Here is a 71569-nt window from a genome sequence, read left to right on the forward strand (position 1 = left end):
AGGCCTCCAGTGCCCTAGGGGAGAGCTGCATCGTGCTCTCTCCTGCCTTGTTGGGACCCTCGATTCCCAACACATAATATGAATAAAGGCCAGTCTCAATAGAGATTTCACAGAGTTTCATGGGCATTAAATATGCTGACATGACACTGTCTTGATGAAGAGAGAGAAGATAAAAGTTTCATGGGAGTAGAGAGAGTTTCATGGGGATGAAACTCTTCTGCACTGTTTCCAAAATATGGGTGTGTTGGAAACTGGGAGATGAAACCCCCACTGAGACTGGCCTAAAAACGAAGAAATGGGTCGCATAATATCACCACTGTTTTTATTTGATTTTTTCTAGTCCATAAAAACCTTTATGTAAATTACAAACTACTGTCACTAGATATATTGTTAATCACTTTTCCTATACCATTAATTGAAACTTGTGGTTCGTTTCTTGCATTTGTACTAAGCCACAAAAATCTGGCTCCATCTTAAAAACCAGAGCGATGTGTATCATGTATGTCATTCGACCAATTAAGATTACCGCTGTTGTTGGGAAAACCTGATTATTCCACAATTTCGATTATCCTAGGACTGACCACAAACAAAATTCAAATGCTTTCAGCTAACAAAATGCAGGCAATCGTCTTTGACTCAAAATCGGACATCTATCTACCATTCAGAACAGAGAAGTCTCAAAGATCCATGCAAAACTTTGCGATCCCCAAGTTTACATAATCTAGTTTTGACTTAATATGTTGACTCAATGAGGATTCAATGAGTTACTACATAAGGATTCAAACTATTATAATCTGCAGAAGAAGATTAAATAAATTGTGGATAAACTCACAAACAGCTATAAGCTCACACGGTATAATGAAATGTTGCATAAGAATTCAAACCGTTGAAATCTACCCAGGAAGGGAATTGCGAAAAGGGTACAAGTGGCCAAAATTCTCCTTGGGTGAGGCAACAAATCCGATGATCTAGAAAATAATAGGTCGTTCATTTTCTAATAATTTCAGCAAGTACATTTATTTTACCTTACACTAGTTGAGAATGAAACAACATGATGTAATGACACTGCCACAAAAGTCAATAAGGAATGGTGGAAATAATCATGAACCCATACTTGATGAACCATTTACTGATGCACATTATTAGTTGTGATCAGATTGGTTATCTGCATGATTAAGCATGAATACTTGACTCCTCATTATTGCTATCATCTTCCATGAAAGGATAATCCGTGTAGCCAACAACAGGCAGCATGTTCGCTTGCTCGTATACGATCATGGTTTATAAGTGTAATAATATTTTTCTCTCACATCAAATTAGCCAGCAATAAATAATCCATGATCGTTTACGACGAAACGAACAGACTGAGGGTCTTGCGTGTAGAAGGTAGAGCGGTCGTACTTGTTCAGTGGACCATTCAACTCGAACCTTTTTGGCAGGTCCGGATTAGCCAAGAAGAATCTCCCATATGCGACAAGGTTAGTATAGTCTTCTGCCACTACCTTGTTTCCTTCCTCTCAGTCGTACCCGCCGGCGCAATAAACGTGCCGTTAAACGCCTTTCGGAACGGCAGGAGCCCGTGAGGGATCTGCCAGCGGCCGTCAACAATTGTCATCCGAGGTTCCATCATGTGACACTAGAGGAAGCCCTCGTGCTTGTTGAGCTGCTGAATCATGTAGTGGCCAAGCGCCACCGGATAAGAATCGACAGTCCATGAAGTCAGCGAAGGGTGACAGCCTTATGCCCCGAAGGACCGAAAACGACGACCAGAGGAGAATGAATAGAAGCCGTAACTTTTCTCTCGAAATATTTTCGGCCGTTGTTCCAAATCACCACCAAACACACAAAGCAACCACCGTGGTGTCCACGCCCCCAAATAAATGGGTAGATGTTCCCTACGGTGGGACACCACGAAGCACTCGCACCAAATCAAGGAACAGAAAATAGGATACTCAACTCCTATTGTGAAGAAGCGAGTTTCCGAATCTAAATACCCAAACCAACTAGTGACAAGAGTACCTAGATAAGTTTCATGAATCAGTGGGAAGCCAACGCAAAAAAAATGGAACACAAATCGGAGCTCAAACGAAAAAAACCACGGACGAAATAGCGAGCTCGAGAATTAAAGACCGGAAATTTGAGGCTTCCGAACCGGTAATTCGAACCGGCGAATTTCACGTACAGACGCTGGCACCGGACACCACGGAAGGACACCGCCTCGAGCGGACGGTGCACCGTCTGGTGAAAGGGCGGTGAACACCGGTCACTCCGGTGCCACCCGAACAGAAACGCGAGAGAGAGACGCGTGGCTCAGGTGCTCTTCTCGGTGCTGGACCTCTGCTAGGTGAGCAGCCCAGCAAGGGCGAGCACGCTGCGGTGCTTGTTTGCTCGGCGTCGGCCCTGCACAGAGAGAGCGGACGAACACCGGGAAGAACCGAACAGAGCTCTGGCGGAGGGGCTGCTCCCCGCGCTGCTCACGAAACGGAAAAGCACAGGCGCCCTCCGATGCCTAGCCAGTTAGAGAAGAGAGGGAGAAATCGCAGGGAGGGATTGCACACACGCTGCGATACAGAGAGGAGTCGGGCCTAGCTGCTGGTGTACGGACAGGAAACCTGGGAGCGCTCAGCGCTGGAGCAGATGCAGCGTCATGGCCCAAGGGCGAGCGCCGCTTGGTGCAGGGCGAGCGTACTGGCCGCGCCCCTCTGCTGCTGGTTCCACAAGCCAAAGCCCCCACTCGAGCAGCCAAACAGAAACGCACGAACAGGGAAGAACAGAAAAGGGAGGCGACATAAAAATCAACTAAAACTGACCCAAAACTTCATGAATCGAACCCAAATGTTGCAGACAAGAAATTAAACTAGGAACGAATCAATCCCCAAGAAATCATAGCCTGAGATTAGTCCAAACTACAGGAAACTAAATCGTAGAGAAGAATGAAAATAGAGGAAAATGAAGAACACAGTGGAATAAAAATCACAATAAAAAGTGGCGAATCCCTGAGGGCACGAGAAGTATTTGGGGCCTCCATTCCTAGATAAAGTCACAACAAACGCAACCACAAATTTGTTTAGCTGTGGACCTCTCTCAAAAACACTAGGGGAAGGAAAACCTACGTAGAAGGGGAAAATGAAAAATGAGAAGAGGCGAGGGTGATCGGGGCACCCTCGTTCTATTTAATAGCGCTATTATACGATCCTAATTTTGTTTCTAGATATTTTTGAGCCGAACCATCGACCCGATGGCGTAATGGTCCAACTTATTTTCTATTGATCGGACGGCCACGCTTTTTTCGCGGATTTGCTTCGCCTTAACGCAACCTTCGTGATTCCGCCACGTGCTGTCTCGTTTCTCTTCGGAACCTCCGCACGGGTTTTGAGGATAAACCCGCGAAACCATCCGCATGGTGGTTTTGAGGCTCAGCCCACCAAACCGTCCACCCCTAGTTTTGAGGCCCAAACCAGCAAACCGTTCTCCAATGGTTTTGAGGCTGAAACAACCAAAACCCACCGATGGTTTTGAGAACGAAACCACCAAACCCCTAATGTCGACGCGTATCCGACCTCTGCCAAGCTTGACGCCTTCGCCTTCATTCTTGACTTGCCCGACACCATCTACATCTTCCATTTAGATACGTGTCCGGCCTCTGCCAAGTGCCACGACACCATCGTCCTCCATCTTTACTTGGTCGACGCCGTCTTCATCACCCATGTACTCTTACACTCGTCGATGTCCCCAAGTGTTAGCTACCGCGGCTGGTCATCCGTCCTCGTAGTCCCTCGGTCCAAGCCTCACGTCCCTCCTTCACTGCTCCCGGTCCATCGGCACGGCATGTCTCTACTTGACCTTCACCTCGCCGTCCACCTTCGCCTCTGAGCTCCACACCTACGCACTAGAAGCTAAGAGACATGCTGCACAACCCAACTCACGTCATGGTTAGTTCACCGACTCAACTCAAGACGCTAAGTCACGTTGACAATCAATCATTACAACCGAACCGCAGGACACGTACCAACCTTGTCTTCGCATGCCCACGCGGTGCGCTCCCACCTCGCGGACAACGGCGTCGATGACCTCCACGGCGAAGCGTCACCGGTTCTCCAGGCTGCCGCCATACTCGTCCGTGAGGTCATTAGAGCTGTCCTTCATGAACTGGTCAAGGAGGTATCCATGCGCACCATGGATCTCGACACCATCGTGCGGCTCGCCTGAAATGATCGACGATCCCGGGGATCTCCTCTGTCCGCAACCGGCGCGGCTTCGAATACACCATTCCGGACTCAGCGTCCGGGGAAATCTGCCTGTCCGTGCTCGAGATAGGTGCCTGCCCGTCGGGCTGAAACTCTGCCAATTGGGTCAAATGAAAATCAGTAACCAACTAGACAACCAACTCCTGATCAAGCAATAATTTAATCACAGCTGAGGGCTGACAAAGATACGCTTGTACTGGATGCGAACATACCATTGGTGGAGACCCTGCGGACATACCAAATCTGACAGAAGAAGATGCCACCCTTACGGTGGACGGCGTCGACGATGGGCTTCCACGCCTCGACCTGCTCCTGCGTGTACCCCTGCGCGGTGGGCGAGACAACCGTGGCCTCAGCAATGAGCAGACCGCCCTTGGTGGCGCGCTGCAAGTAGTACACGGCGGCGTTCGGCTGCGGCACGTTGCCCTAGGAGCGGCACCTCGTCAGTGGCGCGAGTACCACCCGGTGTGAAAGCTGGAACTGGCCCATCTTCCACGGCGTCATCAGCGGGAACACTTCCTTGGCAGCTTGCTGCACCATCTTGCCTGCCTGGTCAGTCTCGCTCGCCGGCGTGCTGCTGCTGCACTGTAGATGAGATGCAACACTGCAGTCACTTGCTAGCTCTCTGCCCTAGCTTGCTCGCTGCTTCGCTTGCTCTGTTTCTCGCTTTGCTTCTGTTCTGCTTCTTCTGCGTCTCCTGGCAGGGGTGTCGCTGTATATTTATACGTGTCGGGAGTTGGCGCTCCAGGCGTGCTGATGCTTACGGCCAGCCGGCCGTTTGTTTCTAACTGTGTAGATTGTTCCCGTTGCGTCACCCTTTCCGTCATCCACGCGTTCAGGTTCAGGTCTGCGGCAGCCGGCAGCAGCACAATGATTTCTTAATTCTCACGCAGGTTCCATGTAACCGGTTGTTCGGCACAATAACCGCACGTGAAGTGCATGTCATCTGCAACAAGAGATGACCCAACTAGGACGTGTGACATTTTACACGTAGGATCTTCTTCGTCGATCATCCCTATGTAGTACATTTTTGAGTTCGTCCAACCACTGACATATATTAGTATAATAGCGCACTTATTAAATAGAGTTGTGGAGTCATCCGAGCAGTTGTCTAAATTAGTTCAAAGTTAGCGGACACCCATATATAAAGATACATTATTCAGGTCGAATATTTAATCTTGACAAAAGTATTCTCTCAGATAACTTTGAAGTGTAAACCATAACATTATATTGATTTTTTTTGACAAATCCCTTAACATCGATTAAGTTTAATTGTTCATATGCCATAGGTATTTTGATGACATTTTGGGTCTAGATATTAGGTACACATTGGCTAGCATATTGCTAAACGACTCTGACTCTATGCATATCCATCGTAATTGGATATGGCTTTAGAGGAAGTGGTTGGTGCCTTGGCGAGTTGGAGAACAAACGTTCTTTGAGATCTTGAGAGAAGGAGAAAACATCTAAAGGGGGAGTTGGAGAAATGTAGGAGAGGGGTGATGAGGAAAGACCAAATCAATAGGGAAGGTGTGTTGCGGTATAGATTGGAGAAGGTGGAAGAGCATGTGGACACTTACGGGAGAGCGTGCACATGTAAAATGGATGCAGTTTGGTGATCGGAATACTGCGTTTTTCCATGCTTCGTGTACAGAGAGGAAGAGAAGTAATAGATAGGAAAGCTTAGAAAGGAGAATGGGGGTTAGGTAGAGGAAGAAGGAGAGAAGAGGGGGTCTTATCACTAACTATTTTTCTGAGCTTTCCAGGTCATCTGGTAACCAAAATACACATGGTTACTAGATTATGTTGAGACCAAAGTTACATTTGAAATGAATGGGACACTAATGAAGGATTTTAGAAGTGAGGAGGTGGTTGAGGCCCTAAAGGCAATCAGAAACTTGAAGGCACTAGGGTCAGACGGCCTACCGGCTCTCTTCTACAAAGAGTTTTGAGAGATAGTACTCCGGTCACAAACGTCCTCAATGTTTTGCGGGGTGGACCGATGCCGGAGAGATGGAATGAAACTACCATTGTTCTGATTCCTCAAGTCCAAGGCCCAGAAAATATAAAGGATTTGAGACCTATTAGTCTATGTACGTGATAAACAAGCTGGTGTCCAAGGTGTTATCGAATAGACTGAAGCGAATTCTCCCGGATATCATAGCACCTTCACAAAGTGCCTTCATCCCGGGAAGACTCATTTTGGATAATATACTCATAGCATATGAGATTGTTAGAGTAAATAGGAATAGTACCACATTGTCTACCCACATAAGGTGTTAATCATATGTACTCTATATAATTAGCCCATGAGGCCCAATGCAATATATCATCCAATTCCATCAATTCTATTCTCCTTCATTGTATCATTTGCCTAGGTTTTAGATCCTAACCCTAGCCGCCGCCGCTTCCGCACCGCGAGCCCCCGGGAGAGGTCGATCTCCGCCGGGGGGCAGCGCCCCCGTTTAGGCGCCCGATCCTATTGATCCAGCTGCCATTGTAGTCGTCGCGCAACAGATCGGGTTCTCCCCAACGTCACCAGGCCGCCGCCGCCTCGTCCTTGGGCTTGTCGCTAGCTGTCGCCGTCAACACCTTCTTGATCGTCGTCGCATGGAAGCAGTGGATCTCATACCGTCCCAGGCCGCCGTGATGGCGGCCAGGCCTGGCCACACGCCCAGACCCTGCCATGCCATGGAGGTAGCTAGATCTGGCGTATCGCTGCTGTCGGGCAGATCTGCCCATCTCCACCACGTCGATCCACGTTGGCGCCTTCGACCTGGTGCGTCCACAACCCGCCGTGCGCCTTTCGCCACCCGATCGGGTCGCACCGCCACCGTCGTGCCATCTCGCTGGGTACACCCGATCCCCTGCTGTTGTATCTTTTTGGTTTGCCTGATCACTGATCGAGATTGAGTCGCCCACCACCCGTCGACCTCGCGGGTACTACTCCGACGTCGGCATCGATTGGGCCATCGGCTGCCCCATCGGCGACATTCTAGCATGGTTGCACGCCCCATCGGCTCGTCATCGACACCATCATCGAGGACTACGCGCATCTTCTCCGAGCAACAGGGCTACTGTTGTGTCGCCTCATCGGGCCACAGCACCTCCGTCCACGTGTCCGCTTTGCCGTTGCATCTACATCGCCGTCACCTGTGCATCGACGACTATGCTGCGTAATCCCTGTTGCGCCATCCGTCTGCACAAGGTCTTCGTCCTGCTGGTTGGGTCTTCACCATCGAGCTGCCGCTACCCGCGCCATCGTTGAGCCATGCTCGCCGGTGGCACACCTCGCGTCGTCGCTGAGCCCTGCTCGCCAACGCATCTACTACCACACTGCTTCTTCTTCGTCCTGCACAACCACGTCGTCAGCATCACCGTGGTTGGGGCTCTCTCCCTTGTACGGCTGGTATTGGCAACACCGACGCGTGCTTTCATCCCCGACGTGTTGTTGGGTCTAGCAAACCCAACCGCGCCTCGGCGCTCAGGCGGCTTGACTGCATCGACTTCGGGATCGACCCTCCCGTTCCCACCCCGTCTGCCTCGATTGTGTCATCGCCTTTCTTCTACGTCTACGATGGCCCTAACTACGTCAACTTCGGCATCACCCCCTCCCACGATGACTGCCTCGACGCGTCTCCGTCATCACCATGGTGCCCCTTGTGCGCCTGCAGCTCCATCAACATGGCAACCCAACCACAACTACGTCGACCTCGGCCATCTTTAGCATGGCTTCTTTGACCAAGGCTATTGCGCCCTCACGCTCAGCTACCTCGACATCGGCACAAAAGGGCTACTGCCATGCATGAGGACTCATCGGCTTCTTCTCCAGCCATAGCATACGCGACGCATCGACTGTTTATGACTACGGGGAGATGTTAGCTTGTCAGCTTCTTCTCCAGTCTCACCGTCTGCAGCGCTCCCACTATGACTACGGGGGGATGATAGAGTAAATAGGAATAGTATCACATTGTCTACCCACGTGAGGTGTTAGTCCTATGTACTCTATATAATTAGCCCATGAGGCCCAATGCAATATATCATCCAATTCCACCAATTCTATTCTCCTTCAGAGATGACGTGCTATATAAAGAAGAGAAAGAAAGAAAAGGAAGGTTATGCAGCTATAAAACTCTATATGAACAAGGCGTATGATAGAGTTGAATGGAATTTCCTCCAAGATATGATGCAGAAATTAGGCTTTGACGGGAGATCGATCGAGCTGGTGATGAAGCGTGTCTCATCGGTGAAATACAATATCAGTCAATGGAGAGCTAATTGATGAGTTCATACCGGAATGCAGGCTTCGGCAAGGGGACTCGGTATCGCTACAAGAAATGTGTCACTCTATGACATATATGGCATGGCATCAGGTCAAAATGTCAGGATCAAATGATTTATGACATTTTTCTAGAGGCATCTCAACTTTGTGACATAAGTAAATGCATGTCACAAAAAATGCATCTCAACTTAGTGCCAGAGGGAGGAGGGAGGTGGGAAAAAGTCGGGCGGGCTTTTGGCCTTTCGGCCTAGGCGAAAGGAGAGAGGGCATGAGCGGCCTTGGGCAGGTGAGGGAGGGAGGAAGCTAGGGAAGCCGGGTGGGCCTTGGCCCTTCCAGCCTAGTGAGAGAGGGGCTAGGGAGAACGCCTGGTGGGCTGCTGGCCATTCAGGCCTAGGCGGGGAGGATGGGTGAGAGGGAGGAGTTGGGCTTGGGGAAGACTGAGCCTATTTGGGGCTCGACCGGCGGCGAGGGCCGCCCTGACGGGCGTGGTTTGGTGGCGCAGGCGACCCGGGCGAAGGCAGGCGGTGTGGCGCAGGCGCATATATTATCTTTTGGCTGGTTGAATTGTGTTTTTAAATGACACCGTAGCATTAGCACGGGCAACATACTAGTGACAATAGGCCTTTAGTCCACACAAGGTTGAATCCCCTTCTCCCTTATTGTATTTTCAAAATAATGAATAAAGAACCCGTTCATTAGGGAACAAAACGCATAGCCTTGCACAAGTTGATCTAAATTGTGATTTATGTGAATTGTTTAATATATTGTTCTCCGTTAGCCTAAACACTAATTATCAGTCTATTTGTTTGTTATTACAAGGTGCAGTTGTGACTTGTTCTGAAACCAAGGGATCCTAAGTGTTAGGGCTTGTTTGGTGCTTCCGTAGCCATGTCTAACCTTCGGCAAACTATGACAGCCATGTAATGTGTGGCGAGCAAAATCAAAGACACACTTATAACAAAATTTTGAAAGAAAATAAGTCTGATAGATGGGACATATTATTAAGAAAGTGTGGCACATATAGTTGTGGCAGCAAGCCAAACAACCGTAGAAAATAAGTGTTGCATGAATAACCTCTAGCGTGACTAGTTGTGAACGAATCAAATAAGTGTGGCTTTAGACCAGAAAACTTAAGATTGGTCTGGTTAGATTAGATCGATTGTGTATTGAAAATTTAGGGCTTCTTTTAGTGGAAATTTAAGGAATCTTCAGATGTCCAAGTATAATTGTGTGAGTGTGTGGATAATTCAACTCGTAAACAAAGGAAATAGAAGTTATTACCCGGTTTGTTTTAGTTTGGGTCATTGGACATCCGGTGTTGTCCTAGCCGCACGGTCCGCACAGATGATCCGCCAAGAAATTAAAGATGGGTACGTGTAGCATTACGTAGTACAGTAGTAGATAAGCTGCCTCGCTCACCTCTACTCGGTCTCCTCCTGATGACTGGCGCTTCAGAGTCAGCAGTCCGCACTGCATCCACCATCCATTCGTCTGTCAACGGCCACAACAAATAACAAACTAGTGGACGACGGAAGTGGAGACGACTTTCGACGACGGGTCGCCGTTGGAGCACAGGAGCCGAGAGTAAAAGAGAAAATATGGCAGCTAGCCGCCAGAGTTAATGAGCTATTGGTTGGAGCAACCTATAAAATTCCCGTCGGTCTGCAGCCGGCGAGGCTTGGAGAATAGCATGCCAGACTCAGCGTCATGGGAAATCTGTTTGTCTATGCTCGAGATCGGCGCTTGACTTTCTCACTAAAATTCTGGCAGTGTTACATCGGCTAGCCAACACAAAATTGTCAATTCAATGGTCGAAACTGATAAAGCCAGATTATGGATCGCTATTATTCTTTACTTATAGTTACCTTCACATCATCACCGACTTTAGCCACAAAAACCGATGGCAATACAATGCCTCTTTAGCGGTGTTGCCACAACATCTTAAGGCTCTATTAAGGAGTTACCATTCATAAATCGGTAATCTGGCTTCATGGGATGAAGATTTAAGCCGATTTAAGAAAAATTCGCATAAATCTTTAGACAAAAGTTTGTGTGTACATTTAAAATCAGCTGTGATTACTTATTCTATGCTATATTCTTTATATAAATCAGAGTTCTCGGTGATTGTAGAGTACCGACTTTTACAATAGTGGTGCTGATAATAAAGACACAATCGAGCATATTAGTACGTTTCTTGGATGAATGGGTGAAGGTAGTACAATTAATGGAACACATGAGAATTCGTATTTTTTGTTATCTTTTATCGGTACTACACTACTACAGCAGACATATCACGATCGGCTCGGAACCCCCCATTGCAGCCGGTTTTTGGTCTCGACAGTAAACACTTGACGGTTCAAAGCATCTAGGCCCCTAGTTGGGTTTCGGTGATTAATGACAATACATGATTACTGTGACTAACGTGTGTTTTGCAGAGGCAATTAAGTTAGGTCACGGTAATAGAGATCGATTGGGCAAACAAGGTGGTCATGCCCCTACGATGGAAATCGTTTCGGTTTTCAAAGGATGGACGACAAGGTTAAGGATGGACTAGTTCTAAGTGTCGTTTGGTGTTGAAGAGACACTTAGAGTAATTTAGGACTTTGTTTTTTTTCCTTTGGCCATATTATTAAGGGGGGTATGGACGAGTAACTTGACCTAGGTGAGTCTAGTGAGTTAAGTGTGGTGCACACTTGTTAAAACTAGCACTAGGTAGCTCCAAAACAGCCCTTAGATCCAATGAAGCGAACTTCATTCACATATGATCGAGAGTTGGAAGTGAATGGAGGGTCAAATACTGACCGGACGCTGGCTTCGGTGTGACCGGACGCTGGCGCAGAGTCCGGTCAGTTCATTTGACCAAGGTGAAATCGTCTGGCGCGACCGGACGCTGAGAGGTGAAGTGACCGGACGCTGAGAGCTAGCGTCCGGTCGACTCCAGTAAGGTTCTAGAGAGGGAAAATCACAACCGGACGCATCCGGTCAGTGCTGACCGGACGCTGGCCAGCGTCCGGTCATACTTTAAATACTGGAGTTCGGGGTGTACTGACCGGAGCGTCCGGTCACCCCGTAGAGGCACATAACGGTTCGTTTTTCAGCCCATGTTATAAATACCACCTCCATTCGTGTGTGGGGGTACTTTTGCTCATTCCAACAGCTGAGAAACACCTTAGAGAGTGCCAAGAAGAGCAAGGTCATAGTGAGGTGATTGAGATTTGAGAATCCCAAAGAGAGCCCTCATTAGTGAGATCAAGAGTAGCAAAGTGTGCATCCACCCTTCTCATTAGGCTTGTCGTGGTCAAGTGAGAGTTCGTGCTTGTTACTCTTGGTGATCACCATCACCTAAACGGCTTGGTGGTTATTGGGAGCTTGGTGATCATCCGGAGAGCTTGTGGATGATCCAACTCAAGTTGTGAGCGGTCGTGGGTGATTCACCGCGACAGAGTGTCGAAAGAATCAATTCGTAGAGAGCACTTGATCCTTGCGCAGATCAAGGGGGAGCTACACCCTTGTGCGGGTGCTCCAACGAGGACTAGTGGGGAGTAGCGACTCTCCGATACCTCGGCAAAACATCATCGCGTTCCTCCTTCTCTATTTACTTTGAGCAATTCAATTCTTATCTTTACATTCATAGAATTACCATGCTAGAGTAGGATTGTAACTTAGGTTGCAAGTCTTTTGTGCGGTAGAACAATTAGAAACACTTCCTAGGCACAAGGGGTTAATTGGGCTAACCATATGATTTAATTATTGCAAAGAAATTTAGAATTAGCCCAATTCACCCCCCTCTTGGGCATCTTGATCCTTTCAACGGTGATTGTCGAAGTCATCACAGTCGGTTCAGAACCGACTGTAACGGCTCCTCAACACCGCCACATTGGTCAATCATCCGACTGTAATTGTGAAAATCGTCGTCTGAAAGCTCTAGTTTGGTTAAGGTTAATTGATGAAACCCTAAGTGCCAACTTAGTTTATCAAGTGTTCATGAGATAGGTAGCACACTCCAAGTTGCGAAGCAAACAAAGATCATAGCATGATGAAGATGATGCCATGGTGATGATCAAGTGCTTGGACTTGGAAAGAAGAAAGAGAAAAACAAAAAGCTCATGGCAAAGGTATAAACCATAGGAGCCATTTTGTTTTAGTGATCAATACACTTAGTGACTGTGATCACATTTAGGATAGATAGCCGTACTATTAAGAGGAGTGAAACTCGTATCGAAATGCGGTTATCAAAGTGCCACTAGATTCTCTAATTCATTGCATATGCATTTAGGGTCTAGTGGTGTGCTAACACCCTTGAAAATATTTATGAAAATATGCTAACACATGTGCACAAGGTGACACACTTGGTGGGTGGCACACATGAGCAAGGGTGAAGAAGTTTGAAGTGAAATGGAGTTGGTCGCAAAGATGTTGGCGTCGGTCAACTGACCGAACGCTGGATCACCCAGCGATCGGACGCTAAAGGACTGCGTCCGGTCGAGTTGTCGGATGGCACAATGACTAGGGTTAAGCACCGGACGCTGGGTCGCTCAGCGACCAGACGCTGAAGGGCTGCGTCCGGTCATGTTGTCGGTCAGCACAGTAAGTAGTCATAGCGTGACCGGACGCTGGCAGGGTCCAATCGGGCATGACCGGACGCGTCCGGTCAGCATAAGTCGGTTTTGGGAGCTTATTGGAAATGACCGGACACTGGGGTCTGAGCGTCCAATCACTTGTGCCAGAGCGTCCGGTCGCTTCATAGCCGTTGAAATCTAGCGGCTCAGGTTTAACTCAGACTGACACGTGGCTTACATCAGGCGACCGGACGCTAGATCCAGCGTCCGGTCAACTAGACCGGAGCGTCCGGTCACCCCGATCAGTACCCAGTGAAGGGGTACAACGGCTCTATTTCATGGGGGCTTCTATTTAAGCCCTATGGCCGGCTCAAGCTCACTCTCTTGTACATTTTCATTGATATAGCAACCTTGTGAGCTTAGCCAAAGCCTTCCCACTCATCTCCATCATTGATTCATCATCTTTGTGAGATTAGGAGAGAATCCAAGTGCATTGCTTGAGTGATTGCATTTAGTGGCACTTGGCATTCGTGTTTAGCTGCGGGATTCACTTGTTACTCTTGGTGGTTACCACCACCTAGATGGCTCGGTGCAGCGGTGGAGGATCGGCACGAGTTGGTGATTGTTCGTGGCCGTCTCCGGTGATTGTGAGGGGAGTTGTACCTTCCCCTGTAGAGTGCCGAAAGGTAACTCTAGTAAATTGCTCGTGTCATTGAGTTACCTCACTTGTGGGTAGGTTCTTGCGGTGTCTAATCGTGTGGACGAGGTTTGTGAAACACCTCTTAGCCGTCAAACCACCAAGTGTTGGTCAACACAACGGGGACTAGCGTGTTGGCAAGCACGTGAATCTCGAGAGAAAAATCGGTTGTCTCTTGTCATTTGCATTCTCCTGGTGATTGGCTTAATCTTCATATTGTGATTGGTTCATCCCTCTACACGTTGGTATAATCATCTTACTCACTCTTTTATGTTCTTGCAAACTAGTTGTGGCAAGCTCTTTAGTGTAACTAGAATTGAGAGCTTGATTTATTATTTAAGTTCATCTGGTGGAGCTCTTTAGTGTAGCAAGATTGAGAGCTCTTAGTGAGTAGTATCATAGCAAGTTGTGTGTCTAGTAATCATTGCAACTAAAATTGTTGGATAGATGGCTTGCAACCCTTGTAGAGCTAGAGCAAGTTTGTATTTCGCCTTTTGTCATACTAATCAAATTGCTCTAGTTGATTTGTAGATTCATAAATAGGCTATTCACCCCCCCTCTAGCCATACTAGGACCTTTCAAGTGGTATCAGAGCCGTGGTCACCATTTGATTGAAGGCTTAACAACCTCGGTGTCAAATTAAGGCTCAAGTTGTGTTCAACCATGTGGGGGGCAAACCACCGTTCTTTAATGGCACATGCTATGATTATTGGAAGAGAAAGATGAGGATGTATCTTGGTTCAATCAATGATCAAGTATGGGAAGTGATCGAGAATGATTATGCTATCATTGATCCCGACAATCCCACCAACCAAGACAAGACTAACAATCAATGCAACACAATGGCTCTTAACACCATATACAATGCCATTGATTCCAAGGTGTTTGAGCAAATCAAGGATTGTGAAAGAGCAAATGAGGTGTGGACAAGATTGGAGGAAACGTATGAGGGCACACCGGCGGTGAAGAGTGCCAAGTTGTACATTCTCAAGGACAAATTGACAAGCTTCAAGATGAAGGAAGATGAGAGCATTCCGGAGATGTTCCATCGATTGCAAGTAATTGTCAATGACTTAAAGGCTTTGGGAGAGAAGATCAAGGATGATGACGTCTCTCATCGGTTCTTGATGGGCCTACCTCCAAGATTTGAGATGTTAAGATTGCTAATCATAAGAGGAGGATTGAAGGATATTACCCCCAACCAAGTACTAGGTGATGTCATGACACAAGAGACATACCGTGTGGAAAGGGAGAGGGATGACAAGGATGACAAGAAGGAAGAAGAAGACAAGAAGAAGAAAAGCATAGAATTCAAGGCTAGCTCATCATCATCAAAGAACAAGGGCAAGTCCAAGAAAGAATCAAGTGATGATGATAATCTTAGTGATATTGATGATGAAGCTATGGCTCTCTTTGTGCGCAAGATGGGAAAATTCATGAAGAAGAAGGGCTATGGTGCAAGAAAGAGAAGAGATCACACCAAGAAGAAAGAGTATGTGAGAAGATGCTACAATTGCAAGAGCCCCGATCATGTAGTAGCAAATTGTCCATATAATAGTGACAATGATGAGGATGAGAAGAAGAAGCACAAGGAGGATAAGAAAGAAAAGAAGGAGAAGAAGGAGAAGAGAATGACCTTCCAAAAGAAGAAGAAGGGTGGAGGCTATGTTGTCACTTGGGATAGTGATGTTTCCTCGGATGGTGATAGCTCTAGTGATGATGACAAGAAATCTATCAAGAGAGCACTAGCAAGCATCGCCATCAACAAGAAGCTCTCCATCTTCGACACTCCATCGACATGTCTCATGGCAAAGCCTACCAAGGTAAAATATGATGAGAGTAATGATGATGAATGTGAAAGTGACTCTTGTAGGAATGATGATGATGATGATGAGGATGAGGATGAGGAGTACACCAAGGAGGAGCTCTTGGACATGTGTGAGCAAGTGCACGCTTGCAATGAGATGAAGAGAAAGGAGTGCAAAGAATTGCGCAAGAAAGTAAAATTTCTTGAGCAATCCTTTGATGAGCTCAATGCTACTCATGAGAGGCTAATGGAAGCCCATGAGAAGCTTGGCAAAGCTCACTCTAAGCTTGAAAAGTCTCACTCCTCTCTTATTGAACAAGTCAAAGTGGAGAAAGCCAAAAAGGAGCAAGTGATCATATCATGTGATGTGGGACTAACATGTGATCTTATTGATGAATCTATTTTTGTTGCTCTCACTAACACTTCTTGTAGCACTACCACTTTCACTTCACCCTTGAGTGATGGTTTCACTTGTGAAAACTCACTAAAAGTGGAGAATGAGACCCTCAAGAAGGAGGTGTATGAGCTCACTCGTGCCTTAGGCAATGCCTATGGTGGAGATGCTCACTTGCTAAAGTGCTTGGGTAGCCAAAAGTTTTCTCTCAACAAAGAGGGATTAGGCTATACCCCCAAGAAAGGTAATGCGGCCTTTGTCACTCCCAAAGCTAGCTTTGTGAAGGGCAATTGTCGGTTTTGCAATAGATGCAAGCAAGTTGGGCATATAGAACAAAATTGCAAGACTAACAAGAACAAGCTACCTAATGTATCCTCAATCAAATTTGATTCTTGTTACATGCTTTATAAGGGTGCCAATGGTGTGAAGGCTAAGTTCATTGGTACACCAATTGTGGGCCCAAAGAAGAAGGCCATTTGGGTACCAAAGACCTTGGTGACTAACCTATAAGGACCCAAGCAAGTTTGGGTATCTAAAAGGAATTGATCTTCTTTTGTAGGTGAATTATAAAGCCGGAGGAAGGCATTGGGTGCTTGATAGTGGATGCACACAACACATGACCGGTGATTCAAGAATGTTCAATTCACTCAATGAAAATAAGAGCAATGGGTTTGATAGTATCACTTTTGGTGACAATGGCAAAGGCAAGGTTAAAGGGCTTGGTAAGATTGCAATATCCAATGACTTGAGCATTTCCAATGTGCTACTAGTAGAGAGCTTGAACTTCAACCTATTATCGGTAGCTCAATTGTGTGATCTTGGTTTCAAGTGCATATTTGGTGTGGATGATGTAGAGATCATAAGTGTAGATGGCTCTAACTTGATATTCAAAGGATTTAGATATGAGAATCTATACTTAGTTGTTTTCAATGCTAGAGAAGCTCAATTGTCAATATGTTTGATCACTAAGTCTAGCATGGGTTGGTTATGGCATAGAAGGCTTGGTCATGTTGGAATGAAACAATTGAACAAGTTGATTAAGCATGACTTAGTTAGAGGCTTGAAAGATGTCACATTTGAGAAGGATAAGTTATGTAGTGCATGTCAAGTCGGAAAGCAAGTTGGTAACACACATCCTAAGAAGAGCATGATAAGCACATCTAAGGCATTTGAGTTGATGCACATGGACTTGTTTGGACCAACCACATACACTAGCATTGGTGAAAACAAATATGGATTTGTGATTGTGGATGATTTCACTAGATACACATGGGTGTACTTTCTTGTTGACAAGAGTGATGTGTTTACAATATTCAAATCATTTATCAAAGGCATTCACAATGAGTTTGAAACAACAATCAAGAAAGTTAGAAGTGACAATGGAAGTGAGTTCAAGAACACTAAAATTGATGAGTTATGTGATGAATTTGGAATTAGACATCAATTCTCGGCCAAGTATACTCCTCAATCAAATGGGCTAGTTGAAAGAAAGAATAGAACCTTGATTGATATGGCAAGATCAATGTTGAGTGAGTACAATGTGAGTCATTCATTTTGGGCTGAAGCAATCAACACGGCTTGCTACTATAGCAATCGACTCTATTGTCACCCCATGATGGAGAAAACACCTTATGAGCTATTCAATGGAAGAAAGCCCAACATAGCATACTTCCGGGTTTTTGGGTGCAAATGCTATATATTAAAGAAAGGCACTAGATTGAGCAAGTTTGAAAAGAAATGTGATGAAGGTTTCTTGCTTGGTTACTCCACTACTAGCAAGGCTTATAGAGTTTAGAAAGTTTAGAATTTGGCTAGTGGTACTCTTGAAGAGGTTCATGATGTCGAGTTCGATAAAACAAATGGTTTCCAAGAGGAAGATGAGAATCTAGATGATGTAAGAGGCACTCAATTGGTCAATGCAATGAAAAACATGGACATTGGTGATATAAGGCCTAGAGAGGTGATTGATGTTGAAGATGACAAGAATCAAGTGCTCTCTAACTCAAATGTGCAAGCTAGTGGTTCTCATGATCAAATCCAAGCAAGCACTAGTAATGGCAATGTGCAAGATCAACAAATGGCTAGTTCATCATCTCAACCAAGTGATCAATCAAATGCTAGCAATCAAGTGCAAGTGCTTCAACCAACCAATATTGCAAGAGATCATCCATTGGACACTATCATTGGTGATATTTCAAGAGGTGTGCAAACAAGATCAAGATTGGCTTTATTTTGTGAGCATTTCTCATTTGTGTCATCCATTGAACCTAAGAAGATAGATAAAGCTTTGAAGGATGTTGATTGGATCAATGCTATGCATGAAAAGCTAAACAACTTCATAAGAAACCAAGTATGAGATTTAGTTGAGAGGCCTAAGGATCATAATGTGATTGGAACTATGTGGGTCTTTCGGAACAAGCAAGATCAAGATGGGATAGTAATAAGGAACAAAGCAAGATTAGTGGCTCAAGGTTACACTCAAGTTGAAGGTCTTGACTTTGGAGAAACATATGCCCTAGTTGCAAGATTAGAAGCAATTAGGATCTTGTTAGCCTATGCTTGTGCCCACAACATCAAGTTGTATCAAATGGATGTGAAGAGTGCATTTCTCAATGGGTACATCAATGAGCTTGTGTATGTTGAGCAACCTCCCAGTTTTGAAGATGAAAAGAAACCCAACCATGTTTACAAGTTGAGAAAGGCTCTGTATGGATTGAAACAAGCACCAAGAGCATGGTATGAGAGATTGAGGGATTTCCTACTCTCTAAGGGATTCAAGATGGGAAAGGTTGACACCACTCTCTTCACCAAGAAGCTTGGAAATGACTTGTTTGTAATGCAAATCTATGTTGATGATATCATCTTTGGATCAACAAATCAAGAATTTTGTGAGGAGTTTGGCAAAATGATGGCAAGTGAGTTTGAGATGTCTATGATTGGAGAGCTTAGCTACTTCCTTGGTCTTCAAATCAAGCAAATGAAGAATGGCACATTTGTGAGTCAAGGCAATTATATCAAGGACATGCTCAAGAAGTTTGGAATGGATGATAGTAAAGCTATTAGTACACCAATGGGGACAAGTGGAAGCTTGGATAGTGATGCTAGTGGCAACATGGTGGATCAAAAGATGTATAGGTCTATGATTGGAAGCCTACTCTATGTGACCGCATCAAGACCGGATGTGATGTTTAGTGTGTGCATATGTGCTAGATTTTAAGCCTCACCAAGAGAAAGTCATTTGATGGCAACTAAGAGAATATTGAGGTACTTGAAGCATACACAACATGTTGGATTATAATATCCCAAAGGAGCAAGATTTGAGTTGATTGGATATTCGGATTCCGATTATGCGGGATGCAAAGTTGAGAGAAAGAGCACATCGGGCACATGTCAACTATTGGGAAGATCACTTGTGTCTTGGTCATCAAAGAAGCAAAATAGTGTAGCACTTTCAACCGCCGAAGCGGAGTACATTTCGGCCGGTAGTTGTTGTGCTCAATTACTTTGGATGAAGGCTACCTTGAGTGACTTTGGAATCAAGTTCAAGCATGTGCCATTGCTATGTGACAATGAAAGTGCCGTAAAGCTCACCAACAACCCGGTTCAACACTCAAGAACAAAGCATATAGATGTCTGTCATCACTTCATAAGAGATCACCAACAAAAAGGGGACATTTGCATAGAGAGTGTGGGCACCAAAGATCAACTTGCCGACATATTCACAAAGCCACTTGATGAGAAGAGGTTTTGCAAGCTAAGGAATGAATTGAACATACTTGACTTCTCCAATATGTGTTGATGCACCCTCAATTATATGACATGCCTCTCCTTCGAGCAATCCAAGGTAAAAGTTGATTGGCATGGCATACATCCTTGCTAAGGACATGATTAGTGCATCTAGACATGTTTCACATTTGAATAGGCTCATTCATGAAAATCAAATGAATTTGATGCTTGTATGGTACCACTATTGCTTGTATGATTGAAATGATCTAGTGGTAGCATATGACATGTTTGTGGGCTTGTAAACCTAGTGTTTGATTTAGAAAATGAGCTATAAGTGTTTAACTCAACATGGTACAAGATAACCCTTACTTGGAGGTGTGAAGAAGCTTGTCCTTGGATCAAACCGAGTTAAATATCTTTTGCAAGTAATCTAGATTGAACTAAATTGGGAAAATGATCCTTATTTCACATGTTTTCACCCCAACCTATCTATAATTTGAGCTCACCTTTTGTGCTAATTGTTGATAAAGGGGGAGAGAAACAAAGATATGAGTAATAGGGGAGTATTTGACATAGGGGGAGAGATATGATAAAGGAAAGGGATCAATTAAAATTTAAAATTTTGAGCACACAAGTAGGGGGAGCAAGCTTATAAACTTGTATGTTGCATTTTGATGTGCATTTCATATGTTTGCTTGCATAGCACAAGTTTTAAATTTCAATATCCATGCTTGTATGGTGTATGCTAGCTATAGGTTTGAGTGATAAAATAAAAAACTAGCATGCATAGGCTAAGTAACTAGACTCATGCTCACATTATGAAAACTAGACCCTTACTTTTAATGTTGATCTCATGGGGTATTCTAGTTTTTGTGTGTATATCTAGTTACTAATGGTGCTAAGGATGGTATATTGGTGCACTCCGATTGGTATCATGCTTCAAAGGTCCATCTCTTATACCTTAGCATCATTTGGTAGAAATTGACTCCTATATTTCCTATCTAAGCATATGTGCAAGCTACAATCCAAACTCTTGGCACATATATAGGGGGAGCAATTGCTACCATATGGAATTCATGAAACTTGTCCATATTCCTTTACACATGGTAAATATGCTTGGACAAGCAACATGGATTCAATTGAACTTTAATTCATATCTTTGTGTAAGGGTTGTCATCAATTACCAAAAAGGGGGAGATTGAAAGCTCTAGTTTGGTTTTGGTTAATTGATGAAACCCTAAGTGCTAACCTAGTTTATCAAGTGTTCATGAGATAGGTAGCACACTCCAAGTTGCGAAGCAAACAAAGATCATAGCATGATGAAGATGATGCCATGGTGATGATCAAGTGCTTGGACTTGGAAAGAAGAAAGAGAAAAACAAAAAACTCAAGGCAAAGGTATAAACCATATGAGCCATTTTGTTTTAGTGATCAAGACACTTAGTGACTGTGATCACATTTAGGATAGATAGCCGTACTATTAAGAGGAGTGAAACTCGTATCAAAATGTGGTTATCAAAGTGCCACTAGATGCTCTAATTCATTGCATATGCATTTAGGGTCTACTGGAGTGCTAACACCCTTGAAAATATTCGTGAAAATATGCTAACACATGTGCACAAGGTGATACACTTGGTGGGTGGCACACATGAGCAAGGGTGAAGAAGTTTGAAGTGAAATGGAGTTGGTCGCAAAGATGCTGGCGTCGGTCAACTGACCGGACGCTGGATCACCCAGCGACCGGACGCTGAAGGACTGCGTCCGGTCGAGTTGTCGAATGGCACAGTAAGTAGTCACAGCGTGACCGGACGTTGGCAGGGTCCGGTCGAGCATGACCGGACGCGTCTAGTTAGCATAAGTCGGTTTTGGGAGCTTACTGGAAACGACCAGACACTGGGGTCTGAGCGTCCGGTCACTTGTGCCGGAGCGTCCGGTCGTTCATAGCCGTTGAAATCTGGCGGCTCAGGTTTAACTCAGACTGACATGTGGCTTACATCGGATGACCGGATGCTGGATCCAGTGTCCGGTCAACTGGACCGGAGCGTCCGGTCACCCCGATCAGTACCTAGTGAAGGGGTACAACGGCTCTATTTCGTGGGGGCTTCTCTTTAAGCCCCATGGCCGGCTCAAGCTCAATCTCTTGCACATTTTCATTGACATAGCAACCTTGTGAGCTTAGCCAAAGCCCTCCCACTCATCTCCATCATTGATTCATCATCTTTGTGAGATTGGGAGAGAATCCAAGTGCATTGCTTGAGTGATTGCATTTAGTGGCACTTGCCATTCGTGTTTAGCTGTGGGATTCACTTGTTACTCTTGGTGGTTGCCACCACCTAGACGGCTCGGTGAAGCGGTGGAGGATCGGCACGAGTTGGTGATTGTTCGTGGCCGTCTCTGGTGATTGTGAGGGGAGTTGTACCTTCCCCGGCGGAGTGCCGAAAGGTAACTCTAGTAAATTGCTCGTGTCATTGAGTTACCTCACTTGTGGGTAGGTTCTTACGGTGTCCAATCGTGTGGACGAGGTTTGTGAAACACCTCTTAGCCGCCGAACCACCAAGTGTTGGTCGACACAACGGGGACTAGCGTGTTGACAAGCACGTGAACCTCGGGAGAAAAATCGGTTGTCTCTTGTCATTTGCATTCTCCCGGTGATTGGCTTAATCTTCATCTTGTGATTGGTTCATCCCTCTACACGTTGGTATAATCATCTTACTCACTCTTTTATATTCTTGCAAACTAGTTGTGGCAAGCTCTTTAGTGTAACTAGAATTGAGAGCTTGATTTGTTATTTAAGTTCATCTAGTGGAGCTCTTTAGTGTAGCAAGATTGAGAGCTCTTAGTGAGTAGTATCATAGCAAGTTGTGTGTCTAGTAATCATTGCAACTAGAATTATTGGATAGGTGGCTTGCAACCCTTGTAGAGGTAGAGCAAGTTTGCATTTCTCCTTTTGTCATACTAATCAAATTGCTCTAGTTGATTTGTAGATTCTGAAATAGGCTATTCACCCCCCCTCTAGCCATACTAAAACCTTTCACCGTCGCCTTGCACCACGACCTGACTGTGTTCAGTGCACGTTCATCATCGCTTTGACGTCCGGCATGTCTGTGTCTTGGCGTATGAACTGTCCTTTATACACATGAGAGTTCTCGATGATTGTAGAGTACCGACTTTTACAATAGTGGTGAAGATAATAAAGACACAATCGAGCATATTAGTATGTTTCTTGCATGATTGGGTGAAGGTACTACAATGGAGCACATGAGAATTCTTATTTTTCATTATCTTTTACCGGTAATGCTTTTTTATAGTTTTCTTCCTTACAACCTTGCTCTGTTTGTTCTTGGGCATCACTGGGGCAACTGTGGCTCACGCATAGTTGGTCACCACCCAGTCCAGGGTGGTTTTGCCAATGATCGAGAGCCACTATGTCGAGGGCAGCCTGCCCCTATCCGGCCGCTGCTAGGGTGAGGTCAGACACTAACAGGTCAAGGGCAGCTTGCCCATGTCTAACCGCAACCGGGAATAGGACGGCGAGTTCGGCATGCGTGCTAAGGAGACAATGTGAGAGATGAGTTGGCCCGGATATTTTTTAGGGATGGAAATGTCCCGAATCTAGAGGGAATCACGTGTCCCTGAACCAAACACTGGGAGCATGCTCATATGAACCACCCCCAACCAGATAAATAAAAGGCACGTAACGTGTGCGATACTGTTGGAGAATAATTGGAGGAATAACTCAACTCACTTTCCATTAATCTCATGTGGGTTTATATAGAGTACAAGGGAATACAAAAGAGATGGGAAATAAAGAGACTACAACTCTTAATATGCTAACCCCACCGCCCCCCGCAGTTGGAACGTCGACACTGATCCGGAGTGGAGACATTCAAACTGGAGCGAAATTCTGTAAATATGGAAGTAGGAAGACCCTTGATGAACACATCCGCATATTGAGATGTAGAGGGCAAATGAAGAACGCGAATTTCCCCTGTAGCAACTTTGTCCCTTACGAAATGAAGATCGATCTCAACATGTTTAGTGCGCTGATGTTGCACTGGATTGGTTGAGAGATAAACTGCACTAACATCATCACAAAAAACCATAAAAGAACGCCGGGGACAGAAATGAAGCTCCTGAAGTAATTGGCAGAGCCATGAGATTTCTGCCACGGCATTAGCGACAGCTCTATACTCGGCCTCTGCACTGGAGCGAGACACGGTGTGATGGTGCTTTGAAGACCAGGAGACCAAATTATCGCCCAAAAAGATAGCATAACCCGAGGTAGAACGGCGAGTATCCGGACAACCTGCCCAGTCAGCATCTGAATATGCCACAAGGTCACAAGTGGAGGAGCGAAGTAACTGCAAACCATAGTCCAAGGTGCCCTTGATGTAGCGGAGAACACGCTTAATCAAGGCAAGATTTGGCTCACGAGGATCATGCATATAAAGACAAATCTGTTGCACAGCATAGGAGATGTCGGGGTGAGTAAAAGTGAGGTACTGTAATGCACCAGCGAGAGCCCAGTAATCAGTGACGTTGGCAACAGGAGGTCCATCAGCGGAGAGCTTGGCATTAGTGTCAATCGGGGTGGAACAAGGTTTGCATCCAGTCATGCCAGCATGTTCCAAGAGTTCAAGGATATAGTGCCACTGGGAGAGAAACATACCAGTGGAACTCCTGGAGACAGTCGTCCCAAGAAAATGATGCAAAAGCCTGAGATCCTTCATGGAGAATTCCGCTGTAAGAGAAGCCACAATGCTACATAGGAGATCTCCAAAAGAGGCACTCAATATAATATCGTCAACATAAAGAAGCAAGTATGCCATGTCGGAACCGCGCCGAAGAATAAAGAGAGAGGTATCCGATTTTGCTCCCAAAAATCCAATAGAACGTATATATAAAGGAAGCAAACCTGCTGTACCAAGCTCGGGGTGCCTGTTTTAAACCATAGAGTGACTTATTAAGATGGCACACATGGTCAGGCTTGGAAGAATCAATGAACCCAGACGGTTGTGCACAGTAAACTGTTTCTTCCAAAATGCCGTGAAGAAAAGCATTCTTGACATCTAATTGGTGGACCGCCCAGTTGTGAGAGACTGCTAGAGAAAGAACTGTTCTGAATGCCTCACCAAAATCAATGCCAGGACGCTGTGTAAGGCCTCGAAGTACCCAACAAGCTTTGTAACAGTCAGTGTGCCATCCGGATGCAATATGTGCCTATAGACCCACTTGCCTGTAACAATATTAGTGCCAGGAGGAGGAGGAACAAGATCCCATGTATGATTTGCTTGGAGGGCTGTGAATTCCTCTTGCATAGCATCGCGCCAATTTGGATCGGCCAAAGCACCACGGTAGGTCTTCGGAACAGAAGACAAAATAGTGGCCTGCAGATTCATAGGTGTCCTGGGCTGTCGAAAACCTTGCTTGCCTTGAGTAACCATGACATGATCATTTGCAGCAGGTGTTATTCGAATGGCACCCTGTGGAAGAGAGCCCCGCCGCAGGCACAGCACTAGGCGAGGGTACAACGCCACCACGAGCGCTGGCGGCGCTGGATGCCATTGCTGGGGGCGACCCAGAGGCCGCTACTGAGGGCGACCGAGGTCCAGCACCGGCCGAAGAACCTCCTCCAGCACCCTCTAAAGATCCAGCAGGGTGGTCCAAGTTCCCGCTGGCAACAACCCGAGAGGCATCGGGTGCAGCGGGAGGTAATCCAGAGCCGGCCACACCAGGTCCTGGGACTCCAGTACCTGCAACACCAGTACCTGCAACAATGGGTGAAGGAACAGGGCTAGACACATAGTCAAACTCTGACAGGAAGTCAAGGTTAGAGAGTACAAGGGAATACAAAGAGATGGGAAATAAAGAGACTATAACTCTACAACTCTTAATATGCTAACAGATACAACTCCACTGCAATTGTATTTGTATCTCACTGCTGCAATCTAAACAGCAATACAGAACTCTTTTAAAAAAGAATAGAAAGAATAAGTAAAACTTCTTTAATTTTGACATTTGCAACATCAAATTCCACCCTGAACAACTATAGTCACATTTGCAATGTCTTTATAGTGTTTATTGTACTTTTTATAAATTTGGTCAAACATAAAAAAAATAACTTAAAACAAAAACAATGCACCTTACATATATTTTGTAATGGATAGAGTAGTATCGATCTCGTGCACCAGCTGTGATTAAACCGATCATCCATACAATTAATCTTGAGCAGGTAAGTCTTTGCTGTCGTCGCTAAGAAAAGGATAGTCTGTATAGCCAATGACAGGGTCTTGTGTGTAAAAGGTGGAGCGATCATACTTGTTCAGGGTCACATCTAACTCAAACCTCTTAGCTAGGTCCGGATTGGCCAAGAAGTGCCTTCCGTATGCGACGAGGTCCGCGTAGCCCTCGGCAACCACCTTGTTTCCTTCCTCCCTGTCATAACCACCAACGACGATGAAGGTGCCATTGAACACCGTCCTGAATGGTAGGAGTCTATGCGGAATCTGCCTACGGTCATCGACGATGGACATCCGAGGCTCTACCATGTGGCAATAGAGAAAACCCTCATGCTTGTTCAGCTGCCGCACCATGTAGTCGCCGAGTGCCGAGGGGTCGGAATCCGCACAGTCCATGTAATCCGCGAAAGGGGAAAGCCTAATGCCAACCCGATTCGCACCGACTTCATGGACCAGAGCGTCGATGATCTCAACCACGAAGCGGCACCGGTTCTCCACGCTGCCACCGTACTTGTCGGTGCGGTCGTTGGCGCCATCCTTCATGAACTGCTCCAGGAGGAATCCATGTGCTCCGTGGATCTCCACGCCGTCGAACCCGGCCTCAATCGCATTCCCTGCGGCACGTCTGAAGTCATCGACGATCCCTGGGATCTCGTCGGTCCGCAGCCGGCGTGGCTTGGAGAACACCGTGCCAGACTCGGCGTCAGGGGGGAGCTGCTTGTCCGTGCTCGAGATGGGCGCTTGACCGTCTGGCTGAAAATCTGCCAGTGGTTCACAAAGGGATTAGCAACGGGATCACTCAAACGAGCTGATACTAAACTTGCGCTCGATCACGTACCGTTGGTTGAGGCCCTTCCGGCGTGCGCAATCTGGCAAAAGAAGAGCGCGCCCTTGCGGTGGACAGCGTCGACAATGGGCTTCCACGCCGCGACCTGCTCCTGCGTCCAGATGCCAGGGGACCCCGGGAAGCCCTGCGCGGTGGCAGACACACTCGTGCCCTCGGTGATGAGCAGGCCGCCCCTGGTGGCGCGCTGCGAGTAGTACACGGCGGCGTGCGGCTGCGGCATGCTCCCGTAGGCCCGGCACCGCGTCATCGGCGCGAGCACCACACGGTGGGAAAGCTCGAGCTGCCCCATCTTGTACGGCGTCATCAGCGGGATCACTTCTTGTTCTTGGTGCCCCATCTTTGCTTGTACGTACTCAAACTGCTACCTTGCTTTTGCTTTGCCTCTGCTGCTTGCTTGCTTGCGTCAAAGCTATTCCTGTTTGGTTTTGCTCTGCCCCTGCCTCATCTTTCGACGGAAATTTATACGTTGCTCCAACCAATAGCTCATTGCCTCCGGCGGCTAGCTCCCATATTTCTCGTTTACTCGGCTTCCTGTACTCCAACGGCCGACCCGTCGTCGAAAGTCGTCACCACTTCCGTCATCCATTAGTTTGTTATTTGTTGTCCGTCATCCATGAGTTTGTTATTTGTTGTGGCCGTTGACGGACGAATGGATGGTGGATGCAGTGCGGACTGCTGACTCTGAAGCGCCAGTCATCAGGAGGAGACCGAGTAGAGGTGAGCGAGGCAGCTTATCTACTACTACTGTACTACGTAATGCTACACGTACCCATCTTTAAATCCTTGGCGGATCATCTGTGCGGACCGTGCGGCTAGGACAGCCCCGGAAGTCCAATGACCCAAACTAAAACAAACCGGTAATGACTTCTATGTTCTATTATATGTTCACGCCATTATATATAGTACTTAAACAAATGACCAGCCCCCGGACGTCTGGCGCGAGGACGAGTCCGGAAGCCCGCACAGCTTACCCCCATGCACTGATTTTATTCTCGACCCGCACGCGCACCCATCCTGTTGTAGCGCCCACGCGTCCACACGACTCGTCTCGCACGCGCAGCCCGCCCTGTTCGTCTCGATTCGAGGCTGTTCACCCTATCCCACAAACACACACCCCGCCCCAGTCGTGCCCCGACCGGCGGCCAACAGTGCACCCCGTCCACATGACACCAGCACACCGTGCACCCTGTCCGCTGGCCCCAGCTCACGGCGTCCATCGTTTCCCAGCGCCATGCCGTGCCACCATCACTCACCACGCCCCTTGACTCTTAGAACAACACGAAACACTTGAATGCAACATCCGTATGAAACAGATGAAACATCTAGAACATACACTTGCAACATATATATGAAACATATGCAACATCAGATAAAAACACTTGCAACTTGCAACATGAAAACACTTACTGCAACATAGGACTGAAACGGCTGAAACATTTGGATCATATTCTTGCAATATATGTGTGAAACATATGCAACATCCAGATCGGAATGCTTGCAACATACGTCTAGAATAGATGAAACATTTTGAACAACACCTCTGAAACACTTGCAACATGCCCCTGAAACACTAGCAACATGTGCAACATCCACGATCTACTTTTGCAATATCCATATGAAACAATTACAACATACCTTTGAAATATTTGAAACACTTGAAACATACGCTTGCAACATACGCTTTCATCGCAACATCTCCTTGCCGAGGTCGTGCGTCACGGCGTCGACAACGACCACAACCTTCTGGTGGGGAACGGCAGCGGCGACGACACCTCAACAACACCCAACCAGAGCACCCGGCGCGCAGCAAGCTGCAGCGGGTACGACAGGGGATGGAGCATGGTGCAGCGATGGAGGGGGTGCGGTGTGGGATAGGAGCACGGCGCTGGATGGGGGAGCCACGCGGCGTGAGATTTTCAGCCTAACGGACAGGCGCCCATCGCGAGCACGGACAAGCAAATCTCCCCTGATGCAGAGCCTGGCATGGTGTACTCCAAGCCACGGCGGCTGCGGAAGGACGAGATCCCTCGTATTGTCGATGACTTTAGGCGCGCCGCGCGGAATGCCATCGAAGCCGGGTTCGATGGAGTGGAGATCCATGGCGCAAACAGGTACCTCCTCGAGCAGTTGATGAAGGATAGCGCCAACGACCGTGACGATGAGTATGACGGAAGCCTCAAGAATCGGTGCCGCTTCACGGTCGAGGTGGTCGACGCCGTGGTCTGTGAGGTTGGTGCTCATCGTGTGGGTATCAGGCTTTCTCCATTCCTTGACTACATGGACTGCGTAGACTCCGACCCTGTGGCACTCGCCGACTACATGCACTACTAGAAACGGAATCTTTGCCGAGTGCAAATTTTTTTGCCGAGTGTCAAAAATCGAGCACTCGGTAAAGACCTTCTTTGCCGAGTGCCGCACTCAGCAAAGAATTGCACTCGACAAAGAGCTCTTTGCCGAGTGTCGGGCACTCGACAGAAAAAAGGCTCTCGGCAAAGGACTTCTTTACCGAGTGCTAGGCTCTCAGCAAAAGCACGGCACTCGGCATAGGCTCCCCCGCGTAACGGTGTTCGGCCACGTCCTTTGCTGAGTGCCTGCTGTTAGGCACTCGGCAAATAAGGTTTTTTTTAATTTTCTTTGCCGAGTGTCCTAGATCTGGCACTCTTTTTAGGCAAAGTTTTTTTTTGGAAAATACTTTGTTGAGTGCCCCCGATCTGGCACTCGGTAAAGGTTTTTTTTAAAAAAAAATCTTTGCCGAGTGTCCCAGATCGGCACTCGACAAAGATTTTTTTTCGGAAAATACTTTGCCGAGTGCCCCTGACACGGCGCTCGGCAAAGAATTTTTTTTTCGAAATGTCTTTGCCGAGTGCCCCTGGGAAGGCACTCGGCAAAGACGGATTTTTTTTAAAAAAAATTGAAAACCCTCTTTGCCGAGTGCCTTATTCTTGGCACTCGGCAAAGATCCCCTTTGCCGAGTGCCATCTCCCGGCACTCGGCAAAGAATTTTTTTTTGCCTCCAAATTTTTTGTGCAGCCCTTTTAAGGTACTAGGAACTCATAGTTAGAATTTGGGGATTTCTTGTGACTTTTTGATATATTTAGTTACTTTATTTCGTTTACTTGAATTTTTTTGAAAAATACAAATTTGAACTGCACGTGGTACGAATAATGGAATTTAATGATTCAAAAATGATAGTCATGTTACTGAGCGTAGTGTGAGGCCGTATCCAGGAACGGACCCGAAATTTCGAACATCTTGTTCACGAAACATGACCGCGAACTTGCATGCGAAGTGTTTCTAAATTCTATAAAAAGCAAACGAAGTCCAAAAATCATGAAACTTGTTGAGATGTCGTGATATCGTATGTGGAGGCTATGATAAAAATTTGAGAAGGTTTGGTGCACGTTGTCATGTACGATGCTTATAAACCAGGACATCTCCACATGTGATATCTGATACAACGTCTCCCATTCGAAAGAGATACGGTTAGAGGTATGCAGATCTTTGCATATCTATGACTGTATCTGTTTTGGATTGTCCACGTTTTTTGGACAGCCCGCGGATGCGTAGATGGGTTAGTTTCCATGGTCTGCTCCGGTCCGAGACAGAGTTTCGGCATTACCTCCATGTTGTTCTCTGGATACGCACTCTTCTTTGGCAGGACGTGTATCTAGAGAACAGTGGGAAGGTGCTGCCAAAATTCTATCTCGGATAGGAGTAGAGCATGGAAACTAACCTCATCTACACATCCACAGGTGGGATTAGGACCTATCCTCACCTATTAGACAGTAGGAACACCATGTAGATGCAATTGATGGTTACATTACTCACTGATACATATGTTAGAGGATGGATGACCGTTAGTGGATGTACATGGATTGGAGAAGTCAGAGTGATTACACCACGGAATGGATGAACAAGACCGATGCTTTCTTGAACAGTGCATTTGGCAAGGCTGCTAAAGGACATTGCCTAGTTTTGTGTCCCTGTAGCAAATGTGGAAACAGGAGAAGGGTAAACAAGGTGGAAATGGGTAAACATTTTGTGAAGAATGGATTTACACCGGACTACACCCGGTGGGTCCACCATGGTGAAGTCCATCGTATGAGAGAGGAGGTGGTGAGACCACGGGTGGAGGCTTTTGATGTTGATGCCGGGGTAGCGGACATGTTAGATGACTTTCACCAAGGATAGTTCGATGAGGGATGTGAGAAGGAGGAGATGGAGGCAGTTGCATAGACGTTCTACGAAGTGATGGACTCGGCACAGAAACCCCTTCACGATCGGTCAACGGTGTCTCAACTGGATGCCATTGGACGCTTAATGGGGTTGAAGTCTGAGTTAAACTTGAGTCGACCTGGCTTCGATAAGATGTTGGCCATGATTGGCACCCTGCTTCCGGAGGGCCGCATTCTGCCAAAGAGCATGTACGAGTCACAGAAACTCCTTCGTGCACTTAAGATGCCGTATGAGCAGATACATGCTTGTCCGAAGGGGTGCGCCCTATTTAGGAAAGAACACGAGCATGCAAAGTTCTGTCCAAAGTGTAAATCCTCCAAGTACCTAGAGGTAGACTCTGATGATGGCCAGAAAAGGCAACTTACGATCCCCATGAAAATCCTATGGTACCTTCCGTTCCTACTGAGGATCCAACGGCTATACATGACCGAGGAATCCACGAAACAGATGACATGACACAAAAATGGCAAACGGTACAATCTTGACAAGATGGTACATCCATCCGATGGTGAAGCTTGGATCTGCTTTAATGACAAACATCATGACAAAGCAGATGAAGCTCGTAATGTACGTGTCGCGCTGGCAACAGATGGGTTCAATCCTTATGGAATGATGTCTGCCCCATACAAATGTTGGCCCATCTTCATTATCCCCCTTAATCTCCCCCCGGTGTCTCCTTTCAATGACATAACGTATTCTTGTCGTTGATAATTCCTAGACACCCAGGGAGTAATATGGGTGTGTTCATGGAGCCCGTGTTTGATGAATTGGTCCATGCTTGGGACGAAGGGGGTATGGACATACGATCGAGCTACAAAGACAACCTTCAAAATGCACGTTTGGTACCAGTACTCCCTGCATGACTTCCTAGCATATGGGATATTCTGCGCCTGGTGTGTTCACGGGAAGTTCTCATGCCCAATATGCAAGGAAGGTGTGAGGTTCATTTGGTTGCAGAAGGGTGGTAAGTATTCGTCATTCGACAGACATCATCAATTCCTACCTCTTGCCCATCCATTCAGACAAGACATCAAAAACTTTATGAAAGGTGTCAAAGTGACAAACCCTGCACCACAGATGATGACTAGTGCCGAGGTTCATGCTCAGATAGATGCTCTCATGCCCAATGAACAAGGTGGTTTTGTGGGATATGGTGAGCAACATATGTGGATTCATATCTCGGGCATGACGAGGCTCCCCTATTTCGATGACCTTCTACCACATAACATTGATGTAATGCACACTGAAAAGAATGTCGCCGAGGCACTTTGGGCAACACTCATGGACACTGAAAAGTCTAAGGATAACCCTAAGGCTAGAGTGGACCTAGCAATGTTGTGCGATAGACCAAATCAAGAGATGCAGCCTCCTAGTCGTGGCAAGACCTGGAGAAGCCTAAGGCCGATTTTGTCTTGAAAAAGGACCAAAGGAGGGAAGTACTTGAATGGATCAAGACGCTAATGTTCCCTAATGGGTATGCAGCGAATCTAAAGAGGGGAGTGAACTTAGGCACTCTGCGAGTAAACGGGATGAAGAGTCATGACTACCACATATGGATTGAGCGGCTTCTTCCGGCAATGGTTCGAGGCTATGTCCCGGAGCATGTCTGGCAAGTGCTGACAGAGTTGAGCTACTTATTTCGCTAGCTTTGTGCCAAGGAGCTCTCTCGGACTGTCATTGATGACTTGGAAAGAGCGGCACCCGTATTGCTCTGTAAGTTGGAGAAGATCTTTCCAGCCAGCTTCTTCTTGCCGATGCAGCATTTGATTGTGCACCTCCCGTATGAGGCACGGATGGGGGTCCCATGCAGAACCATTGGTGCTATCCAATCGAGAGATGTCTGAAGACTCTTCGCAAAAAATGTAGAAATAAAGCCAAAATTGAGGCTTCCATTGCAGAGGCATACATTCTAGAGGAGGTGTCAAACTTCACAGAGAAATACTACACTGAGAAACTTCCTAGCGTTTATAATCCACCCCCTCGTTATAATGCTGGCGAAAATGAATCGAACCTCAGCCTTTTCCAAGGGCAACTCAGAAAGCGCAAGTGCATCAACCATTAAGCAATTGAAAAATGAAGAGTGGTGTAGTATCATGCTATATGTGTTGACCAACCTTGTCGAGGTGCAGCCGTTCATTGGGTAAGTTCTGAACGAACTTGTTTCATTTTGTTGTATGTCCTTGTTTCTTCATCCAACCCCCTTGTTTCTTGTTGGTACAGGGAATTTCTTCGTCAATCCTAGCATGGATCAAGGTAACCTACCTCGTAAGAAAATGATACCCTTCTTTCACAGGGTGCGGGACCAGGGAGCCCTGATTTCATTTGTTGGTTCAAACAGAAAGCCCAAACTGATGTGTCTATAAGTGACGAGCTGAGACAGGTTGCAAATAGCTATGATGTTAGGGTCAAGTCATTTACCAGTTATGACGTGAATGGATATCATTTTCGCACGGCAAGCTACGAGTAGAGTCGGCCCAATCGAAAAACCACAAACAGCGGAGTTGTTACGCCCGGCACTGATGGACTCGACTATTATGGAAGAATTGAATAAATCTATGAACTATCATTCTATGGTTCCAAACCTCTTACTCCTGTCATATTCCAATGCCACTGGTTTCATCCTGGAGTAACGAGACGGACCCCTAAGCTTGGGCTAGTCGAAATTCGATAGGATTCCGTCTATCCAGGAAAAGATGTCTACATTGTGGCTCAATAGGCCGTCTAGGTTTATTATACGTCATACGCGTGAAAAGATGCCGAGCATCTTAAGGGTTGGTTTATTGTGCACAAGGTATCGCCACACGGTAAACTACCTGTCCCAAACGATGAAGATTACAACTTCAACCCAAACACATATGATGGAGAGTTCTATCAAGAAGACGAACTACAAGGGAGGTTTGACATAGACTTAACTGAAGAGATAGGAATGGAAGTAGACAATGAAAGGGATGATGACGAGGACGCTGGAGATGAGGTGCGAAATCTGAAGGACATACAAATGCTTGAGCGATTACGTTTAGGCAATGACAATGAAGACAACATTTCTCCTTCGGATAGTGTTGATGAGTTGGACAATGTTGATAGTGATGACGAGACCTATGATCTAGCTAATCTCAATCATGAAGATTATTTCTAATACATGTAATACTATGTTTTTTGTAATTATGTTTTGTTCATTTTTGCACCTATTTCTAATTACGTCTTGTTTTTCTTTTTTGTTGCAGGTGATTGAACAAAGATGGCGGGCGACCGTCATAGGTCCGTGAACTCAATTTACCAAAGACCACGCTGGCTGCAGGAGGAGGGGTGGCGGAGGGATTGGACAGGAGGAGGAGGAGGAGCGCCAGACGTAGGAGGGGGTCGTCTCCTCCCACGCCGCATGAGGAGCCGGAGGAGGAGTTGGCGCTCGTGGATGAGTCAGACGATGAGCTGGTTCGGCAGACAGACAAGGAGGGGCTGCACGAGGACGACAAGTTGGAGGCGGTAGGCACGGGTTCCGCTTCCTCCGACTCCTCTTCGAGTGTCTACTTGCGTGGTCCCGCGAGCCTCCCACATGTTCTGCTTCCTCACCAACGCCCAGTGATTCACCCTGAAGGGCAAAAGTAAGTAACTTTATATGTTATCACCACTACTTCATATGATATGATGAAAAAAAACTAATAATTTTTCTTAATCACTTGTGCAGGAACTGGGTGGTTGTGTCGGGTGGTAACGCACGGCTAGTCAATGGCATCCTGGGTCTTCTGTGCAGGCAACACTTCATCGGCATTGTCACGTACGCATCGAAGACGAAGCCGGCCTACTTGTTTGACCACTACGCCATCGCCACCGATGTGGAGTACCCCAACAAGGCGGCGTGGGTGAAGGCAGAGCTTTGGGTAAGTCTCCTCGCACAACATTGCTCAATATGTCGCATTCATTGGACTTTTCTTGAAATAATGAATAGATACATCACTTTTGTATGCAGACTTATTATAGATGCGATGAGGGATTTGAGGCCAGGGCGGAGCAGGTGACTACCAAAGCCTATAAAAAACTCGTCTTCGACATGCATCATGAGGTGCGCATCCAGGCCATCGTAACCTACTATGGGTCAAAGCTTGGAGAGAGGAAAACCAAGAAAGATGCAAGAGAGATGCAACTGACCCGGGAGTAGTACCTTGAGGTAAATGAAGAACATCAATATTGATTCATTTTGAGATTAAGTTGGTTTAATTTGATCTTCTTATATATCCAATACTTGATGACGTGTAGATGATTCCCTAGTGGTGCCAAGCATATCCCGAGTGTTGGGCGATGATGGTGGAGAGGTGGTTCACGGAGGAGTACATCAAGATGCATAGGGATGCCCGGGATCGTTGTATGTAGATGCAAGGTCCAGCACACCATCAAGGCAGCCATAGCCTCGCCGGATACAAATAAGCATGGGTACGCGAATTCATTTATCTATTGTGACGCTCAGTTCTGCCTGATTTCTAATCATCGTGCTGTCTTTCTCGCAGTCGGCGTCACATAGTGGTCAGGCTTGCTCAGACTTCTAGGCATGGTGTATGGCCCACAAGGGCAATGCGATGTTCGACATCTCCTTCAACCTGGAGGACCCGCCCGAGGCATACACGAACCCGAGCGTCCACTCCCGCATCAGTGAGTACACTAAGGTGGCGAGGTAGCTCCATGGGTCAGACCATGATCCGAGCACCCAGGACTTCGATGGAGAGGCCATCATGAGGGCAGGGCAAGGCAAGAAGCATGGACGGTTCTGGCTTGGCGACGGCGTCATCGACACGGCCTCTACTCCCTCTCTCTCCTAGATCCGAGCACGGAGCACGAGCGAGAGCCCGGCCATTCGCACACGGCCGACCGCTGCACAGCACCGAGTCGACGCACTCGAGGTTATTCCTGTTTTACTCGTCATACATTGATCTTTACACACCTTAATTAGCTTTGCATTACTGAAATATTGGAGTGAAATATTGTAGGCCCAGCTGGAACAAGAAATAAGGCAATGTCAGGAGCTGGCGGCCCAGCTGGACGCCGAGCGGACCGAGCGACAGGCCCAGGCACAGAGGCTGACGGACATTACAGAATTCCTACAAGGGCTTGAGCAACGTGTGGGCTTCTCTCTACCAGCTGGGCTGTTGGTTCCACCTCCGCCTCCGCGTCCTGCAGCTGCAGCTACTCCTGTAAGTATGAAAGTTTTTTACTTTCGCTTGTGCTTTGCTTGTGTGGCCTCTACCTTCCTAGATTAGCTATCTAAATAATCTTGTCTCATATGCAATCTTTACTCCTTTGTGCAGTCTCCATCTGATGGTGGTTCGAATAATCCACCTCATGCACCTCCGAATGATGGAGCTGGGCCTTCACCACAGTCGCAGTGGCCGAGATGAGTGTACGTTGTATTTTTTCATTTATTGTTCACTTGATGATGGACATGTGATATACTTGTGATGCACTTGTGGACTTTGATGGACTTGTGGATTTATTTGGATGGACTTGAGCACTTGTTATTATATATGTGATATATATTGTGATGGATGTGATATGCGCGGATCGATGTGTGGATGGATGAGATATATATGTGATGGATGGGATATATATGTGATGAATGAGATATATGATTGTATGAATTTATTTGTCATGATGGAATGTAAAAAAATAAAAAATGACCGTTTTGAGTCACTTGGCCGTTATCGGGCACTCAGCAAAGACTTTTATCGGACACAACGTGCACGAAATCTTCTGAAATTTTTATCATAGCCTCCACATATGATATCACGATATCTCAACAAGTTTCATAATTTTCAGACTTCGTTTGCTTTTTATAAAATTTAAAAACACTTCGCATGCAAGTTCACGGTCATATTTCATGAACAAGATGTCCGAAATTTCGGGTCCGTTCCTGGATAGGCCTCACACTACACTCGGTAACATGACTATCATTTTTTCAATCATTAAATTCTATTATTCGTACCACGTGCAGTTCAAAATTATATTTTTCGAAAAAATTCAAGTAAATGAAATAAAGTAACTAAATATATCAAAAAGCCATAAAAAATCCCCAAATTCTAACTAGGAGTTCCTGGTTCTTTAAAAGGGCTGCACAAAAAATTTGGAGGCCAAAAACAAAAAAAAACTTTGCCGAGTGCCGAGGCATGGCACTCGGCACAGGGGTCTTTGCCGAGTGCCACGGATAAGGCACTCGGCAAAGAGGGCTTTGAATTTTTTTAAAAAATTTTCTCTTTGCCGAGTGCCTTGATAGGGCACTCGGCAAAGACATTTTAAAAAAATTAAATCTTTGCCGAGTGCCGTGCCAGGGGCACTCGGCAAAGTAGTTTTTTTTTTAAAAAAAAAGACATTTTAAAAAAAATCTTTGCCGAGTGCTGTGCCAGGGGCACTATGCAAAGTATTTTTTTAAAAAAAATATTTGCCGAGTGCCAGATCTGGGACACTCGGCAAAGAAATTTTTAAACAAATTTAAAATCTTTGCCGAGTGCCAGATCTGGGACACTCGGCAAAGAATTTTTTTTTAAAAAAAATTAAATCTTTGTCGAGTGCCTAATAGCAGGCACTCGGCAAAGAAGGACGTGGCCGAACACCGTTACGCGGGTCAGCCTATGCCGAGTGCCGCGCTTTTGCCGAGAGTCTGGCACTCGGCAAAGAAGTCCTTTGCCGAGTGCATTTTTTTGCCGAATGCCCGATTTTTGACACTCGACAAAGAATTTTGCACTCGGCAAAGTCTATGTTTCCAGTAGTGCTTGCTCTCTGCTAGTTTTTTTTGAGAGGATACTCTCTGCTAGCTAGCTCTTGCTTTGTGCAAGGGGAAGGTTAAGGCCCAGGAGTACTTATAGGTGCCGCGGTGCACCTTGGTGTGTGTTTTTTTAGTCTGTCTACTGTACAGATGTGTGTTTTAACATAAGTCAACATATAGTTGTTAGATGTATGTAAAACACACAGATTTCAACATAGGAAAAACCACGTGTTTCAGCCAAAGCTAGCACATGGTTGTTGGCTGCTTAAAAAACACACGAATTCCAACAGATAAAAACCATGTGCTTTAGGAGAAGCAGCACACGATTGTTGGCTGCCTAAAAACACATGGGACACTGGGAGCTTCTCTGGCACCTGTAGGATCAATCAGAATGCTCACAAGTTTCACTTAAGGATAAACACGAGTAACGCAATTAGCCAATTACAATACACATGTGACAAACGGTAACACTAATGCTGGCAACTGACAACCAAACGGTTATTCAAAGCAGAGCTTCTTTTTCGAAAACAAAAAATAACATAGATTGCGACTCGTCCAAATTGCATTTAAAAAAGGAAAAACAACAGGGCTTGCGACATGTCCAAATTGCATTCAGAGTGCGTCGGGCAGAGATTCAAATTAGCGTGGCGCACACATTTGGCACTCATTGGAATTACTGAGCGAGAGCCGAGAATAGAGTCATAGACGGCAACACAACAGAGAAACAGTAGGAAGCAATCCCAGACACAGACTGTACTACAACTAGTTGACAGCAAGCACGGGACAGAACCTTCTCCCACTGTAAACTAATTTACACAAGCATCTAGTTGATGAACATCAAACAATGACATAATGCTGATCTATTTTAACACAGTTCTAGCCTTCTAGGAGCGTCCCGTCCATAGCATAGGAGAAGGGCTTCTATTGTTTGGAGGAAAGTCATCTATAACTAAATCATGGAAGGCAATGGAGATTAACTTAACTAACAACACATATTTCCATCCGCGGCTCTCTCACTAACACACGAAAACACATACAAACAAGAAATCACAAAAATCTGATGTGTATGGACACAGAGACAATAAACAATTTACAATTCTATTTATGTAACTGATAATTTGCAATTAAGACCGAAACAAGAACAACACATGAGTTATTGAAGACAAGATGAGGCTACCAAAAGTAAGTAGGCATAACCAAGCATGCAGGAATTCAGATCCTCAAACATGCAACTAAACTAATAGGTACAATATTTCTATTCTCCACGTTATAGAACTAATGATAAAACTAGAAGACCATGCTTCCTAAATGCACATTAGCCTTCAAAAATCAGGTAACAAAGCATGAAATGAAGCAGTCAGCCATATAATTCATCTACAAGCACTGATCCAGGTTAGAGCAATATTATTCATCGTCAAACAATCTAAATGACGCTACACTTGGACTATTAGAGTAAAGAGTTTTCCTAGCGCAAGCTTTCTGAACATATGTTTTTCCTGCTTAATGAAATGTAAAAAGGAAAACAAAATAGTGGAAAAGTTACATATAAAGACTGGATATTGCACATGTTAAACACCATAATTGTAATAATTTAAGTGTGCAATTTACTACTTATAAATGTGCAATCAAGAAATGGATACTGCACACATATTTATTCATTTTATTGTACAATATATGCAATACACAGTTAAAAGATGTGAGTTCCTACTATTCTACTTAAATTGTCCCTTGTATCTCTTCAACTATAGATCAAATAAGCCATTGAACAAGCACACCAAGCAAAAACCAGTTCTATAGATCAAGAGCAATCAGATCCAATAGTTGAGCTAACCCAAGCAAAAAAAGCAAGCACCATTGCTGACCATAAAAACCATTACACACAAATAACAGTAACAAACCGCCCTAATGCTCAAGCTGCTATACCATGGCGCGCAACACAGGCCGTAGCTAGCTCGCTTAACCCAACACGACAAACGTAAACTGCACCAATCTCTAATACTATGACCTACTCATTCTAGAACATTTTACCAATCAAGCAAATTGACACCACGTCATGTAGCAGCATAGGCAAAGCAGAACAACACAAACTACACGAAAGTTTGGCTTGGTAAAATAAAGCATCCAAAATTTGGCTTTGCTAGATTAAGCACTTAAGCAGCAAGCAGCGTAAATGTCTCCCCACCATTCTCTGCAGCCATATGCCCTCAACTGCAAGGGTTGGTGCAGTACGGCAGAGAAGGGGGTTGCCCAGTCATTCTCACCACCAATTGGAATTTTAGGGAAGTGATGATATCAGTTCAGTCAGAAAAAACATTCATATAGGACACAAGCAACATATATAAAGATTAAAAAAACAATTTCTGCTTCACGGTGTGCTTTGCTAGCCGACATAGCAAAGTGAACACTGACAATTATCTCATACTCATACCACAGCGGTTCGAATAGGATAGAAACAACAAATAATCAAGCAAATAGGTTAATCTTAACTTACAATTCAAGAAGATGCTTGAGATCACCAATAGTAAGACGAACTGGTCCAGAGAATTCATTATAGGAAAGAGATCTCTGTGCCACAATGAAGGAAGAAGCTAGTTACCATAATGAAGTGGCTGCAAGGCTGCATCCATACACATAACTAAGAATTCATAGCACTAGGCGTTGATCAAAGAACTAAAGATTGCAGCAAAGTTGATCAAAAATGTTGCAACTGACATCAGTTTTCAAGTAAATTTAGATTGCAAACACTGTTGAATTGTGAAAATGCAACACTAAAATGTACATCGGTGATAATATACTAAAAATGTACAGCAGCACTAAGCATATATCCTCTAAAATGGCAAGCTCCAAGTTCATAGAGACAGGACTACTATTCAGCAATGTAGCAATGTCCAGCATAAGCATATATACTGAAACTTAATGTATCAAACACAAATGGGTAAATCAACGCATCACTAGCACTGACATTCAGAGACAACCACGCACTGAATAGAGGAAAAATGAGATGTGTGTTGACACAAATCAGAATTAACAAAGTTCATGAAGTGTTAGCACAAATCACAAGAGACAATTTTTTTCTATGAAATGACAAAGACAAAAATAAGGTGTGTTGACACAAATCACAATTAACAAACTTGAAAGATGTGTTACCACAAAAAAATCAAAAGAGATAATTTTTGTGCCATAAGCACATGCAGCTATTGGAGATCACACTGGTACACTATTATAGAGAAATTATCATGAGCAAAAATCATGCACAAAAAATAGAAAAAACTTCTACATAAAATAACAAGGAGGAGTTTAGCTTCTGGGGTCTATATTATATTGATATGCAAGGACAAGGACAAAAATGAAATGTGTGTTGGCACAAATCAAAATTAACAAAGTTCATGAAGTGTTAGCACAAATCACAAGAGACAATTTTTTTCTATGAAAGGACAAGGACATAAACTTGGCTTGGGCAAGCATAAACCACAATAAACAAAGGAAAATGTGAGCTAGCACAAATGACAAGGACAAAAAAAGGGTGTGTTGCCACAAATCACAATTAACAAAGTTCAAGATGTGTTAGCACAAATCACAAGAAACAATTTTATTCTATAAATGGTAAGGACAAAAATTTGGTGCGTGCTGGCACAAATCACATTTTTTATCCAAACTAGAATGTAGAAGTAGCAATGATGTAACGACTTAAAAACCCTGTGCAATTTCTTCCATCGAGGGCCATATATCCCTGAAGTAGACTTCCTTGCCATCCTTTCCAATTCCAATGGGCTCTTTCTCAAAATCAATATCAACCTGAAAAGTACAACTTCTAATATTAACTACTACCCTGAAACCAGAAGCACAGATGTACTAAAGTTTATTGACCATGACAGCCCTAGAATAAGTTATGTGGGAGAAGACACAAACTTACACTTCCAGCAAGTGCATAAGCAACAAGAGGTGGCGAAGCAAGATAGTTAGCCCGAGTTAAAGGGTGCACACGACCCTCGAAGTTACGGTTACCCAACAAAACAACAGCAGCAACAACATATGTTCAAAAGAGGTAAGCGATAAGCCAATCATACAGAAAAAAACTAAAATTTGTTATAGCTAAATAGTCAATCATCATAGAATTAACTTACCATTTTCTGTAATGGCAGCTGATACAGATTCATCGAGATCACCAGAGTTTCCAATGCAAGTGGTACAGCCATAGCCAACAGTATGAAATCCTTGCTGGTTCAAGTATTCTTGAAGGCCACTGTAAATAGGAATCACCAGATTCAATTAAAACATGTCATCTCATACACAATGAAACTCTATGTTTCACTGTTCTTTATTAAACAATGACAAGATACCTCTGAAGCAAGTACTTTGTGTCAACTCCTGATCCAGGGGCAAGGCTTGTCTTCACCCATGGTTTAACCTAAAAACAAGTGCCATCTCACATCCGCAGAAAGCACAGAAAGACACTCAGCATAACAACCCATGATTACATTACTAGAGGACTAACCTCAAGACCCAACTCGTAGGCTTTCTTAGCTACAAGACCAGCACCAAGCATAACACTAGGATTTGACGTGTTTGTGCAGCTAGTTATTGCTGCTATAACAACACTACCATGCTTGATTTCTGCTGGCTACCCATGAAAGTCAAATTTGACAACCTTATCCTACGGCTCCTTTGGCACTGCAAATAGACACCTTTCGCTTACTGTTAGTTTTCTAAAGCAAATAGGGTTCACAGAAAAGATATAGTATGGTCCTAAGAACCTAGTGAGGCAGTGAAACCAAAGCTACATTCATCATCAGCACCTACTGCTACTGGGAAATGAAGCAGACATGCACAACACTGGTAAAGCCAGCAAGGATGACTTGTTTATCAGTATTAACAAAGATAGATGACAAACTAGGACACAACCACAAAATCATGACAAATATAAAATGCAATTTAGTAACAAATATACTAGCTCTAGCACAAATCACAAGTAACAATTTAGTAACAACGAGGCTAACGGTTCAACAACAGCATATTGCATATGCTTAGAACTAAAATTGCAGTGACTGATACTTGCAATCTACATTATAGCAAACTTCAATTATGTAACTGAATCTTTAAATTGTTTGGTTTACTGAATCTTTAAGTTGTCTGATCAGAAATAGTTCTTTGGTATCACTAAAGTACAACAAATGGCGAAAAGGAGAAAGGAGAGCCAAAACAAAGGTATAGATGCATCCAAGCTTGCATTGCCTTCAATGAACATGAACCAGCCAATGGCGTCGCTCTCTTTTCTTCTGGCCTGGCCGAAAGCCTAGCTGTAGCTGAGCCACAAGCCCACAACGGATCTACAAAAGCAACAGTAATAAAAATCAGAAAAAAATATATGCAACTAGAATCATAGAATAGACAAACTGTGACTAATAACTATCTATCAGAACATGTATATATCTATCTTTGTCCCATAAACAATCAACCAAATCTTCACTACCTAAAAGAGCAAGAACAACAAATGAACAGACAGTGATGACGCCACACACTGAGACTAATACATTCTACTAAAAGCACTAAATAGACATACTGAAACTACAACCGAATGTACTGAACCTTGTATGCAACAGAGGAAACAACACAAAAGAACTAAATCTGATTGAATCACGAGTTCAATAACTCATAAACAAAATAATGAAACTGAACAAAAATGAAACTGACAACGGAACTTAAATAAAACTGAAGCTGAACCTAAGATCTCTCAGTATACGTCTAGTTCAGATCTCGCATGAATGATTGTTCTGCTCACAGTTACTGAGAGATGTTACTAAGAAACTGAATACTAAAAACTAACATATACCGACAGATACTAAGAGATACTAAAAAACGAGATGGAAAACTAGAGGGAAAATAATATCAGATAAAGAAGGTTTACAATGACAAAAAAGAAAACTGAACTAAACTAAAGACTGAGCTAGCTAAACATGAAGCTAAACAAAAATGTAACTGAGGAAAATATTAATAATTTAATACTAAAATAAAAACAATCAAAACTAAACAGAATGAAAAGGAGCATTGCAGAATACAAATAATGTTAGTAGATATACTGTATCGTTACACCTCATACCTTAACAAAAAAATAGACAAATAATAAAGAAGCATTGTAGAACTATGTCACAGCTTAGGGTTGCACTGGAATGCAATGTGGCCACTGCCAGATTGAAAACATCACCACAAATACGTGTAAAGCATCCATGAGTTAATCATCCCAACTGGAATGCAAGCACAAATGCAAAAGACAAAACTAGCTATTGTCTCTCCAAGAAAAGAAACCCAGTGCTAAATGCATGGACAGTGAAATGATAACTGAATGTACACAGGATCCATCCAGCAGTTCAGACAATTTCAACAACAAAGAACATACTAGGAAAAGGTTGGTTTGCAACATACCTGCTACTGCTATTGCTAGCCCTCTTCAAGTTCTAGCTCTTCATCTGAAAAATAAAATTTTGTTTAGTTACCAGGAAAAGAAAATAATACAAAAAGATATCCCATAGTTTCAGATCCAAGTTTTATATCAAAAACTCAAACTGAAAGATACATAGACTAGCAGTGTCACATGCATGCATCTGGACATCTGGTACAGCAGGAAAGAAAACATTGCAGAAGCGACACCATCGCAAAATGCTGCTGCTGCTGTCTAGTGATAACTATCATAAAGCTTACTGCTGGCATTATTACTACCGTGTAAATTCATTAGAAAAATATTTAGTACAATATCTTGCCACAGCCAACAATTGTCAGTCGAAAATATTGCTTTCTGAACTAGCTATAACTGAACCTAAACATAAATGAAACTGAAAAAACTGTCAGTCGAAACACATTGAACTAATTAGTGCAAACTAATTATTAAAACTGAAAGATAAATGAAGTAAAGAAGCTAAACCTGAATGAAACTAAAATTTTGACAAAAAAAATCTGAAACCAATACTGAAAACTAAAATATCTAAACCTTAACCTGAACAAAATGTAACTAAACAAAATATTGCTTTCTGAACTAGCTAAAACTAAACCTAAACATAAATCAAACTGAAAAAACTGTAAGTCGAAATACATTGAACTAATTAGTGCAAACTGATTTTGAAAACTAAAAGATAAATGAAGTAAAGAAGCTAAACCTGAATGAAACAAAAAATTTCAATAACAAAAAACTCCGAAACCAATACTGAAAACTAAAATATCTAAAACTGAACCTGAACAAAATGTAACTGAACAAAATATTACTTTCTAAACTAGCTAAAACTAAACATAACAAAAAAGAAACTATCCGGTTAATGCACAACATGAATGGCATACTTCTAAAAGTGAACAAACCCCCAAAGCATACATGAAAGGAATACTAAACTCAACCGGGCATCATATAGCAATTTCAATATTTTTACTCTAAACTCGTATGCAAGCAAATCAAAATAGAACTAGCACATTCGATTAAGAGCGATAGGGAAATTTAATTCAATACAAGAAAACAGTACAAACTCAGCTGCAATATAGGAAATTCATCAAACAATAGATTGCTGAAACTTAATCTGTAAAACACAAAACGGTGAATCAACAAATCATTATCACTGACATTCAGAAACAACCACAAAAAATAGCTCCTCTAGCCGACCACCATCCCTCGCATCACCAAAACCGTGCTATGATTGCAATATTTACCTGCCTTGAAGCTAAGGACAGACAGCCACGCAAACAACAGAAACAGTCACTCCTGATTATATAGGATACTACCAGCTACTTGGTGGCCTGTATTATTTTCCAGATACAGGGGTTGTTTGTTTCACAGTCAGGCTCAGAGCTCTACTCAAACTCACAAGCTGTGCACGAGCATTTTCTTTCTCAAAAGATACATACATAAAACTGAGCTGAGGATATAGATTACTACAATACAGAACCATATTGCACTGTGAGAAAAAAGACAAATCGAGGAGGAAAATGGTTCAACACCACCATATTGCATATGCTCAGAACTACAATTGCGGTGTCCGATACTTGCAATTTGCATTATTGTTGATTGCAATTATGTAACTAAATGTTTAATTTATTTGTAGAGCACTTCAACAACTATGTAGTAGAAAATTAGGATCACATAGTTCAGTGGTATACCAAGTGCTATATCATGGAGCAGTACTATAGTTTATAGGAGAAAATATTTGACATATTTATGCTCTGAAGTAAAAATTTGTAATGCTGTTTGCATCCAATTAAAATTCCTGACACATTTTGGCTAAATGATAGGATTTACTCTTTCCTATAAAGGATAACAAGTGAGTTTTGCAAATTGATTTTGAAGCCCTAAAAGGAAAAAGGCATAAGTCGAGAAGTACCTCCAGAACATAATTAATGTTTACTAAACATTAATGTTCTACACATTAATTAGTGTTAGAGGACAACCATGTTTTGTTATCCTCTGCAGCTTACTAAACATTAATTGGGATTCAGAAAATACAGGCACCAAGTATTTCTCAGTTTCTATAACAAAACATTATCTACCTACTTATTGTCCTTTCCTACTCGAATTCCACAAAAGCAACCTCAAAACACACCTCTTCGAGCTCACACTACCTAGTAACAAAGCATCTGAAAATGACTACAAGCTCAACAAAAAAAAGAGCTACTTGAAAATGGAAGAAAAAAGGTGGACAAGGAAACTTACACATATTGACACTCCATAAAATGGGGACCATGTAAGACCAACTGAATAGAAGTTGCCATATCCCCAACTTACATCAACCTGTCAAGGAAATTACAATGAACTGTTTAGTGTAAGTATAGTAAGAAGACATTGTAAGAATAGTAAAAAGACAATGTAAAACCAAAAATATGTCACCAATTTCCTCTATTGACTAGGCGAACAAAGCACACAACCACAGCACTGCACAAACTCAAACTGTGGATCAAAAATTTTAGAGATAAATGCAATTCTGAGATAAATTTAAAAACAATCCAATCTAATTGCAAGCATATGGTACACTACACCAAGGGACTAGGATATATAGCCATAATTGCACAGAGACTAGGATCAATAGAAAGAGCTCACCATTAACCGATCTAATGACAAATTATACAAAATAAACAAACCTTCCAAATGTTTTCTATGGATTCTGGCACTAAACTGATATTCCTCCGTCCCTTTCTTCACACATTAACAGAGCATAGTACATGAATTATATAAACTCCCCACACTAACACCCTGGAGGAAGATTTAAGAGAGAGTTGTAACCGAATTTTTTGAGAAAGCTAATACGTGCTACTGCAACCAGGACACATGCCAAAATCATTACCAGATTTTTTCAGAGGTAGACACTTGCCCCCCTTGCTATGTCATACTGAATGTATCAAAACAAAGACAACACCCAATTATTACTGGTAAATACTCACTACATGTTCATGCAAGCCGACCACTGCAAAGATATTGTAAGCATGCTACTAGCCTACCACAAAGTGCATGGCACTGAACATTCATGACATGTGGCATTTCAGAACTATATTTTTACTCTAACCTTAGATGTAAGCATATCAAGAGTACTAGCACATTCGATTAAGAGTGATAGGGACATTTAACTAAATACAAGATCACAATGCCAGCCCACATGACTACAAATTGTTCTTATAAAAAAATATCTACAATTAGCCATTTAGCTACACTAGGCAATTTAGACCAACTGGAAACAGAGAAATGAATGTTTAGTGAAAAACTCTGCTGTTGGGAGATCAGAGAGAGCAAGAAAACGTCATGCTCTCCAAAAGCAGCTAGCCAACCCAATTATTCCGTAGAGATAGACAAAGCCTTGGGTCTTTGTTCGTTCGAACATGACATTTCGAGAGGAAGTTGCTATCCTTCATACTAGGACAGGGGATTGACAATCCTATAATGCAGATCACTAATCAAACAAACATCAACAAAGACAGAAACCAAAGCAACAAAATAGAACACAAATCCGACCTCCACATGCACGCAAAATGCCCGCTCGAACCCTGTGCACAGAGCCGATGTGCCACGCACCCCCGGCCGCCGCCCATGCCGCAACCAAATCCACAGCCACAACCCCTGCCGTGACCAAATCCACAACCACACACCCCCAGCCGCCGCCCATGCCACAACCAAATCCCCGGTGAAGCCAAGGCATCAGGAGGGGGGCGTGTCCAGCTCCATGGGCTCTAATTCATACAAGCAACCGAAACCAAAAACCTAGAACAAAATCACACTAAAGTCACCAATGGTTGTCCATTTCTGGGAATGGGGACAAATTAAAGCACCACATCTGAAATCCTAGAGGGGTGGGGGCATCTGCAGAGTGGGGGGCACCTGGGCCGGTGGCCGCCTTGTCGGTTCATTGGGCGGCGAGCGGGGCTGCGGCCGGCGGGGCCGCAGGGGCCAGCAGGCCGGTACGCCGGACGCGGGAGCGCTGACCAGCCGCACAGGAAGAGGACTGCGGAGGGCCGACCAGCCGAGGGTAGGACTGCAGGAGGGCGCGGAGGCAGAAAGGTCGCCGTCGGGCGTTGCGACTCGCGCGGACTTCAGTCGCGCGGTCGCGGTCTCCCCGTCTCCGTCTCCGTCTCCCTCCAGTCCCCGCGTCGAGTGGTGTAGGGTGTTAGCGGGTGCGGCCCCAGACCCAATAAGAAACATCGGACCCAACAACAGCCAAACAAGACGCACGCATCTCGAAGCCAATCCAATGGACATAAAATTCGTATGCCATCAAACAATAAAACACATGTGTGTCATATAGCATTCCTTGTTTTTTTCCGTCTTCCGGCCATCTCGTTTTCATCCGTATCCGTTGTTCCTCCCACGCCGTGCGTCACTCTCTCCGTCACACAGGCAGTCTCCGTCGTGCAAAAACATCAGCCGTGACAGAGTTACATCGCTTTAGTTTTACCTTTCTCATGCACCGCGCGCGCTGATTGTCGAGGCAGGCCTAGCACATCAATTACAGTGTGTGTAGTATGGGAGCTTTCAACACGCCATTGGTCAAACCTGTGGGCGCTGAATATAGGTTGCATGAAGTGGACGGCATATATATGCATGCTTGGCCAAGGGTTTCCTCTACTTGATTTTCGTTGACTACGGGGTTCTAACGCGCGTTCACTACCCACACTTAACTGCCGTTCTCTATTCTTGAGGATTTGAAATCCCATTTGTTTTCTATTACTACCGTTTGGAAAATCTTGTATTCAAACGATGGGCTTACATGGGAGCTCTAAAAGCTAGACGCAAGATTGGACTTCCCAAAGATCACACCAACATACACATGATCCACCGTTGGCTTAATTTAAACCAGGACGGATACCATGTAGCTTAACTGAAAACTTGTGGAAAAAAACAAAATTTTAAACTAAAAAAAACTATGGTGCCCGCTCAAGCAAAATATGCTTCTTTTTTACAACTACTTAAAAATTACAAGATTTTTGAAGGTCATAGGTCTTTTGTTTTGGATCAACGAGAAAAAATTTAGTCTTAGACACTTCTCAGTCATGCCAACCAAAATGCCATGCCTCATATATCAATCACACTATATAAAATGACAACAAAATAGTCTGATTCATCTATCGGTCACGCACGCCAAGCAAAACGATATGATTTGCCTGTAAGTTGCATCAAATAAAATAGCGTGGCACAACCTCACACGTGGAAATTGTTCATAGAACCAAACACTATTGTGTGTATTAGGCCAGTCTCAATGTGAGTTTCATAGATATTAAATAAGTTGATGTGATATAGTTTAAAGGAAGAGAGAGATGAAAATATATAGTTTCATGGAATGAAATAAGTTTTATGAGAGATGGAACTTGTTTACATTGTTTCCAATACCAGGGAGTCTTAGAAACAGAGCCATAAAACTCCATTGAGACTGCCTTATTAGTCATGTCGTTTGATAATTTTCATTTGCCATAATATTATTTTTTGCAGGTGGCTATTTTCTAAAAAATTAATTGGACACTTGCTATTAAAATATTAGTTATTTTACGGAAATGCTATATAACACACGTGTGTTTTATCACCAAAAAACACATGGATTTTAGTCCACCGGATCGTTGCCCCGATTTGTCTGCGTCCGTCAGATCTGCGTCCGTCAGGCAGTGCGCTTTCTTATGACGAACGACCCATGACGCGACACCAGCAGCACCAGCACCAGCACCCGCTAGGGGACCACGACGCGACGACCCATGGCGAATGGGCAGGCAATGGAACCAACCCCTCTATATTTTGTCCTTCCCTAGAAAAAAATTATTTTATGTGATATGTGATTTGTGATATGTGGATCTGTGATCGTCTTAAGGTAGAAGAAGGCTAGAGGTAGAAGAAGGATAGAGGCGGTTGGATCTTAATTTTATGGTGTAAAAAAATTCGTGTATTGAAATTGTATAAAACACATGGTTGTGCATTCGATAGACTTAAATAAAAATCATTCTGAGGCAGTATAAAAGAGCATTTGACTTTGACCAGTCAACACACTGACTTGCATCGCTCTACCAAGCAGCAAGCACTCCCACTCTCCTAGTCCCCGTCCTGGCGTCTCCGAGCCTCTCCCTCATCCACTCCCCTAACCCGCCGCCCGCTCGATCGCGACCTGCCGGCGGCGATGCACCCCCGCGCCGCCTCGGGCGGCACCGGGAAGTCGACCGTGCTGTACGGGTCCTGGGAGTCGCCGATCAGCGCCGCTGTCGTCTCCGCCGCCGAGGGGTTCGCCATCGCCGGCGACGGCTGGCTCGTCTGGGTGGAGACGCGCCCCGAGGATGGAGGGTACACCCTCACAAATTTTATTAGCACCCAGCGTTGCGCACGATGTTTTTATCTGTAGCTGTGATTTCTCGTCGTCAGGCGCGCGGTCCTCGTGAAGGAAGCCAGGCGGCAAGGCTCTTGATGTGACGCCGCAGGGGTTCGCGGTGCGGTCCCTGGCGCAGGAGTACGGTGGTGGGGCATTCGCCGTGCAAGGGGTACCGTTGTGTTCTCTAACTACACTGACCAGCGTCTGTACAAGCAAACAATAGGAGGTGAGGAGCTGACCTGAACCTACGCAAAGAATGGGGGCATGGTCGGTGTACAACCTGGCATTACTGCTATCTAGCATCTGAACTTACAGACGCACTAACTAAACTCATTCAGTCCAAGTGATTACATAAACAGCGATCGGTTTACAGATGTGTTTTTTAGTTAGTTATAAAAAAATAATAACAAAATGGCTATTTAGCTTGATGAAATCGGTGCCCAGGCTTCCTACGCTGTGTTCTTTGGTCGCCACATCTGGTGTCATACCCTAGCTCAGGTAGGCCTCATCTTCACCGGCCTCGGCCCACCCCGATGGTAGTGGGCTTATATCAGCGTGGTGAGGTACGTACTCTGGGTCCATATCACCAACAACCCCAAAGATATTTACGTGGAAGGTCCCACAACCGAATCGTAAAAAATTAGACATGTTTAGCAGGAATTTAACATTGTGCCAAACGGTGCTACCTCCATTCAATCCAACAACTCGACCGTCAAATAACTCACACCCTGTTCGGCTGCTCCACTTCTGGCTGATTTCGGCTGGTCTGCTCGCACGCTACAGTGCTCGAATCAGCTGGAATCAGCCAGCGGAATGGCCAGCGGGCTGGCTGCACCCACGCATGGTGCAGACCCCACAGCGATGGAAGCCACGTGTCCAGGAATTGATCACCGATGGTCAGATGAGCGGCGTTGGAAACCAAACTTCAGCGGTGAACAAATGACGGACGTTGCGGGATCACGCGGATCGGCAGATTACTCGGGCATCGTTGCCATCAGGATGCGACGGGGACACGTGGCTTCCATGACCGTGGGGTCTGCACTATGCGTGGATGCAGCGAGACTGCACCAAATTTTCTTCCCGTAAGGCTATCTCCAACATCACCGTCTAAAATACAAGACTCATTTATACTTTAGGTAGCGCTACATGTAAAAGGTTCAGTACCTATTTGGCATCTTCTCCAACAACAAGATCCAAAAGAAAATCCTTTCTGCAAATAGATTTTCAGGAGAAAGGATATCCATATTTAGAGTGTGACTCTCAGGCAACCCAAAATAAGTCTCCCGTATAGATACTCTGTTGGAGACTGATTCTAAGTCTCTTACTGTCCATTTTAGATTTGGATCTTCTTGTTATTAGAGACAGTCTAAGTACCTCTGACTCCGCCAACGTGGCCTGGCCCCGCACCTCCTCGAGGTAGACCGCACAAAGCACGAATGAGGCCGCCGACGATTGTGCGCTCGCGGCCTGCACCTTGCCGCAAGCATCGCCAGCAATCATTGCTGCCTCCAACACGACTGCGGCCGCTGAGCCCGTACAGAAATCCTTCATGTCTGCGGGCCTCCGGAGACGCCCTTGTACGTGCTCGGCGCACACTGGTGCCACTATCTGATGGCGTCGCCGCCCGCTGTCTGGTGTCAGGAGTTGGATAATTAGAAATTGCATGTTGTGAGTAATAGGATGCCCAAAATAAAATGTTGATTAAGCAAAACCAAGTTAGAATCTCTAAGCATATTAACAACTGATAACTTCCATCCATTCATGTACTACTGAAATGAAATATCTAATTCACACTTTCTTTATGTGACTGTACTGTGTATAGCATGCAAATATAGATCAAATGACCCAACTCATCTGCGCTACTTCTCTCTGGTCTCTAAATAATTCGGAAGACAACCATCTCACTTGCTATTTGCTCATCTCAAGTAGGCAAAATAAGTCTCCTGGCCAGCAGTCACCTATACACAATCAAGTGGACAAATATATTGATCAAATGAGTATAATCCTTTGTAATTGTGAGATGAGATGTTTGAACAAAAGAATGGTTATGGAATAATACACTACAATCTTGAGGTATATTTCTGGTTTGGTTTCTCACACATCAAAAGGAAAACAGTGCTCTCTAGTTGCGCCTGTGCGAACAATCGTCTCATACTGTAAATTCAAGAATCGGGATAATTGGAAAGTGAAGTATTCCATCCAGTGATCAGTGAAATAACAATTAGTTAGCTAGACCTATTTAGTACACATACCACAATGACATCCTAGAATCTAATCTATATGTCTGCAGCAGCGAACATGTAGAAATCAAAGAAAATGGGTCATGTATGACTCACCGTCCTATGGCTACTTCAACAATTAACCAGAAATTGCCTTTTTTATATATAAAAAATGGCCCAGCTGAACATCTCGTTGTATGAGCTACTTCATGAAACAAAAATTGTAACTTCATTGTGCTTTTTCTGTTGCAGTATTCAGTTATCTTTCCTTAGTACTGTCCAATTTTACAGAAATTAGATTAAGATATCTTACACTTACCAGACAGTGCATTATATGCATTAACTTTAACAGCATTTGCCCATGGATAGCAAGGTATCGCTGAGGCTGGTGGCGGCGCCGGCGTCTTCAGCGGCGGTCTGGGGCAGTCTCCTCGCTTCGGCGTCAGGATCCGGCGGTCCAAGGACCGGATTCGCGCGGATCTCTGGCGGGCTGCGCCTAGGCGGGCGCTGGGCAACGGTGGCGGCGGCTCCTGTCCAAGATGCCGGGTAGGCGCGCGCGGTGGCGGCTACGTCGGCCTGGGGCGGGCCTCTTCCTCTTCCTCGCGCTCGGCAGTTGTTGGTGGCGTGCGCATTAGCGGGACGGCGGGGCGTGCCCTCGCGCGAGCCGCGTGGGGCTCGGCGGGGCCACCTGCTGCGGCTGCGGCGGCGCAGGCCAGTGCCCGTGCATGCGCCGGGCGGTGGCGGGGGCTCCTTCTTCCTCCTCCGCTTCCCCCTTTCCTCCTCGACCATGGCGTGGAGGCGGCGGCACCAGCCTGGGACACTGGGTCTAGCGCCCTAACAGCTAGATCCAGTGCCCCCAGGGTAGGGGGCGGCGCCCGTGGTGGGGCATGCGCCTGACGGTGGCTGGTGGAGGTCGGCAGCGTCGACGGCGGGTGCTTGAGCCTGCGACGATAGCTGGCGACGGCTTCGGCGTGCGGCAGGGTAAGTCTAGCTCTGCATGTTGCCCGATCGGAGGGGGTGGCGGCCGACGCAGCTGTGCAGCTACTGTGAGCAGCCGGCGCGTCGATGCCCCTCTGGAGGGGTGTCGGTGTTTCGAATAAGCACTGGCGAGTGAATTTATAGTTATGCGCGTTAGGCCCGGATGGTGCGCTAATGGACACAAGATTTATACTGGTTCGGGCTGAATGTCCCTACATCCAGTCTGTTGCTGCTCGTGTTACTAGTACCGAAAATGGTTCGTAGTAGGGGGTACAAACGGTCGAGAGACGGACTGGTCCCAGGTCTCTGACGGAAGGGTCAAAAGGATGTCAAGAGCCTGATAGCAGCTTGACTGTGTGTGATGTGTGTTGTCCGTCAAAACTCGGTCCCTTTAGTGGGGAACCCTGCCCTCCCTTTTATAGACCAAGGGGGGAGTATAGGTTACAGATGGGAGAAAGAAGAAAATACCAAGGGTATAGAAGGTCCTTCGAAGGAGTCCGGTCTTCCTTTTTTCCCGCGCCTGCCCTGTATAACAAGGCAGACCATGTCAGAAGCGGTGTGCTTCTTGATCTTCGTAGGCCATGCCCTGGCCTATTTTAGCAAGTGGGCACGTCCCGTCCTTCCCCTGTGGGCGGCATGTCGGATAGGGTTGTCGATTTTTCCGACCCCATGGGGAGTGGATGGCGCGGTGACTGCCCGTTTGTCATCGTAGAGGATGAGAGTCCCTCCTTGGAGCGTAGTGGCTATCGTATATCCGTGTCGGGTTCTTTGCCCAGAGGCTGAGGGCGGTGCCTACAATACTGTAGGGTGGAGAGCATGCACCCGCAACACTGTTTCAGGCTCTGCCATGCCTGGAAGGGTCTAAGCGCTCGTCCTATCACATCCTGATGGTACTTCCCTGCCGGAGCGCAGGGCATGGCCCTTGATGCCGTGGTTGACCCGAACGTCTTGTCTTACCCTGTGCTTATCATCATGACGGAGCAGGGTGCAGTTGTCAGGCGAAGCGGAGCCAGCTCTTGGACATCGGGCGAGGCGAGGCCCGTCCTCGGCCGTCGGATGGGGTGGAGCCTGGCCTTTATCCATTGGGTGAGGCCGAGCCCTGCCCTCGGGGGTTGGGCGAAGCAGAGTCTAGCCCTTGGGGATTGAGCGAGATGGAGTCTAGCCCTCGGGGGTCGGGCGAGGCGGGGTCTAGCCCTCAGCCGTCGGGGCTCAGCCCTCGGGTGAGGCGGAGCCGTCCCCTAGCCTTCGGGAGAGGCGGAGCGGGCTGACGGGCATCAGGCGAGGTGGAACCAAAACTCCCGTCGTTCGGGCAAGAAGCGCAGCGGTGCTCTTGTCCGTTCGAGAATTTTTAATGTTCGATGGTTATTGGTTCCACCCCCTGGGGTACCCCGGTGTTAGGTCCCCGATGGTAGCCCCCAAGCCCCCGGGTGATTCGGGCAAAATCGCTCGGGGGTGTTTTTTATTTCGTCGGAGTTAATTTGCCAGAGGGTGCGCACGAGCGCACCCGATGGGTGTAGCCCCCGAGCCCCCGGGTTATTCGAGTAGAGTCACCCGGGGGGTATTTTTTATTTCATCAGAGTTAATTTGCCAGAGGGTGCGCGCGAGCGCACCCGATGGGTGTAGCCCCCGGGTGATTCGAGTAGAGTCGCCCGGGGGGTAGTATCGGACCCTCTGCGGGTAAGGCCGTAAGACTTGGTTTTTTGTCAACTGGATATTTTTAAGGGAAACATGGTATTCTGTTTGTAGGAATTTTATTTAGGGCCGGCCTGGCCGGAACCCAACCGCAGATTGAGACCCTGGTGTCGCTTGCGTCCTCGAGTTCTGGTTTCTCGCGGGTCCATCCTTCGTTGGGGCGGCCATTGAGTTGGTTTGGGCTGACCCTTGGTCATTATGGGCCCAGACGGATTAGAGAAGAGATTTTTCTGGTCCACGTCCCTTCTGTGGGAAAAAGAGTCCGGTCGCTTCGGGAAGGTGAACCGTCCAGCGCGATTTTGGTGGGAGAGGATAGGGATCGTGGGCGCGTGTCCCATGACGTGACGCGACGGTGCACGTGGTAGTCTCGGAGATCGAGGCGGACGGTTGCCCTTCTCGCATCCATCGCCCCTATAAAACCACGGGGTTCGCCCCTAGGGTTCCGTATTTCGCCCCCTTGCCTTAGCATCCGAAACCTCCGCCGCCAATCGCCCTAGCCTCCTGCGCCCGCACCACAACCGTCGTTAGGTTTGCCTCCGCGTCGCTGCTGCCGTTAAGCTTGTGCCCACCCTTCTTCCTGATGCTTTAATGGAGCTGTGGGGCAGATCCGGTATTACCTCTCGGCGTTTGGAGGGCCTTGTCCGCCGTGGCCTTGTCCGCTCGCAGTCCGCCATCAAGGAGTGGCTACTGCCTGGTGAGGAGGATGAGCCGGCACCGCCCAAAGGGTATGTCGTATCCTTTGCTGTCTTCCATGAGCGGGGATTTGCTGTACCCACGCATAGATTCCTTCGGGGGCTGCTGGATTATTACCAGGTGGAGTTGCAGCATCTTACTCCCAATGGGGTTCAACATATGGCGGCGTTTGTTGCCCTGTGCGAGGGTTTCCTGGGAATCGATCCCCACTTCGATTTGTGGCGGCACTTTTTCACCGTCAATTTGTCGAAGAGGTGGATTGGGGGGAAGGAGGTGAACGTGCCGATGGGATGCGCCAGCATTCACTTGCGCCATACCCGGTTGAGAGACTACCCGTTGATGCGCCTATCAACCTCCAACAAGGGGTGGCATTTGTAGTGGTTTTATGTCAGGGATGATGTGAGTGCCCCCCTGCCGAAGTACACCGGGTGCCTCATCGAAGAGGCTCTGCAGTCGTGGCAGTGGGGCATTCTGACTAAAGAGAAGAAACACATTACCAACCTTCTCGCCGCCCTCCATCCTCTGAAGGAGCGGGGCGTGAAGGGGTCGGGGATTATCGGTGCCTACCATGTGAGGAGGGTGGCGCCACTGATGGCGCACGCGCTTCCTCTGCACGGGATGGTGCCCGGAGTGTCGTTCGAGGGGACGGTGCTTGTCGATGAAGCGCTCCCTCCCTCCGAGGTGGCGCAGCGCATCAAGGAGGCGATGGAGCCCTCGAAGGACACCACTGGCGCCACCCTTGACCACGTGTATCCGGTGCCAAGGCATCCCCCGATGCGGCCGGAACCGGTTTTTTTTACTTTGTAAGCTTTCTTTCCCGCGCTCCTCTTTTTACTTGATTTTTTTTACCCTTTGCCGCTAGTTTTGGAGCGTCTGTGGATCAGCCGAGGAGGCTAATCTTCAAGGACAGTCCAGCCCCGATGCCGAAGGATCGGGTACTGGCGGCATCGAATCATATCGCGACCGAGTGGGACAAGAGGACAAAGGAGCTCAAGAAGCAGGAGATGCGACAGAAGCAGGAAGCACGGGATCGAGGAGAGGATGTAAGTAGTGACGATGACGACAATGACGACGACGATGATGATGATGGCGAGGTAGCTGGTGACGTGGATTGGGGTGTCCTGGAGGATGAGGGCACGCTAACCAGTGCCCATCCATCCCTGCAGGGAAGTGAGTCCACGAGGTCGGCGGAGGTGGACCGACCCACTGATCCGTCCCCAGGGCCGGTGGGAGCTGGGGAATCCGGCACTCCATCCGGGGTGCCGGCGGAGGACCAGTGGATGGGAGGAGGTGGGTCTGCCGTCACCCCCGGGGTGCTGATGGAGGGGGTCGGCTCCGATGCCGCGCCCCATGAGCTGATGGAGAGGGACAACTCTGTCGCCGTGCCCCACGAGTCAATGGAGGGGAGCGGCCCTGTCGCCGCGCCCGTTGAGACAAGGGAGACGAGCTCCCCTGCCTTGGAGCAGGGGGCAGGCTTGAAGCGGTACCGCCCACATGAGTTGGAGTGGGGGTCCGGGGGTTCATCCTCCAAACGTACCCGTCGCCCAAAAGCGTCAGAGTATGTCATCGATTCCCCTCATTTTTCCCTTTTTGTTTCTTCTGTTCTGATTTTATGCCTTTTTCTCTCTTGTAGATTCTTACGACGGGGCCACCCTCTGGGGTCGGTGCCCAAGAAAAGCCTTGCCCTTCAGACGGGACAGATGACGCTGTCTAACATCGCCCCTGTTTCGGGCAGGAGCGGCGCTGACGTTGCGGCCTCGTTGGCCGATCCGGCGGCACCCGCGGTGGCTGCCGAGCAGGTGGCCGCGAACGCACCAAGCCAGGAATAGGCGGATGCAGCCGCGGTGGTGTTCGAGGGGGTGGCGCATTCCGTGCCCTCAGTGGCCCAAGTGACGGCGCCCACCGTGGGCCAGGTGGAGTCGGATGCAGCCGCGGTGGCGTCCGACGGAGCAGCATAGTTCACGCCGCCGGAGGTCCAGACGGAGGTGGCCACAACCGCAACAAGCCCGGTGGGGTCGAACACTGCTATGGTGGCATCCATGGGGATGGCGCAATCCGCGCCATCGGCAGTCCAGGTCGTGGCGCCCGTGGCAGGCCGGCTGGAGGAGGACATGGCCGGAGGGTCTTCGATCGTCATGACGGCGGTGGGGAGGACCCGAAGAGAGCCGCCTTTGGCCCTGTTGTCGGGAGGCGGCCACTCTCCCACGAGGGGAGAGCCGCCGCTTCAGTGGATGGCCGTCGAGGACCCGTCATCGGCTCTGTTCTCGCTCGATGATGCTGCTGAGAGCCTGGAGCGGGAGAATCTGGACATCGGGTTCTCGGCTGCATTGAATGCCTTGAATGAGGCCACTGGTGCCTTGCGTGAAATCCTCGCTCCTAGCCGGGTATCCGCTTGATCTTCTCGCTTATTTTCTTCTTTCTTCACATATTTTTTCGTGTCTTCTGATTCTGGTCCTTTTTTCAGAACATTGTTGCTCGTAGCCGAGACAAGTCCCGGTTCCTTCGTGAGCAAAAGGCGGAATGGGACCACCTTACTGAGGAGGCCCGACTACGAGGAGACATGGGCGCACAGCTTGCTGCCGCCCAGTAGCAGGAGGATGATGCGCGTCAGGATGCAGAGGAGGCTCACGGGATGTTCGAGGATCTATCGGCGAGGGTGAAGCTGGACGAGGAGGAGGTCACCAGGCTTTGAAAGGAGCGGGATGAGCTCCTACAGAAGAATGCTGCAGCCAGTGAGTGGGCCAGCGAGCTCCTGGCAGAGCTGGAGACGAAGCGAGACCTCAAGCTGAAGGCTGAGGAGAGGTTCGTGGCATTGCAGCAGAGGGTGGACTAGGACACCGCATCGATCACCCAGTTGCACGAGGAGCGGGACGAGCTATGCCGGACCGAGGAAAGACTTTGCTCGGAGCACAGCGCAGCTCGTGAGGATCACGACCGGGCCATCTGGGAGCGCGACGAAGCGCATGGGGTGGCCGACTCCCTCTGGGCGGATCTTGGTGTCGTAGTGAACCGAAGGTTGGATGTTGAGAGCACTGTTGCCAGGCTGGAGAAAGAGCTTACCGAAGTGCGAGGGATCCTCCGGACCGAGAGCGACGAGCATGACCTTCTGCAAGCCATGTTGGGGTGGTCATTGATGCCCTAAGGGTGGAGCAGCCGGTGGAAACTAGCTCGCTCGTGGCTCGTGCCATGGGTATCACGGCACGGGTGGGCCAACTTGAGGAGAGCGCCTTTTGCCTCGGGATCACCCAGGCCTTCACTGTCGTCCATTCCCATTATGCTCAGGAGATCAACCTAGGGGTGATGAGCCAAGGCTTCGCGCCTGTCTATGAAGACGCTGAGCTGGATGAGATGGAGAAGGCGGTGGCTCCCCTTGTGCGGAACCTGGCGGACAAGCTGAAAGAAGAGGTTCTCCCTTCGCGGAAGTAGTTAGTGGAATTGGTTTGATAAACACTTATTTGTAACATGTGAACAAGTGTCAGTGCTTTTGTGACCTGGAAATGGTTTCGTAATTCTCGTTTCATTTGTTTGATCTTACCTCCTTCTCTTTTTGCGATGAAAAAGGTTTAGACAATCGACCCTTCTATTTGTTAAGACCATAGGGCCCGAGGTTTTTTTTAGTGAGCAAAATTACCGTAGCTATCTAGGCGTGGGCCTTTTGCGGTCTTACCAGTCTATTCCGCTGAACCTTGCCACTGGTCTTGATGCGAAGAGGAGGTCAAATGTAATATTTTCTCGAAAAGGAAAAGAAAGGAAGTACCCATACCTTTATCAGCCCCCGAGTGAGATCTGACCCCTTGCGGTTGCTAGGGTCGGATGTTACTGGAGACCAAGGCGAGGGAGGCGAACTTACGTTTGTATTTACTCGTACCCCTTACCTTAGGACTTTGATGATTGCTGCGTGACCGTGCGTTATGAGCTTGCTAACAGGGATGTTCGGACGGAATCTGATCCCGTTTGCTTCGCGACAGGGTCAGCGAAGCCCTCGGGTGGCGTTCCGCTACTCCTTGGCCTACCTTCCAACAGATTCCCCCTTAATGGGGTTTCTATGGGCTCGGCTAGAGGCTAGATTTGAACAAGAAGGTTGAGATGACCCTATTTGCCTTAATGCGGGTCGGGCAAAGGCCGTTGAGGCTCATCTGTGTTTTCTCCCCTAGCTTTTGTTCGACGTGAGGCGGCCTCGGACCCTTCGCTGGTCAGCCATCGAACCTCGGTCTCTCGATCTTGGATCGAGTGGCTCGAACCCCCAAGCCCTTTAAGGTCTGCTAGGGGTCGGCCTTGTTTTCGCGTGCTACCCCGTCCTCGGTTTCCGTGACCAGAGGGGCTGAGTTGATGACACTTGCCTCGACGGCTCGAGTGTCACGCTCAATGAGCTCGCTAATGGGTATGTTCGTGTGGAATCTGAATCCATCATTCGCTGACGGGGTCGGCAGAGCCCTCATGTGGCATTCCACTACTTCTTAACCCGCCTCCCGGCAGATGCCCGAGCCGTTTGTTGGGCTCAGGCGGCCTGTTGGCCTCTCCTCGATGGAGATTCTATGGGTCTGGCTCGAGGTTAGAATCGAACGAGAAAGATCGAGGTGTCCCTGTCCGTTTCTGAATGGGGTCGGGCAAGGCCGCTGGGGCTCATTTTGGTTTTTCTCCCCTGGCTCTGTTTGACACGAGGCGGCCTCGAGCCCTTCACGGGCTGGCCTTTGAACCCCGGTCAGGCGTCGCTCATATTGAATGAGGCGGCTAACGCTTCATGACGCGACACGAAGCGTTGAGATGCAAGGATTTGCATATGAAATGTTTGGATATATGGATTTAGCGTATAGCTTAATCGAAATGAAAGCGGGGGTCGGTAACGTTACCTTGGTGGTATGAGCCATGGGAAGCTCCTACCAGACATGTCTGTGCTAGGTTTGGGTCTGACGTTTGCGACGAGGCTAGCGTAACCTACATAAGTATCGCAATTTTTTGTTTCTGTTTCTCGGTGGCAATCCAAGCCGTACGATTGGCTTTTAAGTGATCTGTCAGCTTCCCCCTGAAGGGGGTTCTGTAGGTGGACCCCTCCAAACTCCTTTCGGGAAGGTGGGAGCTAAGGCTAGTAGTGTGACGAACTGTGAACACGATTATGCTGGTGAACCAAAAAACACCATAGCCGTCGGGGCGTAGGGTCTGGTGGTTCATCTAGTTGTACTTATCGTTATATTCCCACACGCCATGCTTTTGGTTCCCCAAACGTAAGGAGGGGTCGGGGTAAGAGGGTGTTTAAACAAACGGGTGCCCTCGGCAGCCCCCGAGCGATGTCCGTGCCCCTGCCGTTGCTGGGGTCGGGGGCTCGGTAGAGAATTTAATACTCAAAGTAAGTAAACAAGGGTACTTATCTTTTAATTGGTCATCCGTTCGTTTGTTTTGCCTAGGCCGCCCGATCGACCCAGGAGGCCCGTTGGGCTCCCCCTAGAGGGAGGTTCCGTCGTTGGGTTGTTCCATGGGCCTGCCTGGGGAAGCGAAGAGTTGCCTACAGGTGAGTGTGCCCCGGTTCTTGCGCCCGGGGCGCATTAGTGGTGGGCCATGCCTGAGTGACGTTCTGTCTTACCAGGCGGCGTCCCGTCGACCAGAGCGTGTCCCATTGTTTCCGACGCGTTCCCCTCAGATTCCCGTCGGCATTTATTTCCCACCTGCATTCGTATTGACTGGGGGGAGGCCGAGAGTTTTTCGTCCCAACCTTTCGCCTTTCCTCAGCCGTTGAGCCCCTCTTCCTTAAATAGGGAGGGGAGGGAAGTTCTCGTCCCACTTCTTGGCCTGCCTCTGAGCCACCACCTCTTCTCCTTCTTTCCACCGAATGCGTTCGTGCATCGCGGCGGTTCCTGAGTGAGGGAGGGTAATGCTAGAGGGAGAGAAACTCACTGATCTGCTCATGAATCTGGAGTGTGATATGGAGCTGGAGGTCATCCAACGTAGATGAGATGGTGTGGGTCGCCTTTGCCATGGAAGTGTCGCTGCCATCGAAGGAGAAAAGGCCCTAGAGGGTGCTAAGCATCGTTGGCCTCGTCGTCGTTCACTGCGGCCTTCCTACGGTGGGAGGCGCCCCTCGCTCAGGTGCCGTTGTTGGGGTTGCGGTTGATGATGATGGCATAGCCGCCGGATGCCCCGGCAGAGGTGCCGTTGTCTGGGTTGTGGTCGATGCCGATGGCGTAGCCCCCGGATGCGCCGGCGGAGGGGCACCACAGTCGCTGGTGTGGTGCTCGTTGTTGTAGATGATGGCGCCTTCGAGGATCCCGCGGAGCGGCGGGGCATCGCCGATGGAGAGCATGGTGCCATGGCCACAGTAGATGAACTGGCCCGTGTACGTGCCAGGATGTTTGCCGATGGAGAGCGTGGCGCGGCGGCTATAGTAGTACTTGTAATAAAACTAGGCAGAGACTGTAATTGAGTAAGTTTCGTGGGGGCGCCCCCGAGTAAACAGTTTTCTCAATTTACGAGTACATTAGTCCTTTTCGTGATGAAATTACTTTGTAAGTGGTGGATTTGTGCAAAGAATGAACAAATTTTCATCTTTTGTTACGGCAAACAGCTTTTTAGCTTCCTCTTTTTGTAGAAGAGGTTTCGGTGCCCTCCGTCCCTTCCCATGGCCCAAGTTGTAAGAAACTAGGAGTGCGGGTGAATTAATTCTGATCACGCTGGTGAGCAAAGAGGTTGTAGCTGCTGGGGCGTGGGTCTCCCGCAGTCCTACCAGTTGTACTCAGAATTTGTTTCTGAAATCTTAGTCCTTAGGACTTGTTTACGAGAAGAATGGAAAACTTAGATAAAGTTTTCAAAGATAATACAAGAAGTGTTTGCAAGATAAACGTACTTGTACTTGTATCAGTGTGGGTCTCCCGCAGTCCTACCAGTTATACTTAGAATTTGTTCCCGAAATCTTAGTCCTTAGGACTTGTTTACGAGAAGAATGGAAAACTTAGATAAAGTTTTCAAAGATAATACAGGAAGTGTTTGCAAGATAAACGTACTTGTACTTGTATCAGCCCCCGAGTGAGGTCCGGCCCCTCACAATTTGCAGGGGTCAGATGTCACTAAAGATTAGGGATTTGTAAAGACAAAAACTGATAAGAAGAAACATGCGTTTATTTAAGGGTAAAAACGACGTAGCTGCTCAATGTTCCAGGCGTTGGTGAAGACTTTGCCGTTGTTGGTTTTCAACTTGTAGGCGCTTGGGCGGAGTACTTCTGCGATGACGTACGACCCCTCCTAGGGCGGGGAGAGCTTGTGGTGGTCCTTATTGCTCTAGACGAGGCGGAGGACAAGGTCCCTGACGTTGAAGGCTCGGTCCCGCACCCATCGGCTGTGGTACTGTCGCAACGCCTGCTGGTACTTGGCTGAACGGAGGAGGGCGATGTCGTGAGCTTCATCTAGCTGGTCCATGGCGTCTTGGTGGGACGCCTCGGCCCCCTGTTCGTCGTATGCTTTGATTCTTGGCGCTCCATAGTCAAGGTTCGTTGGGAGAACGGCTTCGGAACCGTAGACCATGAAGAAAGGTGTGTAGCCGGTGGCCCGGCTAGGAGTTGTCCTCAGGCTCCAGAGCACCACCGGGAGCTCGGTGACCCAGCGCGCGCCGAACTTGTTTAATCGGTTGAAGATCCTAGGCTTGAGGCCCTACAAGAGCATGCCGTTCACGTGCTCAACCTGCCCATTCGTCCGGGGGTGCGCGACGGCTGCCCAATCGATCCGGATGTGTTGTTCATCGCAGAATCGAATGAATTTCCTGCCGGTGAACTACGTGCCATTGTCTATGATGATGGAGTTCGGTACTCCGAAATGGTGGATGTGGATGATGTCGAGGAAGAACAGCATAGCCTGTTCAGATTTGATCGTGGAGATCAGTCGAGCTTAGATCCATTTTGTAAACTTGTCTATGGTGACAAGCAGGTGGGTGAAGCCCCCGGACGCCTTTTTGAGTGACCCAACTAGGTTGAGCCCCTAGACCATGAAGGGCCATGTGATGGGGATCATCTAGAGCGCCTAGGCCAGGAGGTGAGCATGCCGAGTGTAGTACTGACACCCTTCATAGGTGCGTACAATTTGCTTGGCGTCGGCTACTGCGGTGGGCCAGTAGAAGCCCTGTCGGAATGCGTTTCCAACCAAGGTCCTTGGCGCGGCATGGTGACCGCAGACCCCACCGTGGATATCGCTTAGCAGAAGTTTTCCCTGTTCGCTAGGGATACAGAGCTGTAGGATCCCGGCATGGCTCCGTTTGTAGAGTTTGCCTTCTACAAGAACAAAGGACTTGGCACGTCATGCGAGCCGTCGGGCTTCCGTCTTGTCTACCAGTAGTGTGTCGCGGAGGAGGTAGTTGAGGTAAAGTGTTCTCTAGTCGTTGGGAGGGTCGGACTCCGCTGCTGGATCCACTTCAAGCTCCATGACCTCAGGGTCGGGCGGAGCAGTCGACAGGTTGGCCCCGGGGCTTGATCAGGCGGGCCATCGTCGGCTCGTTCTGACCCCTCGTAGCGCACCGAGGGCTTGTGTTGATCGCTAGCGAAGACACCCATTGACACTGGCTCTCGGGCGGATGCTGCTTTCGTGAGCGTGTCGACTGCTTCGTTGAGGCGCCTTGGGATGTGATTGAGTTCGAGGCCGTCGAATCTATCCTCTAGCCGTCGGACTTCTTGGCAGTATGCCTCCATCTTGGCGTCGTGGCAGTTGGACTCCTTCATGACCTAGTTGACGATCAGCTGGGAGTCACCCTTGATGTCAAGGCGTCGGATGCCGAGCTCGATGGCGATTCATAGGCCGTTGATGAGTGCTTCATATTCAGCGATATTATTTGATGAGGGGAAATGGAGCCGAACCATGTACCTCATGCGGACCCCGAGGGGTGATACGAAGACCAGTCCTGCGCCGACGCCTTTTTTCATCAGCGATCCATTGAAGTACATCGTCCAGTACTCTTGATCGATGACTGCTTGTGGCATCTGGACCTCGGTCCACTCTGCGATGAAGTCAGCCAGCACCTAGGATTTGATAGCTGTTCGGGGGGCATAAGTGATGCCCTGATCCATTAGCTCGAGTGCCCACTTTGCGGTTCTTCCCATGGCATCCTGGCTATGAACGACCTCACCGAGGGGGAATGATGTCACGACTGTCACAGGGTGTGACTCGAAGTAGTGGTGTAGCTTCCTCTTGGTGATGAGGATGGTGTAGAGGAGTTTCTAGATTTGGGAGTAACGGGTTTTGGAGTCAGATAGCACCTCACTGATGAAATATACAAGGCGCTGTACCTTGAAGGCGTGCCCTTCTTCCTCCTGCTCTACTACTAAGGCGGCACTAACCACTTGCGTGGTGGCCGCTATGTACAGCAGGAGGGATTCTCCGTTGCTTGGAGGAACTAGGACCGGGGGTTTTGTTAGAAGTAGCTTGACCATGTCAAGCGCCTCCTGGGCCTCGGCTGTCCACTCGAAGCGGTCGGCTTTCTTTAGGAGTCGATAAAGGAGTCCTCGTTCACCGAGGTGCAAAATGAATCGGCTGAGGGCGGTGAGGCACCCTGTGATTCGCTGAACCCCCTTTATGTTCTAGATCGGGCCCATCTTTGTGATGGCTGAGATTTTCTCCGGGTTGGCTTCGATGCCGTGTTCGGAGACAATGAAGCCGAGCAGCATGCCCCTCGGGACCCCGAAAGCACACTTTTTGGGATTGAGTTTGATGCCATTTGCCCAAAGTTTCACAAAGGTTTGTTCAAGGTCGGTGACAAGGTGGTCAGCCCGCTTGGACTTAACTACGATGTCGTCGACGTAGGCTTCAACGGTCCGCCCGATGAGGTCCCTAAAGCAATTGAGCATACAACGCTGGTAAGTTGCCCCAGCGTTCTTTAGACCGAACGGCATTGAAATGTAGCAGAATGATCCGAAGGGGGTGATAAAAGACGTCATGAGCTGGTCGGACTCTTTCATCGCGATCTGGTGGTAGCCAGAGTATGCGTCAAGGAAGCAGAGGGTTTCACACCCTGAGGTGGAATCAACTATTTGGTCTATGCGTGGCAAAGGAAATGGGTCCTTTGGGCATGCCTTGTTGAGGCCCATGTAGTCGACACACATCCTCCATTTCCCGCTCTTCTTTCGCACAAGAACGAGATTTGCTAGCCACTCTGGGTGGTGTACTTCCCTAATGAACCCAACTGCCAACAGTTTGGCTATCTCTTCACCGATGGCCCTGCGCTTTTCCTCGTCGAAGCGGCGTAGGCGTTGCTTCACCGGCTTGGAGCCTAGGTGGATTTTCAAGGTGTGCTCGACGACCTCCCTCGGGATGCCTGGCATATCTGAGGGTTTCCATGCAAAGATGTCTTTGTTATCGCAGAGGAAGTCGACGAGCGCACTTTCCTATTCAGAGGAGACTGCGGTACCAATGCGTACCTTTTTAGCCTCGGAGCTACTGGGGTCCACGAGGACCTCCTTGTAGCCCTCTGCCGATTCGAACGACCCGGTCGATTTCTTGGCGTCGGGCGTTTTTTCAGCAACCTCCTCCCTGAGGGTTGTGAGTTCCTTGGAGGTGATGACTATGGAGGCGTGACCGCAGCATTCGACTTCGCACTCATAAGCGCGCTGGAAGGAGGTGCCGACGGTGATGACCCCATGGGGGCTCGGCATCTTCAGCTTAAGGTACGTATAGTTGGGGACGGCCATGAACTTCACGTAACACGGTCGTCCTAGGATGGTGTGGAAAGTTCCTGGGAACCCCACTACATCGAAGGTGAGGGTCTCAGTCCTGTAATTGGACCGATCCCTGAAAGTGATGGGCAGGTCGATCTGCCCCAGTGGCACGGCCTACCTACTAGGCATGACGCCATGGAAAGGAGCTCGGATGGGGCGGAGGTTCGTTCGGTCGATGCCCATCTCGTCGAGCGTCTTGGCGTACATGATGTTGAGGCTGTTGCCTCCATCCATCAGTACTTTCGTGAGCCGCTTTGGGCCGACGATCGGGTCGACGACAAGCGGGTACCTTCCTAGGTGTAGGACGGCATTTGGATGGTCCGTTCGGTCGAAGGTTATGGCGGATTCTAACCACCAGAGGAAGGCAGGTGTGGCCGGTTGAAAGCTCTAGTTTGGTTTTGGTAAATTGATGAAACCCTAAGTGCTAACCTAGTTTATCAAGTGATCATGAGATAGGTAGCACACTTCAAGTGGAGAAGTCAATGAAGATCATAACATGACAATGGTGATGACATGGCAATGATCAAGGGCTTAAACTTGAAAAGAAGAAAGAGAAACAAAATGCTCAAGGCAAAGGTATAATCTATAGGAGCTATTTTGTTTTGGTGATCAAGACACTTAGAGAGTGTGATCACATTTAGGTTTGATAGCCATACTATTAAGAGGGGTGAAACTCATATCGGAATGCGGTTATCAAAGTGCCACTAGATGCTCTAACTCATTGCATATACATTTAGGATCTAGTGGAGTGCTAACATCCTTGAAAACATTTGTGAAAATATGCTAACACATGTGCACAAGGTGATACACTTGATGGTTAGCACACTTGAGCAAGGGTGAAGAGAACAGAGGAGATGCCAGCGTCGGTAAAGTGACCGGACGCTGGATCCAAATGCACCGGACGCTAACTGCATGCGTCCGATCGTGCTGACTTGGCGGTACAGTGGCTAGGGTTTACCACCGAACGCTTGGCTGTGTTCGGTCGAGGTGGACCGGACACGTCCGGTCGAGGAAAACCGGTTTTAGACCCTTACTGTACTCGTCCGGACGCTGAGGCTCCAGCGTCCGGTCAATTTTGTTGGAGCATCCGGTCAGCTTTGTAGCCGTTGAAATCTGACGAACAGCGTTTGAAGCCAAGGTCACGTGGTGTCCATCAGTGGACCGGACGCTGAGTCCAGGGTCCGGTCAGTTGGACTGGTGCATCCGGTCAGAGCATAGTGTGCCCAGTGATGGGGGTACAACGGCTCTATTTCATGGGGGCTTCTATTTAAGCCCCATGGCCGGCTATGACTCATATCTTTGGCCATTTTCTTTGACATAGCAACCTTGTGAGCCTAGCCAAAGTCCTCCCACTCATCCCCATTATTGATTCATCATCATAGTGAGATTGGGAGTGATCCAAGTGCATTGCTTGAGTGATTGCATCTAGAGGCACTTGGTGTTCGTGTTTCACTGTGGATTTCGCTTGTTACTCTTGGTAGTTGCCACCACCTAGATGGCTTGGAGCAGCAAGGATCGTTGAGCGAAGGGTGGTGATTGTCTCCAGCTCCGATCGTGGTGATTGTGAGGGGTCTTGACCTTTCCCCGGCGGAGCACCAAAAGGTGCTCTTGTGAATTGCTCGTGGCTTGTGTGATTCTCATCTTGTGTTGGTTGTGCAGCACCCTATTGAGGGTTTGGCGTGTGAAGCCAATCAGCGTGTGAACCTCCAAGTGAGTGAATCGCCACAACAAGGAGTAGCTTGCCGGCAAGCAAGTGAACCTCGGTAAAAATCATTGTGTTCATCCTTTGATTCTGAGGTGATTGGTCTTCATTGTTATTCATCCTTGTGATTGATTGGTTCACTCCTCGACACGGTGGTATAACTATCTTGATCACTCTCTTTACTTTACTGCAAACTAGTTGACAAGCTCTTTAGTGTAGCTAGTTGTGAGAGCTTGCTTGGTTGGTTGGTGTGGCTCTTTAGTTAGCCTTTGAGAGCACACTAACATAGGGTAGTGTCATAGCTATTGTGTGAATAGACACTATCTAAACTAGAATTGTGGTAGGTGGCTTGCATTTTGAGTAGGCTAGTGCAACACTTGCTTCGCCTCATAATTGTCTAACCATTTTGTTAAGTGTTGTTGTAGAAATTTTTATTAGGCTATTCACCCCCCCCCTCTAGCCATTAGGACCTTTCAAGTGGTATTAGAGCTGAGGTCACCGTTATTTGAGGCTTAACAACCTTCGATGTTAAAATGGCTCAAATCAACAACACCAAGAAGCCACCCCAATTTGATGGCACAAATTATCCTTATTGGAAGTCAAAGACGACCACACATATCAGGTCAATCAATAGAAAGGTGTGGAAGGTGGTAGAAACCAAAATTGAGATTGGTGATCCGGAGAATCCCACCGCGGCCGAAGAAGTACTTCTCCAAAACAATAACATTGCTCTAAGTGCTATTCATGATGCAATTGATGAGAGAACATTTGAGCAAATCAAGAATATTGAAATGGCTCATGAGGCTTGGAAGAAGTTGGAAGAATCATTTGAGGGCACTCAAGCCGTGAAGGGTGCAAAGGAATACATCCTTAAAGAAAAGTTTGCAAGCTTCAAGATGAAGGAGGATGAAAGTGTGCCAAAGATGTTCCATAGGCTTCAAGTGCTTATCAATGATCTCAAAGCACTTGGAGAAGATGTGAAGATCAAGGACTTCTCCCACAAGTTCTTGAGATGCTTGCCTTCAAGATTTGGTACATTGGTCACCATTCTAGTGAGAAGCGGTTTGGACACCATGACACCAAACCAAGTATTGGGAGATGATGATGAGAAGGAAGAAAAGAAGGAGAAGAAAGATGAGAAGAAGAAGAGCGTGGCATTCAAAGCCACATCATCCAAGGGCAAAGCAAAGCAAGAAACATCAAGTGAAGAAGATGAATCATGGGATGATGATGATGATGAGAAGATGGCTCTATTTGTCAAGAGATTTGGCAAGTTCATGGTGAAGAAGGGCTACCGTGCTAGAAGAAAGAAGTCTTCATCCAAAAACAAAGAAGAGTCAAGAAGGTGCTTCAAGTGTGGAAGCAAAGATCATCTTGTTGCTCAATGCCCATACAATAGTGACAATGATGATGACAACAAGAAGAACAAGAAGAAGGACAAGGAAAAGAAAGAGAAGAAGGACAAGATGGCCTTCAAGAAGAAGAAGGGTGGTTCATATGTAGTCACTTGGGATAGTGATGCTTCCTCAAGTGATGATGATGATGATAGTGATGATCACAAGACCACCAAGAAGAAGCTTCTTGCAAGCATTGCCATCAATAAGAAGCCTTCTCTCTTCGAATCTTCATCATGCTTCATGGCTAAGGCCACTAAGGTACAATCTTGTGATGATGAAAGTGATGAAGAACATGTTGATGATAATGAACATGAAAATGAAAATGATAGTGATAGTGATGATGATGAACCTACTAAGGACGAATTATTTGACATGCTAGAGGATGCTAAAGAACACTTTGACATTAAGAGAAGGGAATGCAAGAGCTTGAATAAGGAGGTAAAAGCCCTTAAGCAAGCCCTTGATGAGCTCAAAGCAACTCTTGAGAAGCTAGAGGTAGCCCATGAGAAGCTTGGCAAGGCTCACAAAAAGCTTAAAAAAGCTCATTCCACTTTGCTTAATGAACAAGATAAAAGGAAGCATGTTGAAACTTGTGATGTAGGTGTAACTTGTGATTTAATTGATACATCACTATCTATGCCTATCATTGTTGCTACTACTAACCCTTCTTGTAGCACTTCCACTTCTACCTCATCTAGTAGTGATGGTCTCACTTGTGATGCCTCACTAGTGGTTGAGAATGAGAACCTCAAGAAGGAGGTCACTAAGCTCACTCACACCTTAGCTAAGGCTTATGGTGGTGAGGACCGCTTACTTATGTGCTTGGGTAGCCAAAGAGCTTCTCTCTACAAAGAGGGATTGGGCTATACCCCCAAGAAAGGCAAGGCGGCCTTTGCTCCTCACAAGACTAGTTTTGTGAAGAACAATGGTCGGATTTGCACTAGTTGCAAGCAAGTTGGTCACAAAGAGCAAGAATGCAAAAACAAGAGCAAAAGTGCTAATGTATCCTTCATTAAGCTTGATTCATGCTATATGCTTGTTAAGGATACAAATGGTGTGAAGGCTAAGTTCATTGGCAAACCATGGATGGGCTCAAAGAAGAAAGCCATTTAGGTGCCAAAGAGCTTAGTAACTAACCTTCAAGGACCCAAGCAAGTTTGGGTACCTAAAAAGAATTGATCTTCTCTTGTAGGTTAATTACAAAGCTGGAGGAAGGCATTGGGTTCTTGATAGTGGGTGCACTCAACACATGATCGGTGATGCAAGAATGTTCAACTCAATCAACACCAATGGCAATGATGGTTATGATAGTATCACATTTGGTGATAATGGCAAAGGCAAGGTCAAAGGGCTTGGTAAGATTGCAATATCCAATGACTTGAGCATATCCAATGTGTTGCTAGTAGAGAGCTTGAACTTCAATTTGCTATCCGTGGCACAATTGTGTGATCTTGGATTCAAATGCATATTTGGAGTAGATGATGTAGAGATCATAAGTGTAGATGGCTCTAACTTGATCTTCAAAGGCTTTAGATATGAGAATCTATACTTGGTTGATTTCAATGCTAGTGAAGCTAAATTGTCCACATGCTTGTTCACTAAGTCTAGCATGGGTTGGTTATGG

At 46.9% G+C, this 71569-nt stretch overlaps 4 protein-coding genes, 1 long non-coding RNA gene and 1 pseudogene across 5 annotated transcripts; 2 read left to right on the forward strand and 4 right to left on the reverse strand.

Moving 5' to 3' along the window:
• Nucleotides 1-979: 979 nt before the first annotated feature.
• On the reverse strand, nucleotides 980-4918 carry LOC136521536 (putative 12-oxophytodienoate reductase 2; annotated as a pseudogene).
• An 18624-nt stretch (nucleotides 4919-23542) lies between these two features.
• On the reverse strand, nucleotides 23543-24541 carry LOC136523683 (uncharacterized mitochondrial protein AtMg00810-like). Its single transcript, XM_066517284.1, has one exon. It carries the CDS (start codon nucleotides 24539-24541, stop codon nucleotides 23543-23545), a length of 999 nt encoding a protein of 332 aa, XP_066373381.1.
• Nucleotides 24542-25583: 1042 nt separating this feature from the next.
• On the reverse strand, nucleotides 25584-27135 carry LOC136521363 (12-oxophytodienoate reductase 1-like). The gene is made up of 2 exons (XM_066515096.1): nucleotides 26790-27135; nucleotides 25584-26712 (listed from the first exon to the last, which is right to left on the reverse strand). Exons 1-2 carry the CDS (start codon nucleotides 27133-27135, stop codon nucleotides 25931-25933), a joined length of 1128 nt encoding a protein of 375 aa, XP_066371193.1. The 3' UTR covers nucleotides 25584-25930.
• Nucleotides 27136-28781: 1646 nt separating this feature from the next.
• LOC136523684 (putative 12-oxophytodienoate reductase 4) lies at nucleotides 28782-29129 on the forward strand. Its single transcript, XM_066517285.1, has one exon. The coding sequence runs from the start codon at nucleotides 28782-28784 to the stop codon at nucleotides 29127-29129; it is 348 nt and encodes a 115-aa protein (XP_066373382.1).
• A 12687-nt stretch (nucleotides 29130-41816) lies between these two features.
• LOC136522971 (uncharacterized) lies at nucleotides 41817-42412 on the reverse strand. Its single transcript, XR_010776032.1, has 3 exons — nucleotides 42278-42412; nucleotides 42123-42190; nucleotides 41817-42025 (listed from the first exon to the last, which is right to left on the reverse strand). It is a non-coding gene; the product is annotated as an uncharacterized lncRNA (long non-coding RNA).
• A 7984-nt stretch (nucleotides 42413-50396) lies between these two features.
• On the forward strand, nucleotides 50397-53698 carry LOC136523685 (uncharacterized). Its single transcript, XM_066517286.1, has 3 exons — nucleotides 50397-50557; nucleotides 50655-50751; nucleotides 53171-53698. The coding sequence occupies exons 1-3, from the start codon at nucleotides 50397-50399 to the stop codon at nucleotides 53696-53698; spliced, it is 786 nt and encodes a 261-aa protein (XP_066373383.1).
• The last annotated feature ends 17871 nt before the right edge of the window (nucleotides 53699-71569 follow it).

The sequence above is a fragment of the Miscanthus floridulus genome, chromosome 18, assembly GCF_019320115.1.
Source record: "Miscanthus floridulus cultivar M001 chromosome 18, ASM1932011v1, whole genome shotgun sequence".
Lineage (NCBI taxonomy): Eukaryota > Viridiplantae > Streptophyta > Magnoliopsida > Poales > Poaceae > Miscanthus > Miscanthus floridulus.

What these genes read in the sequence shown, in the direction of transcription:
- LOC136523683 (XM_066517284.1), bottom strand. Translation starts at nt 24,541, where the DNA reads ATGGCATACTTGCTTCTTTATGTTGACGATATTATATTGAGTGCCTCT.
- LOC136521363 (XM_066515096.1), bottom strand. Translation starts at nt 27,135, where the DNA reads ATGGGGCACCAAGAACAAGAAGTGATCCCGCTGATGACGCCGTACAAG. An exon ending in CGGAAGGGCCTCAACCAACG is followed by an intron (nt 26,713 to 26,789) that starts GTACGTGATCGA and finishes AACCACTGGCAG; the next exon opens with ATTTTCAGCCAGACGGTCAA.
- LOC136523684 (XM_066517285.1), top strand. Translation starts at nt 28,782, where the DNA reads ATGGTGTACTCCAAGCCACGGCGGCTGCGGAAGGACGAGATCCCTCGT.
- LOC136523685 (XM_066517286.1), top strand. Translation starts at nt 50,397, where the DNA reads ATGCACCCCCGCGCCGCCTCGGGCGGCACCGGGAAGTCGACCGTGCTG. An exon ending in ACGCGCCCCGAGGATGGAGG is followed by an intron (nt 50,558 to 50,654) that starts GTACACCCTCAC and finishes GTCCTCGTGAAG; the next exon opens with GAAGCCAGGCGGCAAGGCTC. An exon ending in GGGCATTCGCCGTGCAAGGG is followed by an intron (nt 50,752 to 53,170) that starts GTACCGTTGTGT and finishes GCCCATGGATAG; the next exon opens with CAAGGTATCGCTGAGGCTGG.